Source organism: Oncorhynchus nerka, linkage group LG11 (genome assembly GCF_034236695.1).
Source record: "Oncorhynchus nerka isolate Pitt River linkage group LG11, Oner_Uvic_2.0, whole genome shotgun sequence".
Taxonomy (NCBI): domain Eukaryota; kingdom Metazoa; phylum Chordata; class Actinopteri; order Salmoniformes; family Salmonidae; genus Oncorhynchus; species Oncorhynchus nerka.
In genome coordinates, this window is record NC_088406.1 from 72,154,907 (window position 1) to 72,226,995 (window position 72,089).

The 72,089-nt window shown below is 44.5% G+C and overlaps 3 protein-coding genes across 5 annotated transcripts in view; all 3 read right to left on the reverse strand.

Moving 5' to 3' along the window:
• Window positions 1–9,129: 9,129 nt before the first annotated feature.
• On the reverse strand, window positions 9,130–21,169 carry LOC115120857 (methylmalonic aciduria type A homolog, mitochondrial-like). Of its 2 annotated transcripts, XM_029649843.2 has the most exons (7): window positions 20,821–21,169; window positions 20,091–20,540; window positions 19,696–19,818; window positions 19,024–19,194; window positions 18,662–18,747; window positions 14,526–14,675; window positions 9,130–9,750 (listed from the first exon to the last, which is right to left on the reverse strand). In XM_029649843.2, exons 2-7 carry the CDS (start codon window positions 20,500–20,502, stop codon window positions 9,445–9,447), a joined length of 1,248 nt encoding a protein of 415 aa, XP_029505703.1. In that variant the 5' UTR covers window positions 20,503–20,540; window positions 20,821–21,169; the 3' UTR covers window positions 9,130–9,444. The 2 variants fall into 2 exon arrangements, with proteins under 2 accessions (XP_029505703.1, XP_064880980.1); XM_065024908.1 differs by lacking the exon at window positions 20,821–21,169 and having other exon boundaries at window positions 20,091–20,814.
• Window positions 21,170–24,238: 3,069 nt separating this feature from the next.
• On the reverse strand, window positions 24,239–51,204 carry LOC115120856 (mothers against decapentaplegic homolog 1-like). The gene is given in 7 exon segments (XM_065024909.1): window positions 24,239–26,745; window positions 26,930–27,186; window positions 27,529–27,750; window positions 30,163–30,275; window positions 31,323–31,656; window positions 35,953–36,568; window positions 51,062–51,204. Coding segments are annotated over 6 exon segments (1,470 nt in total). The 5' UTR covers window positions 36,353–36,568; window positions 51,062–51,204; the 3' UTR covers window positions 24,239–26,601.
• An 11,210-nt stretch (window positions 51,205–62,414) lies between these two features.
• LOC115145582 (ATP-binding cassette sub-family E member 1) overlaps window positions 62,415–72,089 on the reverse strand; it is a 10,413-nt gene continuing 738 nt past the window's right edge. Inside the window, exons 2-19 of one of the 2 annotated variants that reach the window (XM_029687072.2) lie at window positions 71,740–71,893; window positions 71,436–71,521; window positions 71,224–71,321; window positions 70,984–71,101; window positions 70,574–70,711; window positions 70,369–70,438; window positions 68,917–69,013; window positions 68,740–68,829; window positions 68,316–68,437; window positions 67,682–67,755; window positions 67,277–67,424; window positions 67,136–67,195; window positions 66,668–66,726; window positions 66,031–66,141; window positions 65,496–65,638; window positions 65,168–65,290; window positions 64,323–64,434; window positions 62,415–62,895 (exon numbers count right to left, since the gene is read on the reverse strand). In XM_029687072.2, coding sequence (XP_029542932.2) covers window positions 62,848–62,895; window positions 64,323–64,434; window positions 65,168–65,290; window positions 65,496–65,638; window positions 66,031–66,141; window positions 66,668–66,726; window positions 67,136–67,195; window positions 67,277–67,424; window positions 67,682–67,755; window positions 68,316–68,437; window positions 68,740–68,829; window positions 68,917–69,013; window positions 70,369–70,438; window positions 70,574–70,711; window positions 70,984–71,101; window positions 71,224–71,321; window positions 71,436–71,521; window positions 71,740–71,842 — 1,800 coding nt within the window. In that variant the 5' untranslated portion in view covers window positions 71,843–71,893 and the 3' untranslated portion in view covers window positions 62,415–62,847. Of the gene's footprint in view, window positions 62,896–64,322; window positions 64,435–65,167; window positions 65,291–65,495; window positions 65,639–66,030; window positions 66,142–66,667; window positions 66,727–67,135; window positions 67,196–67,276; window positions 67,425–67,681; window positions 67,756–68,315; window positions 68,438–68,739; window positions 68,830–68,916; window positions 69,014–70,368; window positions 70,439–70,573; window positions 70,712–70,983; window positions 71,102–71,223; window positions 71,322–71,435; window positions 71,522–71,739; window positions 71,899–72,089 lie in introns of both variants that reach the window. The other variant, XM_065024910.1, reaches the window with a different exon arrangement.

Below are 72,089 nucleotides of genomic sequence, written 5' to 3' on the forward strand. Positions count from 1 at the left end.
GCATGTTATTACTCCAACCTTGTGACAGTGACAAACTGACGTGTTCATTTTCATCAAAAACAACTTCATATCTGGGACTTCTATTGGAGAAGCAGTTTCTGCCCATCTTCATACTGTACTGTCTTTGCCTCAAAGGCTTACATATCTTGGTTAATAAGATTCTCAATTACACACACGTCACACATCACCATGACTACAGTAACAGAACATGATTATACCAGCATTTGTTCTGAAAATACAATGTACCAATGTCAGATAACACATCAGTTTCTTTACCAAAACAGACAGATCGGCAGAGGCGGCACTGGCACAGTACAACTAACAAATAAACAAAAGCTTACTCTACAGTCTTGAGTTCAGCCCGTCCAGATGTAGGTAGTGACTCAGGAGCAGCACAGCGATGGTTGCCAAGGTGCCCAGATAGTAATTTAACCCTCATTGGTGGAGAGGCACACAAGCTGAAGGGCAAATTCATTTTTTTCAAACTGGGCTCTTTCCATTCTCAATATCTCCCCTGTCATATAACAGATAAATACTGATTTTTAGAGGGATTTCTGTCATCTGCAAATGCCAGCCATGCTCTTTCATTTCAGTAAGAAGACTGCATTCTGCTGTTGGGTGTGATTTGGGCTAATTGAGAGAAACAACGATAATGACTTCTATTGGAAACATAAAAGAGCAAGGTACACCACTAAGGTCAATAGCAGGAATGGCTGGACTTCAAAACTAATCTCATTCGTTTCTCACTGCAGTCCACCATGAAATCGAGGCAGAATAATACAAGTAGGCAATATACGATCTGAAAAGGCCATCCTATAGGGAGACCTTCCTCCACCACACAAGAGCGCTCTCAGTCAGTTCTCAGGGCCATAGCATGTTTGGATGTTGATGAGCATTCCATGGTACTGACTTCCAACAGACGCCCAGAGAACCACAGGAATGGTTATCACAACAATTAGACTGACAGCTCTTTTCTAAACCAATCTTCATTTATTGTGTTTCCCTAAGATTAATGTCCTGTACAGTAAAGTTGGCTTTGGTTTGCAGTATAAAATGGGGCAATTTCTCTCCCTCTCTCATAAACACACACACTGCTAGCATGGATTCATTTAGGTGGTCATGTTAAATGATGCATACTAGCACATTCCTCTCCTTCTCTCTGACACACACACAGCTTGCTGCTGGAGCGAGACACCTGGCGCATATCCTCGTGCCAGAAAAACGCCACGTCCGGCTGTCCAGTCAGTCTGTGTCCAGTTGCCAGACCAGTGGTCCAGTGTGGCTGGCACCGGTTACCCTGCCCATCTGCCACCAGGCGCTAACTCGCCCCGTCGCCCGCTCTACCTGCTCCCACGCAACTTGTCCGGGGAGAGCGGGAAGTGGCGGGAACAATGAGTCACGGTGCCCACTGCCCTGGCACGGCTCCCTGACATGTCAACGTGATGTGATGAAGCCAGCTTCGCCAGCCACGGCCACAGCTTCCTGCCCACCTCACAGGCCTTTTACTGTGGGCCGTGTCCGCTTTGCCCCCGGAGCAGAGAGAGGAGCCAGGAACATGCCAGGGCAGTAAAACGGCCAGTGATCAACTACCAGGGAGCAGAGCTCAGCTGCCATCTTGTTACCTCAGTGGGCAGAACAGGGTCGTGTTCATTAGGCATCAAACGGAACAAAAATGGACTGAAACAGGGATGGACCAGTTGAACCATGTCCAATAGGAAGCACTATTTTATATTTTCTGTTGTAAAACGTTTTGATACGGTATACCCTGATGAATACGACCCTGGTAGGCTTAGGGCCATTAGTGAACCAAATCAAAACACACCCCTTTATATTGCATATTAAAAAGGTGCATTTTTAGGAATACAAATATTTTTTTATCATTCCATATAGCCCAATTTTCAGATTATGTTAATCAAAAATCCAGGCAAACAAGCGTGTGCAGTTATTTTAACCAGGTTTGAGTGGTAGCCTAGTCGTTTGGAGGGTCTGGTGCTTGGCTGACCCAGTCCAGCAGTGGGCAGGGTTACCCCAGGGCAGAGGCACTGAGTGGTCATTAACATATGGCCAAGGAGAGGGCACGGCAGAGTGCAGTCTATCGGTAGTTAATAGCAACTATCCAATATAAACCTCCTCCGCTCCAGAAAGTAAAAGCTAGATTGCATCCCAAATGGCATCATATTCCCTATATAGTGCACTACTTTTGATCCAGAGCCCCTGGTCAAAGGTAGTACACTATGTAGGAAATAGGGTGCCATTTGGGACGCGGCCTAGAACACTTTTTACTGGTTGCCAAGGCTTTAAGTGCTGTAGCATTAATTCCTCCATCATAAAAGACACTGGGCTCCGCACAGTGGAATAAAATACAAGATTGTACCGTTCTTCTTCTGCCTCTCCACATGAATAAATTTAGCGGAGTCTGGGATTGTGGCGTGCAGGGAGCTGTCTGGTAGTTTTCCCTACACAGCAGAGAGAGAGAGAGTGTGTGTAGCTGTGGACAGGTGTGACAGGTTGACCTCCGTATGCAGCCAAGGAGGAGTGAAGGAGTGTAGTCCAGCACTGCCTCTCAAAACATGCTCTGTCTGGAGCACAGACTGGTTGAGAGAGACCACTGGTTGCCCAGCCTGGAGAGACCACTGGTTGCCCAGCCTGGAGAGACCACTGGTTGCCCAGCCTGGAGAGACCACTGGTTGCCCAGCCTGGAGAGACCACTGGTTGCCCAGCCTGGAGAGACCACTGGTTGCCCAGCCTGGAGAGACCACTGGTTTCCCAGCCTGGAGAGACCACTGGTTTCCCAGCCTGGAGAGACCACTGGTTTCCCAGCCTGGAGAGACCACTGGTTTCCCAGCCTGGAGAGACCACTGGTTGCCCAGCCTGGAGAGACCACTGGTTTCCCAGCCTGGAGAGACCACTGGTTGCCCAGCCTGGAGAGACCACTGGTTGCCCAGCCTGGAGAGACCACTGGTTGCCCAGCCTGGAGAGACCACTGGTTGCCCAGCCTGGAGAGACCACTGGTTGCCCAGCCTGGAGAGACCACTGGTTGCCCAGCCTGGAGAGACCACTGGTTTCCCAGCCTGGAGAGACCACTGGTTGCCCAGCCTGGAGAGACCACTGGTTTCCCAGCCTGGAGAGACCACTGGTTTCCCAGCCTGGAGAGACCACTGGTTGCCCAGCCTGGAGAGACCACTGGTTGCCCAGCCTGGAGAGACCACTGGTAGCCCAGCCTGGAGAGACCACTGGTTGCCCAGCCTGGAGAGACCACTGGTTGCCCAGCCTGGAGAGACCACTGGTTGCCCAGCATGGAGAGACCACTGGAAAGACACTGATAATAGAGACTGGCAAGAGGGCAGCAGGACCAGGAGAGAGGGACGGGTAGAGAGAGAGAGTACAGGGGATATTCACTTTTGTATATTATCTACTTCACTTGCTTTGGCAATGTTAACATATGTTTCCCATGCCAATAAAGCCCCTTGAATTGAACTGAGAGGAGAGAGAAGGGCCAGAAGTGAGAGATAGGAAGAGAGAGGGGGAGTGAGGAATGGGTAGAGATAGAGAGAGGGGTATAGAGAGGAGAGGGGGATGAGGGCTAGTGAGAGAGTACAGCCAGAGATAATAAGGGGGAGCTAGCAGCTTAATTTTCACCCTACATATCACTGATCTAGGACACAGCCTCTCAAGGCAGAGAGCTGAGGCAGAGAGAGAAGAGAGGGGAGAGGCAGAGGGGAGGGGGAGAGAGGGGAGGCAGAGAGAGAAGAGAGGGGAGGCAGAGAGTTGCCAAGCCAGGACCTCTCTGCCTGGGTTGATGTCTCTGTCTCTGCCAGAGAACACTGAGTACTAACAGACACACACACCAGAGGGAGGAGACGTCCATCCACCTTTTGAAAGATGCACTGTGTCCGCCGGGTCTCGTCGGACATCCTTTTGTTTAAACAAGACGTCTCAGTCGGTCAGATGTTATTCCAGACATTCTCAGGGTAGTAGAAGCCGATTATTGGCCAGCAGTAATCGAACAGCTGAATTCACTTAGGCCCAGAGGAGGCACAGCCAGGCCAATTAGACTGTGGATTAAGAGTGATTGCCTTCTGTGTCCTGAGGTGGCACGGACTGGCGCTGGCTGCCATCTTGAGAATCGCTTTCATTAGGTTCTATTATCATGGCGGCTGCTGGCTGTGCTAAGATAAGCTAACACGCACGCGCAAACGCTAAGCACCACCACCGCTGGCTTAAAAAAAATTATGGACCCTCCCTATAATGTATTTTACCTGGAGTCTGGAGTGGGGGCTGTTTTTAAGATTTGAACAATGCAATCGAGGTGGGTGATAGGTCGGTAGTTTGTAGTTTGGGCTGGGAAGGGGCAGTGTGGGAGAACCCTTTTTCCTGACCAGACCAGCCAGGGCGTTTTTGTTTTTATCAGGCAGTGCGCGCGGGGAGCCTAAGCAGCTGGATTTCATTAATTGAGTGCTGGCAGCAACATCTCTCTCTTTTACAGCAGTGGTGACTCACACACTGGGATTCATCCTTCTCTCCCGCCGATATCATCTTCCAACCATAACTACAAATAATTATTCACTCAAATCCATTACCAGAGGTCAACCAAGTTCCCCCAATCGGCTTCTAAAGTCCAATTACTGGGCGCCAAGGAAGGCTCCTTCTCTCTCTCCCTCTCCATATGTAGATCATCGTCCACAGGCCCATAGGCAGGCAGGCAGCAGGCAGCAGGCAGCAGGCGGGTGAGCAAATTACACACAGCAAACACAGATCTGTGTGTGAAAGAGGAAGAGAACATTAGTGTGTAGATGAGAATGAGTTTTCCTCAGGTGCTTTAACAAAGGGGCAGACTCACACTAGCTGACCACCTGAGAGGCCCTGTCATACTATGTACCACCATGATCTGCCTACTAGGTTTAATAGAATGACCAGACCCCCCTACCACCATGATCTGCCTACTAGGTTTAATAGAATGACCAGACCCCACTACCACCATGATCTGCCTACTAGGTTTAATAGAATGACTAGACCCCACTCTACCACCATGATCTGCCTACTAGGTTTAATAGAATGACCAGACCCCCCGACCACCATGATCTGCCTACAAGGTTTAATAGAATGACCAGACCCCCCGACCACCATGATCTGCCTACAAGGTTTAATAGAATGACCAGACCCCCCGACCACCATGATCTGCCTACTAGGTTTAATAGAATGACCAGACCCCCCTACCACCATGATCTGCCTACTAGGTTCTGTAGAATGACTAGACCCCATTCTACCACCATGATCTGCCTACTAGGTTCAGTAGAATGACTAAACCCCACTCTACCACCATGATCTGCCTACTAGGTTCTGTAGAATGTCTAGACCACACTCTACCACCATGATCTGCCTACTAGGTTCTGTAGAATGACTAGACCCCACTACCACCATGATCTGCCTACTAGGTTCTGTAGAATGACTAGCCCCCACTCTACCACTATGATCTGCCTACTAGGTTCTGTAGAATGACTAGGCCCCACTCTACCACCATGATCTGCCTACTAGGTTCTGTAGAATGGCTAGACCCCACTACCACCATGATCTGCCTACTAGGTTCTGTAGAATGACTAGGCCCCACTCTACCACCATGATCTGCCTACTAGGTTCTGTAGAATGGCTAGACCCCACTACCACCATGATCTGCCTATTAGGTTCTGTAGAATGACTAGACCCCACTACCACCATGATCTGACTACTAGGTTCTGTAGAATGACTAGAGCCCACTACCACCATGATCTGCCTACTAGGTTCTGTAGAATGACTAGACCCCACTACCACCATGATCTGCCTACTAGGTTCTGTAGAATGACTAGGCCCCACTACCACCATGATCTGCCTACTAGGTTCTGTAGAATGACTAGACCCCACTACCACCATGATCTGCCTACTAGGTTCTGTAGAATGACTAGACCCCACTACCACCATGATCTGCCTACTAGGTTCTGTAGAATGACTAGACCCCACTACCACCATGATCTGCCTACTAGGTTCTGTAGAATGACTAGATCCCACTGAAACTGGTAGTGAGACGTCCGTATGAAGACACCCTATAGATAGATTATCCCTACGTTCCATCCTACACTCCTTATAATATCACATGTCCCCCAGCCACTAGGGCTCTACTGCTAGAGCAGAGAGAGAGATTCTATGGTGTTATGAGGTGGGCTGCTTAGAGGGTGAGCACACAAACAACAAAAAGCACAAATCTCAGACACACACACACTCTATATCCTCTCTGCTCACTCCACACACACACACACACACACACACACACACACACACACACACACCATCCTCTCTGCTCACTCCAGTCCACTCCATCCCTACTAGTGACTGTGGGTCCTTGGATCGTTTTGCAGCAGTCTTGAAACTGAGCTGTGAGCCTGAATGAAATGCTTCACACACACTCATCTGTCACGTGAGAGAGACGGCAGAGCAGCCAGCCGAGTCGGTGCGACCCGGGCGGGAGGAGTGTGTGTGTGTCATGGAAGGAGGAGGGCAGTGTGTGTGAGGGAGGTATGTGTGTGTGGAGGGTTTGTGTGTATGAAAGAGGGAGATGGGGATGGTGTGTGTGTGCGTGTGCGTGTGTGAGCAGGGGGGACTGTGGGGAGACGAAGAGAGCCAACACAGCAGGGAGGGAGAGGCTTTGTGGATCGGCAGACCATGACCAGCGGCTACACTACACACACACACACACACACACACACACACACACACACACACACACACACACACACAGAGAAAGAGCCCAGCGTTAGCGTGGTGGGAGGGCCCAGGTGACATTTCATTCAGTGTCACGCATCCCACTCTCTCTGATCAGAGCAGACAACATGCCCAAATACAACACCAGCAGAACCCACAACAAAACCACCACCACCTAGGGGTTATTCTCAATCCTTACCACTGAAGCACTACAGATTTCCAGAGAGAAATGAAAAGGTAATTTAGGATTGAGCCGACATATGTAGCGTTTACAGTCTCCGCCAACTTGGGAACATTACCTTTCAATTTCAAATTGGGCTTTAGTGATGAATTTCCCCCGATACGGATTGAATAGAGCCCTAGGTCTCTGTCTGGTGCTACACACGTCGAGTTACCACGACAACCCTGTATACTAACCAGTCATCATTGTAAGACATGGTTCTGTACACCAGCAACAGACTGCATAGGTCACCACAACAATTCCTACACTACCATTTCTAACAATAAGACTTGGTTGTCTTTATTTATAGAAACAACACACATAGGAATGTGACTGTCATGTCGCTACGACAACGCTCTATACTACTAACCATTCATAAGGAGTACGTTGTTATGTAATTAGTCATCATTTGCAGATGTTGTCAAGTGGAGCTGGGTTTGGACTGCAATTAAACACAATTTCAAATAAAGAGACGCTTGTGTGTTGGATGAAAATGTGGGGATGGACCACCGCTCTGACGGACACACAAAGCATCAATCGAAGTCTTGAGAAATGGAAAATCCCCCTCCGACCCCATCAAAGACCGTGTCCATGTCCTGTGCTTACATTAAAGAAATGTCTCTAAATGGTAAACACATGTGGACTGGTCTGTGTTTGGGCTAAAATGGCTGAATGTTGAACATGATACGACAGCATTTGAGTTAATCTTTCCACTGAGAAACCGCATCAGGGTGTTTACACTGAAGCCTAGTGTACGCTGTGTGTGTGTCCAGAGATGAAGCTAGGACTGACTGTTCCCTAGAGCGGTACAGTGTGTGTGTGTGTGTGTGAGAGAGAGACAGCGTGATGAAGGGGAAGGGTGTTACTCAAGCCTAATGAATCCATCTGCATTCAGGGGGCAGTCTTCCTCCAGGCGCAGACAGGAGCAAACGACCGCCAACCTGCGAGCAGAGAGACTCTGGAGGCTGGGGCTCACTTCTCCGGAACAGACAGATGTAAACGATCAAGGAAAGATGGAAGTGGATGGAATAATGGGGGGGACTGGGACGGATTTGACTAAGAATTTAGGGATTCTTTCCTAACAACAAACATAGGTTTGTGGCTTTGGACTGCAGCATCGAAGCAGTTTTCTCCCCACTATGTACAGACTGTCCTTTACAAACTTTACACTGGCGTTGTACAATGAGGGCAATTCCCACTGTTTTTTATTTATTTTTTATTTACAGAGGTTGATGCCTACTGTGCCCTGGGATGGTGTAACGGACGCTTTATGATAATACTACTGTCTCTTTGATCATTCCTCTGCCCAGCGGTAGGTAGGTAGCCTAGTATCTGCTAGAAGCCAGGCTCTGACTGGCATGGAGGATGGATGTGAAGGATTACCATGGTGTCCTCAGAGCTCCAGGGAAGAAGGATCTGGTGTCCTAGCAGCCTCTCTGTGACCTGTCACCCAGCACATCCTGAGGGGAGGAGCGGTGGTGGAGGCTGGCTCTCAGGCCAGTCATTATAATAATGGTTTAGATGAGGTTGTGAAGTTATGGGGACATCTGGTGGTCAAGAGGCATCATTGCAAAAATGTGGTAATTTTGGTCTGAATTAAATGTAAAACTTTACCAGGACAACGGGAATGATATGACGCTTGTATTAAAAGTTGTCATGTTCAGAAGCTTCCTTGGTTCAGCAGCTACACCCCCACACAACGCTTCCTAGCCCTGGTTCAGCAGCTACGTCCCCAAACAAAGCTTCCTAGCCCTGGTTCAGCAGCTACGTCACCAAACAAAGCTTCCTCGCCCTGGTTCAGCAGCTACGTCCCCACACAAAGCTTCCTAGCCCTGGTTCAGCAGCTACGTCCCCAAACAAAGCTTCCTAGCCCTGGTTTAGCAGCTACGCCCCCCACACAAAGCTTCCTAGCCCTGGTTCAGCAGCTACGTCCCCACACAAAGCTTCCTAGCCTTGGTTCAGCAGCTACGTCCCCACACAGCGGTTCCTAGCCCTGGTTCAGCAGCTACGCCCCCATACAAAGCTTCCTGGCCCTGGTTCAGCAGCTACGTCCCCACACAAAGCTTCCTAGCCCTGGTTCAGCATCTACATCCCCACACAAAGCTTCCTAGCCCTGGTTCAGCATCTACGTCCCCACACAAACATTTCAGCAACAGAAAACGCCCACCACTATATAATTCATTTAATAATTTATTCAACTCATTGATTATGATAAAATCTATAAAACTGCATCCATTGATACTCTTCAAGTATAAACCGATAAACTGCCATGTCAAGTCTCTTGTATGAGGAAGTAGGTCAGTGTTTCAATTTGAAGGCAGTGTGTTGTGTGTGGGATTGGGAGGGGGACCAAGACCTAGAATTCCTTCCCTTCTCTCATCAACAATCAATCGTCCTTACAGAGCAGTGACCTGAGAGACAAGGCGAGAAGAGTATTCAATATTACAGTATATGGATAATGCTGTTGATATTAGATCTCCACTTCAGCTAGGTCACTGTGAGGAGGAGGATGATGAAGAAGAGGTGAAGGCCTTCAGTAACAGATCAGCCGCCAGGCCCGGTGATATAGCTCCCCTGGTGACCCTGTCCTCTAGCTGGGGTAGCTCCCCCCTGACGGCAGGGTGTTCCTGGAAGTGCCTCAGGACATTCTCCTGGATCAGGCTCCACATCCACACCTTGTGCTGGGCCCTACGTCTGTCCTGGAAGTCCCCGCTGGACAGGGTGGCTGAGCGGAAGGCCTCCATCTTACCCCACAGCTCTGCTACACCCTCGCCTGTCTGGGATGACACACGCACTACCTGGAGGGGGGGGGGGGAACCACACACACACACACAATATATGGACTTTGGGGATTTTCAGTACCCACAAGGATAGTAATACAAGCCCCCCCACCCCCTACACACATACACAGTGCATACAGACATACATATACTCTCACATATGGTACTAGTCAAACGTCTGGACACACCTACTCATTCAAGGGTTTTTCATTCTTTTTACTATTTTCTACATTGTAGAATAATAGTGAAGACATCAAAACTATGAAATAACACATATGGAATCATGTAGTGACCAAAAAAATGTTAAACAAATCTAAATATATTTTAGATTCTTCTAAGTAACCACCCTTTGTGTTGATGACAGCTTTGTACACTTGGCATTCTCTCAACGAGCTTCACCTGGAACGCTTTTCCAACAGTCTTCAAGTGGTTCCCACATATGCTGAGCACTTGTTGGCTGCTTTTCCTTCACTCTGCAGTCCAACTCATCCCAAACCATCTCAATTGGGTTGATGTCAGGTGATTGTGGAGGCCAGGTCATCTGATGCAGCACTCCATCACTCTCCTTCTTGGTCAAAAAGCTCTTACACAGCCTGGACGTGTGTTGGGTCATTGTCCTGTTGAAAAACAAATGATAGTCCCACTAAGCGCAAACCAGATGGGATGGCGTATCGCTGCAGAATGCTGTGGTAGCCATGCTGGTTAAGTGTTCCTTGAATTCTAAATAAATGACAGTGTCACCAGCAAAGCAACCCCACATGAGAAGATCATCCATTCAACTACTCTACGTCTCACAAAGAAACAACGGTTGGAACCAAACATCTCAAATTTGGACTCATCAGACCAAAGGACAGATTTCCACTGGTCTAATGTCCATTGCTCGTGTTTCTTGGAACAAAGCAAGTCTCTTCTTATTATTGGTGTCCTTTAGTAGTGGTTTCTTGCAGCAATTCGACCTGATTCACACAGTCTCCTCTGAACAGTTGATGCTGTTACCTGAACTCTGTGAAGCATTTATTTGGGCTGCCATTTCTGAGGCTGGTAATTCTAATGAACTCATCCTCTGCAGCAGAGGTAACTCTGGGTCTTCCTTTCCTGTGGCGGTCCTCATGAGAGCCAGTTTCATCATAGCGCTTGATGTTTTTTGCGCCTGCACTTGAAGAAACTTTCTAGACATTTTCCGGATTGACTGACCTTCATGTCCTGAAGTAATGATGGATTGTCATTTCTCTTTCTTTATCTGAGCTGTTCATGCCATAATATGGACTTGGTCTTTACCAAATAGGGCCATCTTCTGTTTACCACCCCTACCTGGTCACAACACAACTGATGGGCTCAAACACATTAAGAAGGAAAGAAATTCCACAAATTAACTTTTAACAAGGCACACCTGTTAATTGAAACAGGTGACTACCTCATGAAGCTGGTTGAGAGAATGTCAAGCGTTTGCAAAGCTGTCATCAAGGCAAAGGGTGGCTACTTTGAAGAATCTCAAATCTCAAATATATTTTGATTTGTTTAACACTTTTTTGGTTACTACATAATTCAATGTGTGTTATTTCATAGTTTTGATGTCTTCACTATTATTCTACAATGTAGAAAATAGTACAAATAAGGAAAAACACTGGAATGAGTAGGTGTGTCCAGACTTTGGACTGGTACTGTATGTGAACACACGTGTGGACCCCCATGCAGTTGGTAATCAATCCCCCCATGTGCCCATGCAGGCACAGTGACACACCACAGATATCACACACCCAATGGGGTCTCTGTATTCCCATATTCACCTCAGGCCTGTCCAGACAACACCAGTGATTTAAGAACTAAACAACTCAGTGTTGACCAGTGCTTGAATGAGAGTGAGGGCACTACAAAAAGGGAACTGTGTGAAGTCATATCTCAATGGTGCAATACTCTATCAAGCTGTATTCTATCTAGTCATTCCTAAATTGCTCTATTCACAATTTAAGTGTGCCAATAGAAATGTGTTTCTGACATGGGGAAATACTGTAGAATTGTCTTACAAAGCTACAGTCCAAATGATTAATCTGCTAGAAGGGAGCCTTCCAAAGTCCCCTCCCCTGAACCTAATATTGAGATATGGCAGAGGAATCATGTGGAGACCCATTAAAATCACTGTGGTGGATATCTCCTGTCCTGAAGTCAGTGTTGCTGCCTCTGGTACTAGTGGAAAGAGGCAGAGAGCGAGAGAGAGAGACAAATGGAGACAGCAAAACAGAGAGAGATGAGATAGATGGAGATGAAGAGAGAGAGAGGTAAGAGAGAAATAGAGACAGAAAAACAGAGAGAGAAAGGGAGAGAGAGAGACAGAAAATTGGAAAAAGAAGCGAGAGAGACAGAGAACCAGAGAGCGAGACAGGTCTGGGAGTCTTTCATCTGAGTGGGTGGGCTGCTAATCAGGAAAATACATGACACAGCAGCTCTCTATTCAGAGTGGGGAGGAAGAGGAAGAGGGGGATGGAGGGAGAAGGGTGGGTGGGTGGCGGTAAGGGACTTTGGCAGGTTGCCAGGTGGGCAGATGCTGCATTGGGCCACACACGGTCGGTCTGAGACAAAGAGACAATGCCACAACGCTCGGCCCAGGGCGGGAGACATGCAGAGAGCACCCCCTCCCCACCCTGGGAACACTGCGACAGACTAGAGTGCCCTGATGATGACATCACATTAATCCCTCTCCCCCGGGTCAGCTGACCTCGCTGTACAGTGGGACGGCCTGTCGGTTCTGGTGATGTGTGCGTGTGGAGAGTTGAGGGCGGCAAAAAAGGATTTTCAGAGGAAATGTAACACAGCTCTCCAATAGAGGATACGAAGAAGAACTTCAGGTTCCAACCCCCAGTTACCTGGAGTTTGAGGCAATATGCCTATTTTTTGTAGGTATGCATTTATTTCTCATTATCTGTTTGTATTTCTTAATTCTGTGCATATGAAAGTGTGAGCACAAACCCACACAACCCAACACTAACCATGTTCCAGGTCATGGACTTCTTCCTGAGCAACAATTTGAAGCACTTTTCTAAATACAGTGGGGCAAAAAAGTATTTAGTCAGCCACCAATTGTGCAAGTTCTCCCACTTAAAAAGATGAGAGAGGCCTAATTTTCATCATAGGTACACTTCAACTATGACAGACAAAATGAGGAAAACAAATCCAGAAAATCACATTGTAGGATTTTTAATGAATTTATTTGCAAATTATGGTGGAAAATAAGTATTTGGTCAATAAGTATTTGATCAATAACAAAAGTTTCTCAATACTTTGTTATACACCCTTTGGATGTCATAAGGTGAAAGCACCAATTTGTAAGTCGCTCTGGATAAGAGCGTCTGCTAAATGACTTAAATGTAAATGTAAATGTTGGCAATGACAGAGGTCAAACGTTTTCTGTAAGTCTTCACAAAGTTTTCACACACTGTTGCTGGTATTTTGGCTCATTCCTCCATGCAGATCTCCTCTAGAGCAGTGATGTTTTGGGGCTGTTGCTGGGCAACACAGACTTTCAACTCCCTCCAAAGATTTTCTATGGGGTTGAGATCTGGAGACTGGCTAGGCCACTCCAGGACCTTAAAATGCTTCTTACGAAGCCACTCCTTCGTTGCCCGGGCGGTGTGTTTGGGATCATTGTCATGCTGAAAGACCCAGCCACGTTTCATCTTCAATGCCCTTGCTGATGGAAGGAGGTTTTCACTCAAAATCTCACGATACATGGCCCCATTCATTCTTTCCTTTACACGGATCAGTCGTCCTGGTCCCTTTGCAGAAAAACAGCCCCAAAGCATGATGTTTCCACCCCCATGCTTCACAGTTGGTATGGTGTTCTTTGGATGCAACTCTGCATTCTTTGTCCTCCAAACACAACGAGTTGAGTTTTTACCAAAAAGTTATATTTTGGTTTCATCTGACCATATGACATTCCCCCAATCTTCTTCTGGATCATCCAAATGCTCTCTAGCAAACTTCAGACGGGTCTGGACATGTACTGGCTTAAGCAGGGGGACACGTCTGGCACTGCAGGATTTGAGTCCCCGCCGGCGTAGTGTATTACTGATGGTAGGCTTTGTTACTTTGGTCCCAGCTCTCAGCAGGTCATTCACTAGGTCCCCCCGTGTGGTTCTGGGATTTTTGCCCTCCGTTCTTGTGATCATTTTGACCCCACGGTGTGAGATCTTGCGTGGAGCCCCAGATCGAGGGAGATTATCAGTGGACTTGTATGTCTTCCATTTCCTAATAATTGCTCCCACAATTAATTTCTTCAAACCAAGCTGCTTACCTATTGCAGATTCAGTCTTCCCAGCCTGGTGCAGGTCTACAATTTTGTTTCTGGTGTCCTTTGACAGCTCTTTGGTCTTGGCCATAGTGGAGTTTGGAGTGTGACTGTTTGAGGTTGTGGACAGGTGTCTTTTATACTGATAACAAGTTCAAACAGGTGCCATTAATACAGGTAATGAGTGGAGGACAGGAGCCTCTTAAAGAAGTTACAGGTCTGTGAGAGCCAGAAATCTTGCTTGTTTGTAGGTGACCAAATACTTATTTTTCACCATAATTTGCAAATAAATTTATAAAAATCCTACAATGTGATTTTCTGGATTTTTTTTTCTCATTTTGTCTGTCATAGTTGAAGTGTAACTATGATGAAAATTACAGGCCTCTCTCATCTTTTTAAGTGGGAGAACTTGCACAATTGGTGGCCGACTAAATACTTTTTTGCCCCACTGTAAGTTTAACCCCTTCGCACTACCACTCAGACAAAAAACATTAAACCCAATACAACCCACCTTAGGGTTCCAGGACTTTGATTTCTTCCTGAGCAGTTTCAGAGCGCTGGTATACTCTGCCTGGATTCTCCTGGCTGGAACTAACAGGTCTCCGTCTGCTTTAGTGACCACCACCAGGTCTGCCTTCTCGATGATGCCTCGCTTAATGCCCTGGCAATGGAGAACACACACAGATTCAGTACTGTCCCCTGAACTTTACAAAATGTCCCTAGACGGCTACCACCCGGTTACTCAACCCTGCACCTTAGAGGCTGCTTGCACTATGCACATAGTCATTGAACACTGGTCACTTTAATAATGTTTACATACTGTTTTACCCATTTCATACGCCTCACAAGTCCTCAACTAGCAGCTTCATTAAATAGTACCTGCAAAACACCAGTATCAACATCAACAGTGAAGAGGCGACTCCAGGATGCTGGCCTTCTAGGCAGAGTTGCAAAGAAAAAGCCATATCTCAGACTGGCCAATAAAAGTTAAAGATTAAGATGGGCAAAAGAACACAGACACTTGACAGAGGAGCTCTGCCTAGAAGGCCAGCAGCCCAGAGTCGCCACTTCACTGTTGACGTTGAGACCGGTGTTTTGCGGGTACTATACAGGTACTATTTAATTAAGCTGCCAGTTGAGGACTTGTGAGGCGTCTGTTTCTCAGCCAGTTTGCTCTGTTCTGTGAAGGGAGTAGTACACAGTGTTGTACGAGATCTTCAGTTTCTTGGCAATTTCTCGCATGGAATAGCCTTCAATGCTCAGAACAAGAATAGACTGTCGAGTTTCAGATTAAAGTTGTTTCTGGCCATTTTGAGCCTGTAATCGAACCCACAAATGCTGATGCTTTTGAACAGTAGTGTATATGAGATTATTCAAAATAGGCACCCTTTGCATTGATGACAGCTTGTACACTCTTGGAATTCTCTCGACCAGCTTCATGAGGTAGTCACCTAGAATGCATTTCAATTAACAGGTGTGCCTTGTTAAAAGTTAATTTGTGGAATTTCTTTCCTTCTTAATGCGTTTGAGCCAATCAGTTGTGTTGTGTTGTGACAAGGCAGGGGTGGTATACAGAAGATGGTCTTAAGCAAATAGGGCTAAGTCCATATTATGGCAAGAACATCTCAAATAAGCAAAGAGAAACAACAAGAACAGCTCAGATAAAGAAATAGAAATGACAATCCACCATTACTTGAAGAGATGAAGGTCAGTCAATCTGGAAGATTTCAAGAACTTTGAAAGTTTTCTTCAAGTTCAGTCGCAAAAACCATCAAGCGTTATGATGAAACTGGCTCTCATGAGGACCGCCACTGGAAAGGAAGACCCAGAGTTACCTCTGCTGCAGATAAGTTCATAAATTGCAGCCCAAATAAATGCTTCACAGAGTTCAAGTAACAGACACATCTCAACATCAACTTCATGGTCGAATTGCTGCAAAGAAACCACTACTAAAGGACACCAATAAGAAGAAGAGACTTGCTTAAAAGACAGTAACACGAGCAATGGACAATAGACCGGAAATCGGTCTTTGGTCTGATGAATTCAAATTTGAGATTTATGGTTCCAACCACCATGTCTTTGTGAGACGCAGAGCAGGTGAAGGGATGATTTCCCCATGTATGGTTCCCACCGTGAAGCATGGAGGAGGTGGTGTGATGATGCTTTGCTGGTGACACTGAGTCATTTATTTAGAATTCAAGGTACACTTAACCAGCATGGGCTACCACAGCATTCTGCAGCGATACGCCATCCTACCTGGTTTGTGCAACAGGACAATGACCCAAACACACCTATCTGTGTAAGGGCTATTTGACCAAGAAGTAGAGTGATGGAGTGCTGCATCAGATGACCTGGCCTCCACAATCACCTGACTTCAACCCAATTGAGATGGTTTGGGATGAGTTGGACCGCAGAGTGAAGGAAAAGCAGCCAACAAGTGCTCAGCATATGTGGGAACTCCTTCAAGACGGTTAGAAAAGCATTCCAGGTGAAGCTCGTTGAGAGAATGCCAAATGTGCAAAGCTGTCATCAAGGCAAAGGGTGGCTACTTTGAAGAATCTAAAATATATTTAGATTTGTTTGACACTTTGTTGGTTACTACATGATTCCATGTGTTAATTCATTTGTTTTGATGTCTTCACTATTATTCTACAATGTAGAAAATAATAAGAAAGAAAGAAAAAACATTTAAAAATGTAATGAGTAGGTGTGTCCACACTTTGATAGAAATAACGTCTGCTAAATACGTGTATGTGACCAACACGATGTGCTTTGAATCAACTTTATTGATCTCCAGAGGGGAAATTGGATGTAAATCTTATGTCTATACGTCTAAGCTGATTGATGGACAGTGCGACAGTCTGTGATCCTGTTTGAATACTTAAGTGCATCCTGAGACAGAATAAGTGAAGACAACAGGGTGGAAAGAAACCATTTTGTTTCTTTTGCAAATATGAAAGGCATGAGGAATCAGATATGTACACTGCTCAAAAAAATAAAGGGAACACTTAAACAACACAATGTAACTCCAAGTCAATCACACTTCTCTGAAATCAAACTGTCCACTTAGGAAGCAACACTGATTGACAATAAATTTCACATGCTGTTGTGCAAATGGAATAGACAACAGGTGGAAATTATAGGCAATTAGCTAGACACCCCCAATAAAGGAGTGGTTCTGCAGGTGGTAACCACAGACCACTTCTCAGTTCCTGGCTGATGTTTTCGTCACTTTTGAATGCTGGCGGTGCTTTCACTCTAGTGGTAACATGAGACGGAGTCTACAACCCACACAAGTGGCTCAGGTAGTGCAGCTCATCCAGGATGGGACATCAATGCGAGCTGTTGCAAGAAGGTTTGCTGTGTCTGTCAGCGTAGTGTCCAGAGCATGGAGGCGCTACCAGGAGACAGGCCAGTACATCAGGAGACGTAGAGGAGGCCGTAGGAGGGCAACAACCCAGCAGCAGGACCGCTACCTCCGCCTTTGTGCAAGGAGGAGCAGGAGGAGCACTGCCAGAGCCCTGCAAAATGAACTCCAGCAGGCCACAAATGTGCATGTGTCTGCTCAAACGGTCAGAAACAGACTCCATGAGGGTGGTATGAGGGCCCGACGTCCACAGGTGGGGGTTGTGCTTACAGCACAACACCGTGCAGGACATTTGGCATTTGCCAGAGAACACCAAGATTGGCAAATTCGCCACTGGCGCCCTGTGCTCTTCACAGACGAAAGCAGGTTCACACTGAGCACATGACAGACGTGACAGAGTCTGGAGACGCTGTGGAGAACATTCTGCTGCCTGCAACATCCTCCAGCATGACCGGTTTGGCGGTGGGTCAGTCATGGTGTGGCATTTATTTGGGGGGCCGCACAGCCCTCCATGTGCTGCCATTAGGTACTGAGATGAGATCCTCAGACCCCTTGTGAGACCATATGCTGGTGCGGTTGGCCCTGGGTTCTTCCTAATGCAAGACAATGCTAGACCTCATGTGGCTCGAGTTTGTCAGCAGTTCCTGCAAGAGGAAGACATTGATGCTATGGACTGGCCCGCCCGTTCCCCAGACTTGAATCCAATTGAGCACATCTGGGACATCATGTCTCGCTCCATCCACCAACAGACTGTCCAGGAGTTGGCGGATGCTTTAGTCCAAGTCTGGGAGGAGATCCCTCAGGAGACCATCCGCCACCTCATCAGGAGCATGCCCAGGCGTTGTAGGGAGGTCATACAGGCACGTGGAGGACACACACACTACTGAGCCTCGTTTTGACTTGGATCAGCCTGTAGTGTGGTTTTCCACTTTAATTTTGAGTGTGACTCCAAATCCAGACCTCCATGGGTTGATAAATTTGATTTCCATTGATAATTTGTGTGATTTTGTTGTCAGCACATTCAACTATGTAAAAAAAAGTATTTAATAAGAATATTTCATTCATTCAGATCTAGGATGTGTTATTTTAGTGTTCCCTTTATTTTTTTGAGCAGTGTACTTTAAAGACAGTTGAACTAAACTCATGAGACATTTATTTTCATCAAGAATCAATCATTTAAATGATCAAAAATGTCTGTAAATATCACAAGATTTTCACTGGTTCTTCAATGGCATTGTAACAGGGGAGTGTGATGGTGATGGAGGTGCAGCCTGTCTGACCTGTAGTTCATCGCCCCCTGCTGGTGGGATCAGCAACACAAACATGTCCACCATGTCAGCCACAGCAAACTCTGACTGGCCTACACCTGAGGACACAACACACAATGAAACTAAGTATTTATGAAACGCTATCTACCTTAGGATTTTTATTAATAAACTATGAGCTATGTTATGTCATTTCATAATTGTATCCTTTATGCCATTTAGACTTTAGAAACCACGTAATGTGGAAGATGCAAAGCATGAATCACATTGAGATTAAATCTGGTTCAATAAATACTGTGCAGGTGGCCTATCCCAGGTGAAGATTTGTCCCTTCTGAGGCTTTTAAAAACAGTCGACTCAACCATCGAGTTCCTCACCTACAGTTTCTACCAGAACGATGTCGTAGCCACCCCCCTCACACAGTACTATGGCCTCATTGGTGGTCCGGGTGACTCCTCCCAGTGTTCCAGAGGTGGGGGAGGGTCTGATGAAAGCACTCATGTCTCTGGAGAGCTCAGTCATACGAGTCTTGTCACCCATCAGAGACCCTGGGGAGAGGGGGAGGATTTATGCGTAACACCAACATAAAGTATAAAAGTGGTAGTATATCAGTATAGGTATCAATATTTAATAATAATCCTTTGCCTAGCTTGAAGAAGATATATGTCAGGAACACAGGAGGCTGCTGAGGGGAGGACGGCTCGTAATAAATGTCCAGAACAGAGCAAATAGAACGGCATCAAACACCTGGAAACCATGTGTTTGATACCATTCCACTGATTCCGCTCCAGTCATTAACATGAGCCCCTCCTCCCCAATTAAGGTGCCACCAACCTCCTGTGGTGAGGAAATTATGTTTAACAACATTGAACAAGGCAGAATAGTTATGTCAATGTTCACAAAATCCCACATATTGCGGTGCAAGAGTCTGTCTGGCATGACGAGGCATTCTAACAGACCCATTTAAACCAATACATATACCCCACAACACTGATGAAATACCACGCACAAACACAGCGATGAATATGTAGAATGATGTGGAAACATACCTCCTGTGGTGCATGATGAGGGGTCGACAGCCAGAACAGAGACTTTATGTCCTTGTCCTGTGAGCATCTTCCCCACCACCTCGATGAAGGTGGACTTCCCAGCTCCGGGTGGGCCAGACAGACCTACAGACAGACGTCACCTCACAGAGAACAAACATGCACGTACACCAAGCCCACACTCTTCCCCATATGGTATTTTAGACTTAGCTAAATCAAGAGTATGAGTACAAACATCTTCAATAAAAAGCCCACATTGCAGCCACCAACTCAAGCGGTCCAACTCTAAGGAATCTGCAATCCACTAGTTCAAATGTTCACATATTATTGGGTCTGCGTGCATTCTATGTACTGGGCATAGACACAACAATGTTGAACATAACAATCCATATACTAACCCACTCTGAAGGCCAGGGGTTTCCCTCCGTTCTGTTTCTCCTGCTCCTTCCTGTGGGCCAGTACTCTCTGCAGCAGGACCTGGGCCAGCTCTTTCTTTCTGGGATGCTGGGTCTCCACCAGGGTAATGGACTCAGCCAGGCTGGCCCGCTGACCTGAGATCAGTCCTTCATACAGCTTATTCAACAGCCTCTGCTCTGGTGGACTCAGCTCCTTGATGTAGCTGAGGGTGGATTCCACACACATACCGCGGATGTGTTGGGAGTTAAGCCCAGGGAATGAGGTGGTACAAGGGGTGTGAGTGCAGGATGGTGGGGGTAGCTGGCGGAGGAGCCATCGGCCCCATGTTGGGGTGACAGTTCGTAAGGGGGAGGACAAGCGGTGGAGAAGCGGAAAGAGTACCGAGGGTCCCATGATTGCCTGGCACTAGTCCCTTCTCTAGGGGAGAGAGTCTGATAATGATGTAACGTTAGACAACAGGCATTCAATAGAGGTTTGTGACACATTTCAGTTCATTCAACAAGACAGAACCAAACCAAAACTGATGCTGATTACTCTATGACACTCACTTTGGGCTATTTAGACTGTTTGAGGTTGTGGCATTCAGGAGCAAATTCTGCCAGTAGAAACGAATGGATATATGCATGCCTACAGTACATACACCGGTAACTGACTGACAAGTAGCCTATAGCTGAACAGTTACAAAACGTGTACATACAATGGAGAACTCACCTTGATAGCTAGCTATTTGTACATACATCTGCTTCGTTCGTCTTTGCTGTTGTCCTCTACTATTGCTCCAAACACTTTCATAAGTGAGTATTCATTTTTGAAGTAAAGAAAATAAGAATAATTCTGTCATTTGATTCTCAAAAGCAACCACACGTTGACCAATGTTTTGGTCGTCACTAGCTACCACAGTCACAAAGTCAGAAACTCCGCCCATTTCTACAATTGATCTTCTTAAAATGTGATGTTAAACCTAACATTAACCCTAACCTTAACCATACTGCTAACCTTATGCCAAGACATAACCTTAAAGTAAGACCAAAAAGCACATAATTATTTTAATATATCTGTTTACTTCGTGGCTGTGCTATCTAGTGAAACCCTGTGGGTATTGTTTTTTTTGCTTCGTTCACTTCCTACTCCCTGTGACGTTGAACACCGCCCCTTTCTAGATAAGTAGTACTACTCAAGGCCACGCGGTGGTAGCAGTTAGTCGTGGTTGAGCTCTTGTCTTCACAATTCACTCAAATTGAAATTCAAGGGAATCATTTTAGAAGGCATTTATCAATGGATGGATAACTATTGCACAATGTTGCTTGTATTTTGCAAGATTTTCCATTTTCAGCTATTGTGGCCATACAATTTCATGTTAGTGTCTTGAGTTGTAATATTTTTGTGGGTGCTTATACAGTTCATGTCCTACACATGTATTAAAATCAAAACAAATCTAAGTTTATTTGTCACCTGCGCCGAATACAACAGGTGTAGTAGACTTTACAGTGAAATGCTTACTTACAGGCTCTAACCAATAGTGCAAAAAAGGTATTAGGTGAACAATCGGTAGGTAAAGAAATAAAACAGTAAAAAGACAGGCTGTATACAGTAGCGAGGCTAAATACAGACACCGGCTAGTCAGGCTGATTGAGGTAGTATGTACATGTAGATATGGTTAAAGTGACTATGCACATATGATGAACAGAGAGTAACAGTAGCGTAAAAGAGGGGTTGGCAGGTGGTGGGTGGCGGGACATAATGCAGATAGCCCGGTTAGCCAATGTGCGGGATTGGTCGGTCCAATTCTTATTATTTAAAAAATATATATATATTTAACCTTTATTTAACCAGGTAGGCTAGTTGAGAACAAGTTCTCATTTGCAACTGTGACCTGGCCAAGATAAAGCATAGCAGTTCGACACATACAACAACACAGAGTTACTCATGGAATAAACAAAACATACAGTCAATAATACAGTAGAAAAAACAAAACGTCTATATACAGTGAGTGCATATGAGGTAAGATAAGGGAGTTAAGGCAATAAATAGGCCATGGTGGCAAAGTAATTACAATATAGCAATTAAACACTGGAAGGGTAGATGTGCAGAAGATGACTGTGCAAGTAGAGATACTGGGGTGCAAAGGAGCAAGATAAATAAATAAATAAAGTATAGGGATGTGGTAGTTGGATGGGCTATATTACAGATGGGCTATGTACAGGTGCAGTGATCTGTGAGCTGCTCTGACAGCTGGTGCTTAAAGATATGAGTCTCCAGCTTCAGTGATTTTTGCAGTTCATTCCAGTCATTGGCAGCAGCCACCCGTGCTATGGGTGGGTGCTGCTCTGGTGACCAGTGAGCTGAGATAAGGCGGGGCTTTACCAAGCAAAGACTTGTAGATGACCTGGAGCCAGTGAGTTTGACGACGAGTATGAAGCGAGGGCCAGCCAACGAGAGCGTACAGGTCGCAGTGGTGGGTAGTTTATGGGGCTTTGGTGACAAAACGGACTGTGATAGACTGCATCCAATTTGTTGAGTAGAGTGTTGGAGGCTATTTTGTAAATGACATTGCCGAAGTCGAGGATCGGTAGGGTGGTCTTTTTTTTTTAGGGTATGTTTGGCAACATGAGTGAAGGATGCTTTGTTGCGAAATAGGAAGCCGATTCTACATTTAATTTTGGATTGGAGATGCTTAATGTGAGTCTGGAAGGAGAGTTTACAGTCTAACCAGACAACTAGGTATTTGTAGTTGTCCACATATTCTAAGTCAGAACCGTCCAGAGTAGTGATGCTGGATGGGCAGGCAGGTGCAGGCAGTGATCGGGTGAAGAGCATGCATTTAGTTTTACTTGCATTTAAGAGCAGTTGGAGGCCATGGAAGGAGAGTTGTATGGCATTGAAGCTCGTCTGGAGGTTAGTTAACACAGTGTCCAAAGAAGGACCAGAAGTATACAGAATGGTGTCAGAATGGTGTCGTTGAGTTTTTTTTTAGGTACTATGTACATGAATGTATAGTTAAAGTGACTATGCATATAAACAGAGAGTAGCAGCAGCGTAAAAAGAGGGGTTGGGAGGAGGCACACAATGCAAATAGTCCGGGTAGCCATTTGATTACCTGTTCAGGAGTCTTATAGCTGTGTCCATTGAAAATGTGTTGTTTTCATGTCCCAACTCCCCAGGGAGTGATCCAAAGGCTTTTATACCTACGGGCCTTGCAACAGGTGTGCTTCCAATGCCTCAGTCTATATCAGAGGAGGCTGGTGGGAGGAGCTGTTTGATGTGTTTGATTCGGTTCCATTCCAGCCAGTAAAATTTGAGCCTGTCCTATAGCTCCTCCCATCAGACTCCACTATATCTGGTCACACCACTCCTCTATCCACACTCATTCTCCTCATATGGGTAGCCTAGTGGTTAGAGAGTTGGACTAGTAACCGGAAGGTTGCAAGTTCAAACCCCCGAGCTGACAAGGTAACAAATCTGTCGTTCTGCCCCTGAACAGGCAGTTAACGGTTAAGGCCGTCATTGAAAATAAGAATTTGTTCTTCACTGACTTGCGTAGTTAAATAAAGGTAAAAAATAAAATCTGAGAACTCACCCTTCAAAGAATCATACTTGCAAGATATGCAAAATATGACAAAATATGAATGATTTAGGTTATTTGAGGCTAAATATCATCTGTTTCCTTAAAGGCGCTACATGGCCATTAGGACGTCTGCATTGGTCATGCAGCATTTATGGTGATACAGCCTCTGCAGAAGTCAGGGCATTCCAAGCAGCGCAGAGCAGTTGTGAAGGAAGTTTTCAAGGAAGTGAGTTTGTGTTTATACAGAACCTCTCGCCCCCACCTACCATTAACAAATCATGTCAATACAGAGCCATCCGCATTTGTTACAAAATTTGAGAGGAGCACAGCGATGGGGTAGACTTCAATTTGGCCTCTAGAGGCTCCGCGATTGCGCCACACCACCCATACCGCGCCTCCGATCACATTTCAGATCAAGCTTAAATGGGCTCTTATGCAATATTTATACTGAACTTTCTTGAGCGTCAACTTGAAACTGTTATGTAGCTTATGATACCAACATTACACGTTTGGACATTGACATTAACGTTCTTTTATTCTTAAAAAATGAAAACAATACACAGGTAATGAAACAACTTTATTTATTGAATCTTCCAGTAGAGACTTGATATTCATGGAATAAAACTGCTTTCTGGGAGTACTACTCAGCAAAAACAGCGCAAAGAAAAAACGAAACAAAAAAACTAAGAGAAGAGGCAACAATCTGTGAAAGTGCAGATAACAAGAAACAACAAGAAAACATATTCAAAAAAATACAAAAATCATTACAACTTGTAATAGCGGATGGGGTTTTCTAAGCCTAAAATAATTGAAAGACAAAAAACAGTCATACAAATCATGTATTAGGTCCATCAGTAATTTACTCACCAGTGAAACTATTATTTTTTTCGGTCAACAAGTTCTGAAGGATGCCATTGTTTTATTAACTGTCTTTTTGTAAATGTTGCTGAGTTGATGCCTTTAGAGAATGTAACAGTAGAGATATATCCTCAATAGATTACCACACGTGTCATAATATCCATAAACCCTAGCGGTCAAACAGAGAAATGGTTCCAATCGTTTTTCCACCATTCATTTTCCCATAAGGGATTTTAGAAACATTTCAAATGAGGGCTGTATTTCTTTAGAAACATTTCAAATGAGGGCTGTATTTCATGAAGGCTTACCCTGGCGTGACATTTTGATAACCGTGGAAATCTCTATAGGACAAGGTGACTTTTAGTAATATATTCGCCCCCAAAAAATGAAGCGCTAATTAGCTGCTAATGTGGCTATCATAAAGAACTACAAATGCCGTGATGATCTGGACGAGCCTGCCGAATGGAATCTCTGGATTAACTATCTAATGTTAGCTAAATGCAGTAATGAATAAATTGGTTATATTTCTTTAAATGAACAATTCTGTAAACTTTCTTGTGCAAGTTCCAAATTGACAATACCTGTTAGCAAAGGTATCAGCTAGCGATGACGTGCAGGAGCTTGAAGGGATTTGTAAATCTAAGAGTAAATAGCATAATATACTGATAAAAGTCACCTTGTCCAAGAGACATTTACATGGTTATCAAAAACGTCAGGCCAGGGTTAGCTTCAAAACACAGCCCTTATTTTAAGTGTTTCTAAAATCCCCTATGGGAAAAATGATTGGAACCATTTCCCTGTTTGACCACTAGGTTTTATGGGTATTATGACACCTCCACTGTGGGGCTCTATGTGACTCTACAATTGATTATTTTCTTTTTTTTGCTGTACCATGCACAGCTAGGGTCAAACTGAACTATCATACGCTTGTGCCCATCTCTGTCTCTGTTTAGTGTCATTCTTCAGTCACTACCTAAACAAGCCAAACGGTGATTTGCTACACTAAACCAAACTACGCGTTTGCAAAACCGACTGCACAGCACTTTGATCTAATGTTGAGTATGCCTAAAACACGATTAAAATAGTTTAATTCAGTTGTAACACGGGTGTAACACAAGAGAAATATTTATTTATATACATTTTTTTTTTATCTTATGTCCTGTGAGCACAATCCCACAATGCCCACCTCACTCTCCCGCCCCGCTCCCACGGACGCCCTCTCCTGATTTCTCCTCATGACAGGGTTTGTAAATAATCTAAAGGGATTTTATGTAGGGGTCTTTTTCTTCAACTCTTTTTTAAATTTTATTTGCCAAAACCTTAAAAAACTAAAATTTTTAGGGTTCTGGGGGAGACATTTGTATTTACTGACCTCAGTATCTTCCTACGTTCTAAATATGTTCATAAGAAACATAATATTTCCATTTTTTCATCAATATTGGTTGTCTTCCAATTCTGTACACATTTATTATCGTTGTAGCAACACATGAAACTGGCTTTATGGGTTTCCAATGTTAACCCAAAAAACAGGGGAAGGGAAAACTGCCAGAACAAGATCAGGGACCCATATTCACGTATTAGAGTGCTGATCTATGTTCAGGTCCCCCCAGTCCATATACATTTATTCATTCTGATCTAAAAGGCCAAACTGATCCTCGTTCAGACTCTTTCTGAATATGGGCCCCATATGAGGAGGATACTTTGCGTAATGATGAATTGATGATTTGTTTATAATGATTAGAGTCTGATTGATAATTATTACAGTTGGTCACAAAGATCAAGTATCTTCCAGATGCTTCTATCTCACACCCCCACACATCCCAGTCTGCAATGTGCCCAATTTCAGACATAATCCCTCAAGTACAAACCCACCAGGGTTGGGGTCAATTCCATGTCAATACAGTAAATAAACTGAATTTCCTATTTTTATTTAGATTCTCTTAAAATTCCAGTTTACTTCCTGAATTGACTGATTTCAATTAGAATTGACCCCCAACCTGAAACCCACCCATCCCACTGGAACCTAAATGCTGGGTTTGGACAGCCCTGGGGCCTGGGGACAGTTTCGTCTAGGACACAGAGGAGATGGGGTTGTGGGGGGAGCCCATCTGGGTTAGCACCTTGTCCAGCCACTGCAGAGGACCGTGCAGGTGGATCTCAATCCAGCAGGGGGTGCTGGTCACGTCCTGGCGGTGGTACTCTGCACCCCAGCCCTGGGAGAGCAAGAGGAAGAGAGATATTCTCTTTAGGGACAGGTATTATCATCATGGCTCTTTCTCAATCGCATTTCCTTTATTCTTTGAATTTCCTCGTCTTCATCTCATGACCCCATTATTCATTCTGAACCATTTAACATTATATTCTCTATATTATGGGATGTATGTCTATGACGGTTACCTTGACGAAGCTCATGCGGATGGTGCACATCTTGGTCAGCTCGTAGACAGCCTCAAACCCGTGGTTGACGGACTGGGCCAGCAGCTCAGCAAACTCCTGGTTGTTAAAGATCTTGAGGCTGCAGCCGCTGGGGATCTTACAGACGGTGGTGGGGTGGAAGCCATGGTGGTAGTTACAGTTCCGACTCTGGACGAAGATGCTGCTGTCACTCAGACATTCAGCATACACTTCACCACCCACATAGTACAGGTGGACTCCTGGGGAGATGGGAAGAGAGGGTTACATGGGACTAGAATGGAGTAGAGTAGAGTACACTAGATTAGAACGGAATAGAATATTCTTGCCTTTGGCAACTTGCTTGGATTCTTAATTGATTGATTTTTTGTCGCACTGCTTTGCTTTATCTTGGCCAGGTTGCAGTTGTAAATGAGAACTTGTTCTCAACTAGCCTACCTGGTTAAATAAAGGTGAAATAAATCAAATAAAAAAATAAACACTGACACTAACAATTGAACCAGTCCTGTGGACAGTGTGTCCATGGCCTTATATTTGGGATAATATAAGGCAATATAAGTGTTCCCTTCCATGGCCATTTTTACCTTTGCCAATGTGTCGCCGGGTGTTCTCTATGGTTGAGTTGCGGTTGACGTTGGAGAGGAGGCCCAGGCAGAAACGGTTGCGGTTGTTGGACGGGTCGGTGAAGCCGTCGACCAGGACGCTGGTAGAGTTGGCCTGGAACGCCTCGCCCACCCGGTTGTTCAACTCGTAGTACACTATAGAGCACCAGTGTTTAGGTTCCTCGTAGGCCACCGGCTGAACATCTAGGAGAACGGGAGGAGAGGAGACAGGGATGAGAGGAGACAGGGATGAGAGGAGACAGGGATGAGAGGAGACAGGGATGAGAGGAGACAGGGATGAGAGGAGACAGGGAGGAGAGGAGACAGGGATGAGAGGAGACAGGGAGGAGAGGAGACAGGGAGGAGAGGAGACAGGGAGGAGAGGAGACAGGGAGGAGAGGGAGGTTGTTCAGCTTGTCGTACACTATGAAGCACCAGTGTTTATCCTCCTCATAGGCCACCGGCTGAACATCTGTACAGGATGTCAAACACACACAGAAAGGGTGAGATGTGTGTGTGATCAGACACACACACACACACACACACACACACACACACTGAGACATTTAAGCACGCACGTATAGATTGACTGGAGTGGCTCATGAGCATCAAGCCTTCTGTTCTGTTAAAGTCTGTCTGTCTAGTCTGACTTTGAGCTGCAGTCTGATATAGCAGATTTTCATCTTTCATCTCCTTCCTTTACTAGGATTAGAGAAAAAAATGGTGATTTGTATGTCGATGACAAAACGTGGGAAAGGTGTATGAAATGTGTGGTATGTGACTTTAAGTCTCACACAGAGAGCTATAGGTCATGTTTGCATACAATAGAAACAGAAAATCAATGCTGACAAATCCATCCAACCCCAGTAGACTGACTGAGGTCAGTCTGGACAGGGCCAGTCTTGATCAAATACTGTCCACTGACTGCGGGCAGTCTAGTCTGGTCTGGGATCAGTATTTATTGAGTCAAGCAGTCAGTCAATAGACCAAGCCGGTGCCCGCCTGGTGCCGTCTCTCTCTGCCCGATATCTTGGGTGAGCTTTATGCCAGCTGGCCCCCTCTCTCTAAGGGAGGGAGGGAGAGTTTATCCAAGCGGCATACTCCTCCCTAACATCCTCTGCTGAGAGTAGCGGCTATCAGGTGTATTTGGTCTATGCTTTTCCTAGATCCATCGGCCCGGCCCACAATGGAAACGGCCCGGACCTCTAGAACACTACATAGGATGCAGCTTGGCGAAGGACAGACAATTCCCCAATCGCCACTTCCAGGGAGTATTTCTCCACACCCATTGCAATATCCATCTGTGTGGGTGGGGATCCTACTGTGACTGGATGCGTAACAATTATATAGGGAGATTGGTAAGGAGATTGCAATACTGGTTTTAGCGAGCGTAAAACAGTTTGTACAATTCTGCCCAATACCTTGGCTGCTGAAAGTATCCACAGACTGTGTACTGTAGACACTTCAAAATTGCTTCAACTTCAAAAATCAAACCCCTTTGACACATTATCTTTTGCCATGTAAACAGCCTGCATGACTGGTGGCATACATGACTTTTGCGTATGGACTGGCTGTTCAGATGTGTGATGTGTAGGAATGCCAGATCTCCACAGCAACTAACGATTGGGGCGGCAGGGTAGCCTAGTGGTTAGAGCATTGGACTAGTAACCGAAAGGTTGCAAGTTCAAACCCCCGAGCTGACAAGATACAAATCTGTCGTTCTGCCCCTGAACAGGCAGTTAACCCACTGTTCCCAGGCCGTCATTGAAAATAAGAATTTGTTCTTAACTGACTTGCCTAGTAAAATAAAGGTAAAATAAAAATAAAATTGACTGAACCACAGTTGAGGTAGGTGGTAGCAAACAAGGGTTCTCAACAAGGTTTTTAAAATTTGAAACAAGTGTTTCAGATATAAAAGTTGGATGTAATTAGTGAGGCCAATTCTTAACAAGTTCTTAAAGAGCTTTCAGTTAATTACCACCGGCAGAGATGATGTCAGCCAGAAGCTTTTAAAGGCCTCGTAAAATCTGCTCTGAGACCAGATTTAATTGGCAGACTCTCTGATCTTTCCTCTGGGTTGCATGTATAGACTGACGCTTTTGTGTTCATCATACTAAAATCTAAAACCTAATGCCTCAAAATGGTGTGAGATACTCTGCTTTTCTGAACATGGATACGCATTCATGTTATTTTCCATTTACCCTGCATTAATGATCATATAAAATTCCCTTTTAATTAATATATTAATATTATATTAATATATGAAGGAAATTGTTTTCTAGCTAATCTTTTCCAACTCATGATGTGCAATTCTGAAGGTGATCACATGAATCACCCTGTATTTTAACAGAGGGATAAAGCACTTAGATCCGTTTTTCTTACTAGCTTTACAGCATGCATGAGAACTTTAATGAACACTGCCACAAACCCCAACAACCACGAATACTTTTCAAGTGTTACTTTCAACTACATAGCCTATTAAAACTGAGTTTGATTCACCACGACAAATAAAAAGCAGAGTGTGTCATGGTTGTGTACTTGTACCCAGAAAACCCCTTGTAGTACGAGCTGGTGGGGCGCTGACCGCTCTAAGAGGGTGATGTCACAACTGATTACCTGGCCTGTTGCTGATCTCCAGGGGCAACGCGGGGACCATCAGGTTGGTGTCCATGGGCTGAGGGCAGTCCTGAGTCATCCGCTCCTCTGGGGGCAAATAGGCTGGAGGGGGTCTCTGGAGGAGAGCAGGGAGAGGGGTCGGAGGGGGTTTAAACCAGAGAGAAAGAAGTCTTCCAACTGTCACTGTATACTGAACATTGACTTACCAGCTTTATCTGTTTTAGAGCCTTTGGTTTAGTCCAACATGCTACCCTACACCCGGGTTTCCCAAAGTCCTCGGGACCCCAAGGGGTGCACGTTTAGGGTTCTGCCCTAACACTACTACTAACACTAGCCAACAGGCTTTGATCATTTGAATCAGCTGTGTAGTGTTAGGGCAAAAACCAAAATGTGCACTCATTGGAGTCCCGAGGACCGAGTTTGGGAAACGCTGACCTACACAGTACAGCTACCTGAATATTCCTGTCATACATCCTTTACTTACTGTCATCGCCTACAGTAAGTCTATTGCTGCTTAGCCTATTCCATTGTTTATATTGGATCAGCCATTTGCCAAACACACACATATACACTGAGTGTCCAAAACATTATGAACACCTGCTCTTTCCCTGACAGACTGACCAGGTGAATCCAGGTGAATGTATGATCCCTTATTGATGTCACTTGTTAAATCCACTTCAATCAGTGTAGATGAAGGGGAGGAGACATGTTAAATAAGGGATGTTTAAGCCTTGAGACAATTGAGACATGGATTGTGTATGTGTGCCATTCAGAGGGTGAATGGGCAAGACAAAATATTGAAGTGCCTTTGAACGGGGTATGGTAGTAGGTGCCAGGTCGAACTGGTTTGAGTGTGTCAAGAACTGCAACGCTGCTTGGTTTTTCAAGCTCAACAGTTTCCTGTGTGTATCAAGAATGACCCACCACCCAAAGGACATCCAGCCAACTTGACACAACTGTGGGAAGCATTGGAGACAACATGGGCCAGCATCCCTGTGGAAAGCTTGACACCTTGTAGAGACCATGCCCCAGCCAGTTGAGGCTGTTCTGATGAAAAGGGTCTGCATCTCAATATTAGGAAGGTGTTCATAATGTTTTGTACACAGTGTAGATACCCAACAGGGTGATGCCATAATTTAATACATTGTTACCACACTAACCGTTATAAAAGTTATTAGTGAATTGTACCTGGCATCTGACCTGGCGGCTCACCTGGCATCTGAAATGGGCTGCCTGGGTCAGAGCTGGTGGGGGAGTGGGGGAAGGTTGCACTGCTGCCACTACCAGGGGAGCCGGGGTAGCTGTTCCCCCCAGGGGAGTGTGTCTGTGTCTGGGGGAAGTTCATCTGGATGTTCGCCTGGGAGAAGGACTCTGGGAAGGTGGCGTTCTGGGGCATGTGGGGCTCGTTCTGGTGCAGAGGGTTGCGGAAGCGTGGTAGCATGCTGTGTTTGGCATTGAACTCGCTATTCCGCGGGACCAACACCGGGGGCAGCACTGAGACAGAGGGGAGGAGAGAGGACATCAGGGTCATGTTCAGTTGGCATGGAACCGAAGAAAACAGACAGAAACATGGAGGGACAACCTGGACTTGCCCAATAAGAAATACATTTTGTTTTCTGCTGTTAAATGTTTTCTGTTGTGTACTCTAATGAACACGACCCAAGGTTAGTTACAGGAGCAGTTTCTGTATCTCTATACTGCTTTGAATGATAAGTTATGGCCCGATTCTGCACAAAATGGCTACAGGGTCTCTTGCACCATAGATAGACACTATATAACACATTCATAATAGGTGAGGCCAGTTCACGTTTCAAATGAAAAGGCACATCCAAATACACTCTGCTCTATAATCAATATTCCAATCATTAAATATTCTAGCCTTTACAACTCTCAGCAGACCTATTATTATTCCCCATTTAGTTTCATTGAGATGTTCAGAGCCTTTTTAGTTGAATACCTGCTATGATGCAAAGGCTGACCCTGCTAGCAAGGGTATTGTGGGTAGCGAGGGTAGGGGGTTAGCCCTCTCTTTGTGTCCCTAAGCCCCATGAGTCCAGTTAGCGCGCGCACACACACAGAGAGCCAGGATGGACTTCTTAATTACAGCATCATAAAATGCCTCTCTCTTTCTCTCTGTCTCTCTCTCTTTCCCTCCTCCCTCTCTCTCTATTCGCTATGCACATTTGCAGATGCCCCTGAATTTTTGGAATTGCAGCTTGCAGCGTGTTGGTTTAGCCAGCAGTATTTGGCCTCTGTACCAGACATCCTGTTCAGAGAAAACATCTCTGAGGTGAGTGAGTCCATTTATGAAGAAACTATCACATGGAGAAAAATATGATTGTGGCTGGATGGTGATGTGAGGTCCATTCAGAGGTATGAGATCAGATATAAACCACTAGAGATCTGTTCCACCAATATCCACAAATAGGTAATTAATATATCATTAAATAATACTGAAACTAAGAGTTTTGTCAATGGAGGCAGGTAGCCCAGCAGTTAAGAGCGTTGGGCTAGTAATCTGAAAAGTCGCTGGTTCAAAGCTCCAAGCTGGCAATGTGAAAAATCTGCCGTTCTGCCCTTGAGTAAGGCAGTTAGTTAAACCCCAGCAACAACTGCTCCCCAGGTGCCAATTATGTCAATTAAGGCAGCCCCCCACACCTCTCTGATTGGGTTAAATGCAAAAGACACATTTCGGTTGAATGCATTCAGTTGTGCAACTGACTAGGTATCCCCTATCCCAATAAAATGCTACAATGAGAAAGATTACTGGTCAAAAGTTGTGTTTTAAATTCTAATTATTATTTATCTCCTATTGAATACTATAGCATAACCAAATCCCAAGGTCGAGTCTGAACCCTGGCTATTGTTCTATATAAAACTAGTGTCAGGGCGTTTCATGTTATCTGTTCTATCCTGGTGTTACTGCTCTGGGACTAGCTCTGTCTGTGTCTGTGTCTCTGTGTGTGTGTGTGTGTGTGTGTGTGTGTGTGTGTGTGTGTGTGTGTGTGTGTGTGTGTGTGTGTGTGTGTGATGGGGGAGGTGTGGACGGACAGGTGCTACAGCTCAGTTGTTAAAACAAGTGTGTGAGGCGGGCATCCGCTCCTCCCTCCCATTGTGTGTTGCTTCCTGTCTCCTTCTTCCTCAGAGAAACACCACGTGTGTGTGGTGTGTGTGTGTGTTCCCCGGCCCGACCGGTCGCACAGAGCATGCCAAAAACAAAGCCCTCATTCTCCCCGGCTGGAATTTCCTGCTACACACACACACACACTCGCCCCCCTTCCTGTAGCACCCTGTGGACAGCTGTTTCTGTCTAGTCAGCTGGGCCTCATCTTCTGCTTAGCAGACAGACAAACGAGGACATTTGATGCCCCCTGTCCATTAGGGAAACAAATATCTTTCGGTTTCACATACACCCACACATACACACACACACGTGCATGCGTATAGGCACACGCACACACATGCATAAATACAGTACACGCACACAAGCACACACAGCTGATATTTCTGAGGCATATCTATAGTGTGTGGTGGTGTTTTGTTTCTCCTGACTCTCAGTTCAGACAGATTAGAACACCTGGCTGACACGGGGAGGATATGAAAGAGGGGGGAAGGAGAGAACATCTGCAGAAACCATGGGAAGGGGAAAACCACGAGCAGAGATGAGATAACATACGGCTGATGATAAGGGAGGAACAGGCTGCTGGGGTGGGTATGTTATGGGGTTGTGTGTATGGTTCACCATTAATGTTTCATGTTCAAGAGTGATGTGAAGGATCATAGGAAATGTAGAAACTATCAAAACACATTTCGAAAGGGGTCATAAATCAAACATGAAGTAAATGGGGAATTGGGCTGGAAAGATCTTAGTGGAGAAACTTTTGATATATTTACACAAAACTTAATTAAAAAGCACATCATCCTTGATGATAATTTTACGTTAACTTTTCAGCACAACATAAACCCTCTAATGTAGAGGTCGACCGATTAATCGGAATGGCCTATTAATTTGGGCCGATTTCAAGTTTTCATGACAATCAGAAATCGGTATTTTTGGGCACCGATTTTGCAGATTGTTTTTGTTTATTTATTGAATTATTTATTTTTTATTTTGTATACCTTTTTTTAACTAGGCAAGTCAGTTAAGAACACATTCTTATTTTCAATGACGGCCTAGGAACGGTGGGTTAACTGCCTTGTTCAGGGGCAGAATGACAGATTTTCACCTTGTCAGCTCGGGGGATCCAATCTTGCAAACATACAGTTAACAAGTCCAACGCTATAACCACCTGCCTCTTGTTGCACTCCATGAGGAGACTGCCTGTTACGCGAATGCAGTAAGCCAAGGTAAGTTGCTAGCTAGCATTAAACTTATCTTGTAAAAAAACAATCAATCAATCATAATCACTAGTTATGGTTGATGATATTACTAGTTTATCAAGCGTGTCCTGAGTTGCATATAATCAATGCAACGCTGTGGGATGATTTAACAAAAGCGCATTTGCGAAAAAAGCACAATAGTTGGACGACTGTACCTAACCATAAACACCAATGCCTTTCTTAAAATCAATACACAGAAGTATATATTTTTAAACCTGCATATTTAGCTAAAAGAAATCCAGGTTAGCAGGCAATATTAACCAGGTGAAATTGTGTCACTTCTCTTGCGTTCATTGCACGCAGAGTCAGTGTATATGCAACAGTTTGGGCAGCCTGGCTCAGTGCGAACTAATTTGCCAGAATTTTACGTAGTTATGACATAACATTGAAGGTTGTGCCATATAACAAGAATATTTAGACTTAGGGATGTCACCCGTTAAGATAAAATACCAAACGGTTCCGTATTTCACTGAAATAATAAACGTTTTGTTTTAGAAATTATAGTTTTCGGATTCTACCATATTAATGACCAAAGGCTCATATTTCTGTGTGTTATGTTATAATTAAGTCTATGATTTGATAGAGTAGTCTGACTGAGCGATGGTAGGCAGCAGCAGGCTCGTAAGCATTCATTCAAACATCACTTTTGTGCGTTTTGCCAGCAGCTCTTCGCAAGCACAACGCTGTTTATGACTTCAAGCCTATCAGCCTAATGGCTGGTGTAACCGATGTGAAATGGCTAGCTAGTTAGCGGGGTGCGTGCTAATAGCGTTTCAAACGTCACTCGCTCTGCGACTTGGAGTAGTTGTTCCCCTTGCTCTGCATGGGTAATGCTGCTGTTGTCGATGTGTTCCTGGTTCGAGCCCAGGTAGGGGCGAGGAGAGGGACGGAAGCTATACTGTTACACTGGCAATACTATAGTGCCTAAAAGAACATCCAATAGTCAAAGGTATATGAAATACAAATGGTATAGAGAAATAGTCCTATAAACACTATATTAACTACAACCTAAAACCTCTTACCTTGGAATATTGAAGTCTCATGTTAAAAGGAACCACCAACTTTCATATGTTCTCATGTTCTGAGCAAGGAACTCAAACGTTAGATTTTTTACATGGCACATATTGCACTTTTACTTCTCCAACACTTTGTTTTTGCATTATTTAAACCAAATTGAACATGTTTCATTATTTATTTGAGGCTAAATTGATTTTTATTGATGTATTATATTAAGTTAAAATAAGTGTTCATTCAGTATTGTTGTAATTGTCATTATTATAAATAAAAATTGGCCGATTAATCGGTAGTGGCTTTTTTTGGTCCTCCAATAATTGGTATCGGCGTTGAAAAATCATAATCGGTCGACCTCTACTCTAATGCTATAATATACCCCCCCCCCTCCCCACTCACCTGGACTATCCACTCTCTTGTAGTGGTACGGGTTGATGCAGACATCCTTCTGCTTGGAGCCAAACGGGTACTCACAGCACTCCAGAGCCTTGAGCTCATGATGAGACTGCAGGTCAGGCCACCTCCACACCCTACAGTAGATAACATGGGGTAAGCCCTTCCTGTGGGACACCTGGAGTCTTCCATCCAGAGAGCGAGGGATGGTGACACAGTTACTGGGCTGACCTGGGCAGCTCAGAGCCCTCTCCAACTCCTCCATTGCTCCCTTCTTCTTCTTCAGTTTCTTCACCAGCGCATCCACGGCTTTCTCCGCCCATTTTTCCTCTTCGTCTCCTTGTTTCCAGCCGAGGAGGCGCTTGACGGCCGGGCTGGTGAAGGAGAACAGGGAAGTGACGTTCATGGTGACGTTCGTGTCTGTCGCCTCTTGCGACCGTTGCGTTGTCGGGACGCTACACGTGAGTGTGCGGGGTTGGGTTTTACAATGGAGAGATAGTCCACTTGGTGAGGGAAAAAGTTGGATGTTAGAAGCTGCTGTTGTATTTTTTTAGGTGCCACTGAGATGGCTGGGTAGTCCTTGGTCTTCAAAGCTTCAGGACAGAACTTCTGAACAGGACACCTAGGAGGAAGATGGAGATTAAACCAATGCTAATGACATCCATAACACTTCTAACATAGACAAACAGAGTTCAACAGATTCCCTTCAAGTGGACAGTTGAAGGAAGAGATATCAGTGTTTCCACTAATCTTGCCTGAAAAGCAACTAGCGACCCTCCAAAGGAAACAGAGTGATTCTCTCTATTGGCAGGACAACATTGGCCGGGCGAGGAGAGAGGGCCAATGATGTCACTGTGTTATGACTTCTGGGAATTGACAGCAGTGGGGTCACAATGAACACCGTCCCATTACAGTCAGCAGCCATTCTCCAGATAACTTCCTGTACACACGGCCCTGTTACCATCACATAACCACTCTCAAATGTCACTCAGAGAGACCTCTGTTTCAATATCAACACTAGCAAACTAAGTAGAATGAAGTCATGTATTGGGCATGCATTCTGGGAAGTATGCTAGAAAGGACATTAGATCATAGAACTCTGCCATATCAATGGGGCAGTTACATACAATTATCTGCATTATCTAATAACATTCAGTATCCAAATGATTTAGTTGAATAAGAAAATACACATAAAACATAAATGTAATTAAACCAACAAAGCAGAATTGTTGAGGTAGGATTTGGCCGCACTTGAAAGGAAACAGAACTTTATTGACTACACTGGGTTTTTATATTATCAAAAGAATGTTCTATAAAACACTCAGCAACAAACAGCTTTAAGTGCAGGAATCAGCTAGCGACATCCAGGCCAATAAAAGAGGAAATGCATGGTGAAATTCAGGACAAATGTGCCCCATTCACTGAGGTCCCCTGACACCAATTCACCAGGAGAAACAAGCCCACTCTCTCCTTCTGGAGGGGAAATAAGAGACCAGGGACTCAATAGTTCATATTCCTTTTGAAGATATCAGCAGAGATGGAAACAAGTAGAATTTTGGTTGAGGATAGTATAGCCTACCCACTTTTCAGGTACCCACATAAATCTCTGCTTCATTGTACATCCATTTAATTGTAAACGTTATATACTGTATCTATCCACCACGACAAAAATACACACACGCGCGTATCACGACAAAAATACACACACGCGCGTATCACATTTGTACACCCACTGAGTCAGGTACTGCTACTATTCCTACTACTACTACTATTACCACTGCTACTGCTACTACTAATACTTCTAATGCTACTACTATTACTACGGCTACTATTACTACTGCTGCTGCTGCTACTACTACCACTACTATTACCACTGCTACTACTAATACTTCTAATGCTACTACTATTACTACTGCTACTATTACTACTGCTGCTGCTACTACTACTACTATTACCACTACTATTACTACTACTACTACTACTATTACCACTACTATTACTACTACTACTATTACTACCGCTACTACTATTACTATTCCTACTACTGCTACTATTACTACTACTATTATTACTGCTGCTACTACTGCTACTACTATTACTACTGCTATTACTACTATTACTACTGCTGCTGCTACTGTTACTACTACAATTATTACTACTGCTGCTGCTATTATTACTGCTACTACTGCTATTAATACTGCTGCTACTACCACTACTGCTGCTACTTCTACTACTACAACTACTATACTAATACTATTACCATTGCTACTGCTATTACTACTACTCTTACTATTACTACTGCTACGAATACTACTGCTGCTGCTGCTACTATTACTACTACTATTACCACTACTGCTGCTACTACTACTACTATTACCACTACTATTACTATTACCACTACTATTACTACTACTACTATTACTACCGCTACTACTATTACTATTCCTACTACTGCTACTATTATTATTACTATTCCTACTACTGCTACTATTATTGCTACTACTACTACTACTATTACTACTATTACAATTACTATTCCTACTACTGCTACTATTATTGCTACTACTAATACTACTGCTGCTACTATTACTACTACTATTACCACTACTGCTGCTGCTACTATTACTACTACTACTATTACCACTACTGCTGCTACTACTACTACTATTACCACTACTATTACTACTACTACTACTATTACCACTACTATTACTACTACTACTATTACTACCGCTACTACTATTACTATTCCTACTACTGCTACTATTATTGCTACTACTAATACTACTGCTGCTACTATTACAACTACTATTACCACTACTGCTGCTACTACTACTACTATTACCACTACTACTACTATTACTACTGCTGCTGCTACTATTACTACTACTACTATTACTACCGCTACTACTATTTCTATTCGTACTAATACTACTACTACTACTGCTACTATTACTACTACTATTATTACTACTGCTGCTACTATTACTACTATTACCACTACTGCTGCTACTATTACCACTACTACTGCTATTACTACTGCTGCTGCTACTACTACTGCTACTATTACTACTACTTCTAGTACTGCTACTATTACTACTGCCACTACTACTACTACTATTACTACTACTACTACCACCATTACTACTGCTGCTACTACTACTACTATTATTACTGCTACTACTACTACTACTAGTAGTACTACTGCTAGTACTATTACTACAGACTAACAGGCAGTGATGGTTCTGTGAGAACAGGTGCTGTTTATAACAGCTGGGTGTGTGTGTGTGTGTGTGTGGCGGGGTGCCATTGGAGGCCTGCTATTGCTAACCACGCTGACAGGGAAGCTGAAAGCTCCTCCTATATTTAGCCTAGCCGCGCAAACACATTTACTAATTTAAAAAGCGGTGTAAGGGGAAGGGAGAGGTATGTATGCGAGGGTATGTGTTTTATTGTATGTGTGTGTGTGTGTGTGTGTGTGTGTGTGTGTGTGTGAGAGAGAGAGAGATGGAGAAAGAGAGAGATAAGCTACAGCAAGGTAAACCTGGGCTTGAGGGCAGATATCCTCTGTCTGGCCTGCTGCTGACCAGGGCCAGGCCCACTCCCATGACACCACATTGGAGCAGCATTGTGTTTCAGCCATATGGGAGGAAGTACAGTTGAAGTAGGAAGTTTACATACACCTTAGCCTAACACATTTAAACTCAGATTTTCACAATTCCTGACATTTAATCAGAGTAAAAAATTCCCTGTCTTAGGTCAGTTAGGATCACCAATTTATTTTAAGAATGTGACATGTTAGAATAATAGTAGAGATAATTATTTCTTTCAGCTTTTATTTCTTTCATCACATTCCTAGTGGGTCAGAAGTTTACATACACTCAATTAGTATTTGGTAGCATTGGCTTTAAATTGTTCAACTTAGGTCAAATGTTTCAGGTAGCCTTCCACAAGCTTCCCACAATAAGTTGGGTGAATTTTGGCCCATTCCTCCTGACAAAGCTGTTTGTAGGCCTCCTTGCTCGCACACGCCTTTTCAGTTCTGCCCACAAATGTTCTATAGGATTGAGGCCAGGGCTTTGTGATGGCCACTCCAATACCTTGACTTTGTTGTCCTTAAGCCATTTTGTCACAACTTTGGAAGTATGCTTTAGGGTCATTGTCCATTTGGAAGACCCATTTGCGACCAAGCTTTAACTTCCTGACTGATGTCTTGAGATGTTGCTTCAATACATCCACATAATTTTCCTGCCTCATGATGCCATCTATTTTGTGAAGTGCACCAGTCCCACCTGCAGCAAAGCACCCCCAAAACATGCTGCCACCCCCGTGCGTCACAGTTGGGATGGTGTTCTTCGGCTTGCAAGCCTCCCCCTTTTTCCTCCAAACATAACTATGGTCATTATGGCAAAACAGTTATATTTTTGTTTCATCAGACCAGAGAACATTTCTCCAAAAAGTACGATCTTTGTCCCCATGTTCTGTTGCAAACCGTAGACTGGATTTTTTATGGCGGTTTTGGAGTAGTGGCTTCTTCCTTGCTGAGCAGCCATTTAGGTTATGTCGATATAGGACTTGTTTTACTGTGGATATAGATACTTTTGTACCTGTTTCCTCCAGCATCTTCACAAGGTCCTTTGCTGTTGTTCTGGGATTGATTTGCACTTTTCGCACCAAAGTACGTTCATCTCTAGGAGACAGAACGCGTCTCCTTCCTGAGCGGTATGACGGCTGCGTGGTCCCATGGTGTTTAAACTTGTGTACTATTGTTTGTACAGATGAACATGGTACCTTCATCAGACATTTGGAAATTGCTCCCAAGGATGAACCAGACTTCTGGAGGTCTACAATTTTTTTTCTGAGGTCTTGGATTTCTTTTCATTTTCCCATGATGTCAAGCAAAGAGGCACTGAGTTTGAAGGTAGGCCTTGAAATACATCCACAGGTACACTTCCAATTGACTCAAATTATGTCAATTAGCCTATCAGAAGCTTCTAAAACCATGACATAATTTTCTGTAATTTTCCAAGCTGTTTAAAGGCACAGTCAACTTAGTGTGTGTAAACTTCTGACCCACTGGAAATGTGATACAGTGAATTATAAGTGAGATAATCTGTCTGTAAAAAATGACTGGAAAAATGACTTGTGTCATTGCACAAAGTAGATGTCCTAACCAACTTGCCAAAACTATAGTTTGTTAAAACCTGTTGTGACTAGGGGGCAGTATTTTCATTTTTGGAAAAATAACGTACCCAAAGTAAACGGGATATTTTGTTTGGACAAGATGCTAGAATATGCATATAATTGACAGCTTAGGATAGGAAACACTCTAGAGTTTCCAAAACTGTACAAATATTGTCTGTGAGTATAACATAACTGATATTGCAGGGGAAAGCCTGAGAAAAATCCAATCCGGAAGTGCTGTGTGTTTTGAAAGCTCTGTGTTCCAATGCATCCCTATTGAGCAGTGAATGGGCTATCAACCAGATTACTTTTTCTACGTATTCCCCAAGGTGTCTACAGCATTGTGGCGTAGTTTTACGCATTTATGTTGAAGAATACCCATAAGCGGCTACATTGTGTAAGTGGTCACCTGATGGCTCTCAGAGTGACTCTCGCGTAAAATACAGAGGTAGCCATTTTTCCAATCGGTCCTACTGAAAAACCAATTGTCCCGGTGGATATATTATCGAATAGATATTTGAAAAACACCTTGAAGATTGATTATAAACAACATTTGCCATGTTTCTGTCGATATTATGGAGCTAATTTGGAATATTTTTTGGCGTTTTCGTGACCGTAATTTCCGGTCGATTTCTCAGGCAAATGTGAAGAACAAACTAAACTATTTCAAACTTTCTAGAAATTTTCCAGATTGACTGACCTTCATGTCTTAAAGTAATGATGGATTGTCATTTCTCTTTGCTTATTTGAGCTGTTCTTGCCATTATATGGACTTTGTCTTTTACCAAAAATATCTTCTGTATACCACCCCTACTTTGTCACAACACACCTGTTAATTGAAATGCATTCCAAGTGACTACCTCATGAAGCTGGTTGAGAGAATGCCAAGAGTGTGCGCAGCTGTCATTAAGGCCAAGTGTGGCTACTTTGAATAATCTGTTTTGTTTAACACTTTTTTGGTTACTACATGATTCCATATGTGTTATTTCATAGTGTTGATGTCTTCACACTTGTTCTACAATGTAGAAAATAGTAAAGAATAAAGAAAAACCCTTGAATGAGTAGGTGTGTCCAAACTTTTGACTGGTACTGTACATTACAGTACCAGACAATATGTATTTTTAAGTTGTAGATTTTATTGTGTATTTAATGACTTTGTAAATGGTAAATTATTGAATTTGAAATAAACCATTCTCTCTAACAGGTTTTCCCGCCATTCTGGGATGAGATTCCCTTTCCATGAACGGAAAAGGAGATCAAATTAAAAAGCAATGATACACAACTCCATACCAAAGACAGCTCTTGTCTGTCAATCTCAAACACAACCCTGCTTTGAGGGGCCAGTCAGACAGTCAGACAGTCAAACAGACAGTCAGTCAAACAGTTGGCCAGATAGTCAGTCAGACAGTCGGTCAGATAGACAGTCAGTCGGTCAGACAGAGAGTCAGTCAGTCAGATAGTCAGACAATCGGTCAGATTGTCAGAGTCAGTCAAACAGTCAGATAGTCGGTCAGATAGTCAGACAGTCAGTCAGTCAGAAAGTCAGTCAATAAGTCGGTGAGATAGTCAGTCAGTCAGTCAGTCACTCACTCACTCACTCACTCAGACAGTCACTCAGTTAGACAGTCAGTCAGTCAGTAAGTCAGGCAGATTGTCAGACAGTCAGTCACTCACTCAGACAGTCAGTCACTCAGACAGTCAGTCAGTTAGTCGACAGCCCATCTCACCACACGCTCCAGACCAGCTGCAAAAAAACAACTCGTAATCCAATTCAGATGGAGGATTCCAGGAAAGTAGAGAGTGATAGACTGTAACAGGAACATCTGGACAGACAGGGCTCTCTACACAATCACCTACTGTCAACAACATCATACACTTGGATTAGATCTTCTGGATTTCTCCAGTCCAGACCTTACTTGGGTATTTCCAAACATGAGGATCTGAAGGGAATAGGTGTGACTTTCGCTCACAGTTAAAAACGGTACGTTTTATTTAGCTATTTCAGTCCAAAAAAACAGGATGTTTCTTCTGTCAATTGCCATCATTAGAATCTACTAATCTACAACCTGAGGAGGATCTATAATGTATGACCAATATATGATCAGAGTTTGATCAGCATTACTGTCACGCTTGTCCTCTTCTTCTGACGAGGACTAGCAAGGATCGGACCAAAGCGTAGCGTTGTACGTGTTCATGACGATATTTATTCAACTCAGAACACTAAAACAAAAATAACAACGAGAATGATACGAAACAAAACATGTCTGGTGACATACACAAAGCCCAAAAATAATCACCCACGAAACACAATAGAAAACAGGTTCCTAAATATGGTTCTCAATCAGGGACAACGATTGACAGCTGCCTCTGATTGAGAACCATACCAGGCCAAACACAGAAATAGCAAATCATAGAAAAACTAACATAGACAACCCACCCAACTCACGCCCTGACCATACTAAAACAAAGACATAACAAAATAACTAAGGTCAGAACGTGACATTACCCCCCCCCCCAAAGGTGCGAACTCCGGCCGCAAAATCTGAACCTATAGGGGAGGGTCTGGGTGGGTGTCTGTCCGCGGTGGCAGCTCTGGCGCGGGACGTGGACCCCACCCCACCATAGTCTTTGTCCGCCTCCTCAACCGCCTCCGTGGCCTCTTTCGAGCGGCGACCCTCGCCGCCGACCTCGGACTGGGGACCCTAGCAGTGGGTCCCGAAAGGACAGGAGATTCCGGCAGCACCGGACAGGTGGAAGACTCCGGCAGCGCCGGAGTGACGGGCGGCTCCGGCCGCTCCGGACAGACGGAAGACTCCGGCGGCTCCGGACAGACGGGCGGCTCCGGCGGCTCCGGACAGACGGGCGGCTCCGGTGGCTCCGGACAGACGGGCGGCTCCGGCGGCTCCGGACAGCTCCGGTGGCTCCGGACAGACGGGCGGCTCCGGACAGACGGGCGGCTCCGGACAGACGGGCGGCCCCGGCGGCTCCGGGCAGACGGGCGGCTCCGGACAGACGGGCGGCTCCGGACAGACGGGCGGCTCCGGACAGACGGGTGGCCCCGGGCAGACGGGCGGCTCCGGGCAGACGGGAGACTCCGGCGGCTCCGGACAGACGGGAGACTCCGGCGGCTCCGGACAGACGGGAGACTCCGGCGGCTCCGGACAGACGGGAGACTCCGGCGGCTCCGGACAGACGGGAGACTCCGGCGGCTCCGGACAGACGGGCGGCTCCGGACAGACGGGCGGCTCCGGACAGACGGGCGGCTCCGGGCAGACGGGCGGCTCCGGGCAGACGGGCGGCTCCGGACAGACGGGCGGCTCCGGACAGACGGGCGGCCCCGGACAGACGGGCGGCCCCGGCGGCTCCGGCAGACGGGCGGGGCAGACGGGCGGCTCCGGGCAGACGGGAGACTCCGGCAGCTCCGGACAGACGGGAGACTCCGGCAGCTCCGGACAGACGGGAGACTCCGGCAGCTCCGGACAGACGGGAGACTCCGGCAGCTCCGGACAGACGGGAGACTCCGGCAGCTCCGGACAGACGGGAGACTCCGGCAGCTCCGGACAGACGGGAGACTCCGGCAGCTCCGGACAGACGGGAGACTCCGGCAGCTCCGGACAGACGGGAGACTCCGGCAGCTCCGGACAGACGGGAGACTCCGGCAGCTCCGGACAGACGGGAGACTCCGGCAGCTCCGGACAGAGTGGAGACTCCGGTAGCTCCGGACAGAGGGGAGACTCCGGCAGCTCCGGACAGAGGGGAGACTCCGGCAGCTCCGGACAGAGGGGAGACTCCGGCAGCTCCGGACAGACGGGAGCACCTGTAGGGAGGAGACGGAGAGACAGCCTGGTGCAGGGATCTGCCACCGGAGGGCTGGTGCGTGGAGGTGGCACCGGAAAGACCGGACCGTGAAGGCGCACTGGAGGTCTCGAGCACAGAGTCTGCCCAACCTTATGGCTGAATGCTCCCTGTAGCCAGGCCAGTGCGGTGAGGTGGAATAGCCCACACTGGGCTGTAGTGGCGAACCGGGGACACCATGCGTAGGGCTGGTGCCATGTACCCCGGCCCGAGGAGACGCACTGGAGACCAGATGCGCTGAGCCGGCTTCATGGCACCTGGCTCGATGCCCAACCTAGTCCGGCCGATACGAGGCGCTGCTATGTACCGCACCGGGGACACCGTGCGCCTCACAGCATAACACGGTGCCTGCCCGGTTCCTCTCTCTCCACGGTAAGCACGAGGAGTTGGCACAGGTCTCCTACCTGACTTCGCCACACTCCCCGTGTGCCCCCCACCAATACATTTTTGGGGCTGCCTCTCGGGCTTCCAGCCGCGCTGCCATGCTGCCTCCTCATACCGCCGCCTCTCAGCTTTTGCTGCCTCCAGCTCTGCCTTGGGGCGGCGATATTCCCCAGCCTGTGCCAAGGGTCCTTTGCAGTCTAGGATCTCATCCCATGTTCAGGAGTCCTGAGAGATCGCTGCTGTTGCTGCCCGTTACCACGCTGCTTGGTCCTTTGGTGCTGGGCGATTCTGTCATGCTCGTCTTCTTCTTCTGACGAGGAGTAGGAAGGATCGGACCAAAGCGCAGCGTGGTACGTGTTCATGACGATATTTATTCAACTCAGAACACTAAAACAAAAATAACAACGAGAATGATACGAAACAAAACAGTCCTGTCTGGTGACATACACAAAGACAGAAAATAATCACCCACGAAACACAATAGAAAACAGGCTCCCTAAATATGGTTCTCAATCAGGGACAACGATTGACAGCTGCCTCTGATTGAGAACCATACCAAACACAGAAATAGCAAATCATAGAAAAACTAACATAGACAACCCACCCAACTCACGCCCTGACCATACTAAAACAAAGACATAACAAAATAACTAAGGTCAGAACGTGACAATTACTGTATGAAAAAGGAAAAATGGGATTGTATTCACGCTTGAAACAGACAATGCTCATATGGGGTTGTCTGTGGACCAGTCAAAATAGAATGGGGGCCGGTGTTGTGCCCTACTCTGGACTGTATAGAATGGGGCCGGTGTTGTGCCCTACTCTGGACTGTATAGAATGGGTCCGGTGTTGTGCCCTACTCTGGACTGTATAGAATGGGTCCGGTGTTGTTGTGCCCTACTCTGGACTGTATAGAATGGGTCCGGTGTTGTGTCCTACTCTGGACTGTATAGAATGGGGCCGGTGTTGTGTCCTACTCTGGACTGTATAGAATGGGGCCGGTGTTGTGCCCTACTCTGGACTGTATAGAATGGGGCCGGTGTTGTGCCCTACTCTGGACTGTATAGAATGGGGCCGGTGTTGTGCCCTACTCTGGACTGTATAGAATGGGTCCGGTGTTGTTGTGCCCTACTCTGGACTGTATAGAATGGGTCCGGTGTTGTGTCCTACTCTGGACTGTATAGAATGGGGCCGGTGTTGTGCCCTACTCTGGACTGTATAGAATGGGTCCGGTGTTGTGCCCTACTCTGGACTGTATAGAATGGGTCCGGTGTTGTTGTGCCCTACTCTGGACTGTATAGAATGGGTCCGGTGTTGTGTCCTACTCTGGACTGTATAGAATGGGGCCGGTGTTGTGTCCTACTCTGGACTGTATAGAATGGGGCCGGTGTTGTGTCCTACTCTGGACTGTATAGAATGGGGCCGGTGTTGTGCCCTACTCTGGACTGTATAGAATGGGGCCGGTGTTGTGCCCTACTCTGGACTGTATAGAATGGGGCCGGTGTTGTGCCCTACTCTGGACTGTATAGAATGGGGCCGGTGTTGTGTCCTACTCTGGACTGTATAGAATGGGGCCGGTGTTGTGTCCTACTCTGGACTGTATAGAATGGGGCCGGTGTTGTGCCCTACTCTGGACTGTATAGAATGGGGCCGGTGTTGTGCCCTACTCTGGACTGTATAGAATGGGGCCGGTGTTGTGTCCTACTCTGGACTGTATAGAATGGGGCCGGTGTTGTGTCCTACTCTGGACTGTATAGAATGGGGGGGCCCTACTCTGGACTGTATAGAATGGTGTTGTGCCCTACTCTGGACTGTATAGAATGGGGCCGGTGTTGTTGTGCCCTGCTCTGGTCTGTATAGAATGGGGCTGGTGTTGTTGTGCCCTACTCTGGACTGTATAGAATGGGGCTGGTGTTGTTGTGCCCTACTCTGGTCTGTATAGAATGGGGCTGGTGGTGTTGTGCCCTACTCTGGACTCTATAGAATGGGGCTGGTGTTGTTGTGCCCTACTCTGGTCTGTATAGAATGGGGAGGGTTTGGGCTACTCTGATAGACTTACATTAGCTTTATACAGAATGTTCTGAGAACAGGAGTGGTAAAAATGTAAATGAGAAACCAAAGGTAATGTGATTGGTAAGGTTTCAGTATCACCTTGTTAGTCCTCAGACACAATAACTACAAAGCTAGATCACACACTATCTGATAAATGGTTACTACAAGTCATTATTTGATCACTGGTCGTTGGTTACTACAGGCGACCCCGTAGATCTGTGATAATCTGATATCCGATCCCCCTCCTAAAAGGTAAGCCTGACCTACACTTTTCTTTCTTTCCTAAATCACATTAACCTCCCAAACATCTTCCAGCCCAGCCGTCCCCTTCTCTAACCTCTCTTACCCAACACATACTTAGGGTGTGTCCCAAATGGCACCCTATTCCCTACACAGTGCACATACTGCTATGGGCCCTATAGGTTGTGTAATATATAGAGAATAGGATGCCATTTGGGATGCAGAGTTACGCCTCTCCCTTACACAAGTAGGGTCCAATTAAGCATCACACAAATATCTGTAGCGGACAGGTCCCACTCTTATCCGCCCTCTGCCCATTTAAGCTGAAACACACGCCGCCGTTTACACAAGAGCTCCATAAAAGTGCCCAGGCAGAGCTATATATCTATCTCCCTTCCTTGCCTGCCATTCATTCAGCCTGTATTGGGTTAGTGCGCTAACTGGCGCTAACGCTAACCCATTGGTGAGTAGTTAGCATAGCGAGGCAGAATTAATGGGAGTCAGAGGGATCGAATAGGTTAGCCCATGATCACATGTCATTTACAAGGCCTGTTAGCCTGACCTGTGCCATTCCAAGCCTGCGCTAGGTGCTAGCCACCAATCCCTACCAACCCCATTGATCATTTTGCGCTAGCTGCTTCAGTCAGTGCTGTTAATCAATTTAGGGGCCGGGGCTGTAGGATGAGGAGCCAGTAATGATGCTCTCTGCTCTCTCCCCAGAGACGGGGCATTATAAAGAAGTTACATTATTTATCAGCAGGGCCTGGACGGGGCTTCCATTAGCCCCCACTCAATTGAGTCGCTGGCTATGAAGGGAGGAGTGGATGGAGAGAGGAATAAAGAGAAGCAGAGAGATAAAGAATAGAGGAGAGAGGGATAAAGAGATGGAGAGAGATAACGAATAGAGGAGAGAGGGATAGGAGAGGAGGGTGTGTGTGCGTGCGTGCGTTCGTCCGTGTGTATGTGCAAGTGTGTCTGAGAGAGAGAAAAAGAGTGAACAGAGAGGCCAAGGGAGGAAAGAGGGAGAGAGAGGGAAAGTGAGAGGGGGAAAGAGTGAGGAGAGAGAGAGAGGAACGAGGGAGGAGAGAGAAGGGGGATGCAAATTCTCGTTAATACACACACTGTCTAGCCTCTCGGCGTAAACCTTCCACTTCACACAAGAGTGTTCCCTCTAACTGTCAGCTCAGCAGCCCAACACAAATAGTGACTGTATGGCCTCTTTGTGCTGTCTCCCTCTCACTCTGTGTGGCCTGACCCATCGCCATGGACGAGGTGTGTCTATTCCATGTATTATGTGTTCATTAATACACAGATAACAATCATCAAGTGCCAAAACTGGATATCAAAATTCAATGAATGAGTATCAATGAATGATCTCCAAAAAGCAGCCAAGAGAATGTGTTTCGGCAAGCAGGCCCTCACGAACTAGGCCTACCCACAACACCACAACACCCAAACAACCATACCTCCCCAGCCTCTACAGTAGACAGAAATAACCAGACAGACAGACAGACAGACAGACAGACAGACAGGAAGACAGAGAGGTGTTGCCCTTGGTGACTAGACACAGCATTGACCCAGGAGGTCTACACAAATCTAGGGTCAGTTATCACACACACACACACATCCACCACACCTCACGTTAGCCACAAACATAACTCACCCACTGTAACCAACACATGGGCTTTCAATCAGCTATCCCAACCATCCAAACCATCCCAGGCATTTGGGGTAAGTGTTGTGTTTGTGGTGGTTGGGATGGTCGGAAGGACACCTCAGGCCAACACATCATGAGGGGTCTGGGAGGGGTCGGACATATAGAGAAGGACTATTCTGAGGACACCTCAGGCCAACACATCATGAGGGGTCTGGGAGGGGTCGGACATATAGAGAAGGGCTATTCTGAGGATGCCTCTGTCTGAACTGAGAATGATGTTATGGCTGGAGACTGGAATGTGGTTAGCTTGTTTATTCCTATAAGGGGGAAATGTCTCTCCAAGTCCACCATGTGCTGTACCAGACTGAATACAGGAGATGTCCACCTATAGATGAATAGAAGAGGAACTGAGAAATGTGCCATTTCCTCTGTATAAGATCCAGGTTAAATGTCTAAGCTAAGACTGGACTCATTTTTACAGTGGTAACTACACAGAAGAATACCCCATTCTCTGAGATAATGTTGCATATGAATGATCAATATCACTATCAACACTGGGATTTAGAGATACAGTAGACATGTCCCTTTCACTCCTTCTATTATCCTGTCTTTAGCGAACCCAACAGCTATCTGTTATCATTCCAGAAATATCACATCTTTAGAACTATGTAACACAGGCATTGCATCACAATCGTTATATCTATTTAAAAGTTTGAATAAAGCCAAACTGTCACGTCTACAGTGTGCCCCACAACAACAAAAAACAGAAACAAATTGTTCATTTATAATAAAATGAAAACACAAACACAAATTTGACAAGAATGCTGCAGGATTCAACAATTGTACTAAATCATGGACAAGGACAAATTCCAGTCCTTTGAGTAATCTGATATGTCATCTTCAATGATGTCAGGAGATCTGGCCCTGCTGCTCAGGGTCTCACAGTCACACAGGCTTGCTCTGCATCCATGAGACATGGAACACACACACACATACATATGTGCACACAATGCACGCATGTGCACACAATGCACGCATGTGCACGCGCGCGCAAACACACACGATGGAAAAGATAGATAGCCTATGTTGATTATTTAAAGCAAGTAATTTAGCAATGAGACACAGCTTCCCTCCAAATGGACACTGACGTTGAGATGAAGATCATTGTTAATATCCAATTAAATATCGCAAATCTTGGTTTTGCATCTTGGTTTTGCTGCTACATGCATGAACATAGATCAAATAATCTGCATGACATTTACCAATGGAAAGTAAAAATGTGATGTTGATACTATTTCTGAGTACAAGAGGCCTACATCAGTAGCATATTAGATTTAATCACAACAAATACAGATGGACAGACTGATATTGAACATCATACCAACACAATGCATCACAAAGGTTAACCATCAATGCAGACTGACAGATTGAAATACACACATCGTGCACACACACTATGAATATTTTTTCACAAGTACGTGTTCCAACTGTAGAATACACGACAAGACAATGTTACAAATATGAAATTAATCCCACATTCTACGAACGTTAATTGCCAATCAATCTCTGTTGCCAAATATGATAGAAAAGTTTGAAGCCTCAAAATACATTTTCACTGTCTCTATCCCTTTTAAAAAGTTGCAAATACTATTTTCTTATAAGCAATAGATCTAGTCAACCGAACATACTCATTCCCCCAAGATTGTTGATGTTTCGACGGGTGAAAAATAAAGTTTACAGTACCTTATAAACAGCTATCAAGCTCGCTCTCAACCCTCCCATACTATACAGCTGCCTGTCTCTGGTCTCCTCGCGCTGGCGTCAGGGAGTCGCTGGGCCGTCGCACCCTCCGCGGAGCGCCAGTATCATGCCGCGGGATACAGTTTGGGGCGGTCTGTGAATAACAAGACCTACTTTTACACATCTAACATTTTCATGCACTGTGGAATGGATTATGTAACTGTAAAACAATGTATTCTTTCGTGGAGTTTTTTAAAAAGAGGGCTAGCTCTTTTGCTATTTTGGCAGTGGAGACTCTAGCCAAGTTGATTGCCTGTAGAGGACTATACACTCATCTGACTCCTGTTTCGTGTTAAAAGATACAGTTATGTGCTGCATCTTTTATGTGCAAATTGCATGAATGAGAAAAGAAGTACATTTAGCATATTTATTTTACGAAGCTGTGAACATTTTTGAGGGTTTGATTCATTGTGATTAGATAGCAGAACATTCTTGCAGATGGATTGGCACAGCTGTTTTTGATGAACAGTTGCATTTATTCAAAAGATACATTTATTGCCATTGATGTATTACTGATTCAACAAAATGGCCACACACATTCACACACTGTAAATAAAGATTGTGATAATTTCTTGTCGAAGGAATGCATTGAATAAATTATAAATGAATGCATATAACAGACATAAAAACGTAGGTTATTCTGGTGTAATACTATATAATATAGTAGTTTAGGCCATTTAGCAGATGCTTTTATTCAAAGTTACTTACAGTCAAGCATGTATACATATACATTCTTATATTATACTGAACAAAAATATGAACACAACATGCAACAATTTCAAAGATTTTACAGAGTTACAGTTCATATAAGGATATCAGTCAATTGAAATAAATAAATTAGGTCCTAATCAATGGATTTTACATGACGCAGCCATGGGTGGGCCTGGAAGGGCCACTTGGGAGCCATGCCCAGGAAATCAGAATTAGTTTTTCCCCACAAAGGGGCTTTATTATAGACAGAAATATATATGGTCTCAGACGATCCCTCGGGTGATGAAGCCGGATGTGGAGGTCCTGGGCTGGCGTGGTTACAATGTGGTCTGCGGTTGTGAGGCCGGTTGGACGTACTGCCAAATTCTCTAAAACGACGTTGGAGGTGACTTGTGGTAGAGAAATTAACATTTAATTTTCTGCCAACAGCTCTGGTGGACATTCCTGCAGTCAGAATGCCAATTTCACGCTACCTCAAAACTTGAGACATTTGTAGCATTGTGTTGTGTGACAAAACTGCACATTTTAGAGTGGCCTTTTATTCCCCCAGCACAAGGTGCACCTGTGTAATGATCATGCTGTTTAATCAACTTATTCATATGCCACACCTGTCAGGTGGACGAATTATCTTGGCAAATGAGAAACGCTCACGAACAGGGATGTAATCAAATTTGTGCACAACATTTAAGAGAAATAAGTTTGTTCTGCATATGGAACATTTCTGGGATCTTTTAGTTTAGCTCATGAAACATCGGATCAGCACTTTACATGGTGCGTTTATATTTTTGTTCAGTATATATTCAGTAACCAGAATATGCCAATTTACTATAGACCTAATATAAGCAAGTTAAAAATACACCTTCTGTCTCAGAACTGGATCAGTAATCTCTTGCAAATATGAGAGAAAGAGCGATAACACTGGTGTGGTTATCTGATGGAACGGATCTGAACTTATGAACTGATCTGTGCTAAGCTTGTTCTAGGTTCCCCTTCTTTGATTGTGGCGCGATAAGCACTGTTTATGTACTCGGGAGAACTAAAGTGTCTAAGGCAAGTGTCAACACAAAGGGCATGTTCTGTCATGTCCTCATATAGGCTACCATCTCAAATGAACACCTTGCTCTCGGGCCTAGGCCTAAAGACAGTGTTTTAAAGTAAAGTGGAGAATGACAGCTGTGTTACAACTTAACAACAATGGGCCTGTGTTAAATGTGGGGAAAGACAGCTTAGTTTGTATCAACCCTCATTTTGATAGTTGCACTGTCAAGAGAGAACGAAGCTGCAACGATTCATCAAACCATCTCATTAATACTGCATGCTAATGCATGAAAATAGACGTTAGGGTATCAGGCAGGCAGCAGGCAGGCTGGACGACAGGAACATTAAGTTTAATTTCCTCTCAGATTTGTGTGCGAGAGATGATACTAGACTGCAGACATAAACCCATGTTATATGTATTGACTGAATTGATAAATAGGCTCAATACATAGGCTAATAATAATTACTGATAGTTTACAATTGTGGGATAGTGCACCATAGCTAAGCCTACACCTGGAAGCCTGTAAGAAAATGAAGCAAAGAATAGAATACACTAGAATATGACATGATAGACTACAATATAATATAACATACTGGAATAGAACAGAATAGAATAGGCCTATGCCATAATGACAGTGAACCTGTCATTATCATAACATTACCATTGACATAATTTATGAGAAATAGGCTAAATAGATCTTCCTTTTGAGATGAATAATGTTACATTTCGAAGATTTTTTACCGGTCAAGAATTTTCACCAGTCAAGTTTGACATGGCTATTTGGCAAATTGGAGGGAATCGCCGCCGACAGCAAACAGAGACAAGCGGGTGGAACTAGATTCTCCTCAGGACTACTAGCGGCGGAGGAAAACCGCCGAAAGTGGAAGTTACTAGCGCAGGTTACGTCACGGGGCTGGCGACAGAATGTCTGAGTGAGGCGAGAGCAAACTGCACGTGAACGTGAAGTGAAATCTGGGAAAACAGTGCGATGCGCGAGCGTGTTGGGAGCAGTTGAGGAGAAAAGACATGGACTCTCGGAGGAGCCCTGAATTAGAATCAAATTGTCAGCAAATTTGATTACTTTGCTGTTTTAGAGCAGCAACAGTGTCTGTTTGCTCTCTCTTGTTCTGTACTTTTACAGACTGCAACTCACTGTCCAAATACTGTAAATGAATTTGTTTGCAAAGCTGGCAGCCACCCTTAGGCAAATATTTGCATTATGTCACCATCATATCTGATAAACACAGAGATAAAACAATGCACATGTTCTGTTCCAGACAGACTATCAGTGTCAGCATAATTGTAATCAATGTATCAAACCTATTTGAATCAGAACCTTTACAAATTATTTTGATTACTAGATTGCAAAAGAATGTGTGCATTTGCTGATATACACTATATATACAAAAGTATGTGGACACCCCTTCAAATTAGTGGATTTGTCTATTTCAGCCAAATCCATTGCTGATAGGTGTATAAAATCAAGCACACAGCCATGCACTCTCCACAGACAAACATTGGCAGTAGCATGGCCTTTCTGAAGAGCTCCGTGACTTTCAACGTGGCACCGTCAAAGGATGCCACCTTTCCAGCAAGTCAGTTTGTCAAATTTCTGCACTGCTAGAGCTGCCCCGGTCAACCTTTAAGTGCTGTTATTGTGACTTGGAAACATCTAGGAGCAACACAGACTCAGCACGAAGTGGTAGGCCATACAAGCTCACAGAATGAGACGTAAAAATCATCTGTCCTCGGTTGCAACACTCCCTACTGAGTTCCAAACAGCCTCTGGAAGCAACTTCAGCACAATAACTTTTCATCTGGAGCTTCATGAAATGGGTTTCCCAGGCCGAGCAGCCGCACACAAGCCTAATATCACCACACGCAATGAGTCGGCTGGAGTGGTAAGCTCGCCGCCATTGGACAGTGGAAACGTGTTCTCTGGAGTGATGAATCACGCTTCACCATCTGGCAGTCTGACGGACAAATCTGTGTTTGGCAGATGCCAGGAGAATGCTGCCTGCCCAAAGCATAGTGCCAACTGTAAAGTTTGGTGAAGGAGGAATAATGGTAATGGGGCTGTTTTTCATGGTTTAAGCTAGGCCCCTTAGTTCCAGTGAAGGGAAATCTTAACGCTACAGCATACAATGACATTCTAGACCATTCTGTGCTTCCAACGTTGTGGCAACAGTTTGAAGAAGGCCCTTTACTGTTTCAGCATGACAATGCCCCTGTGCACAAAGCAAGGTCCAAACAGAAATGGTTTGTTGAGATCGGTGTGGAATAGAATGACAGACTCCTAGATTATGGCGGATGGCGGTCGGTATGACACTGGCCTTTCATGGAATGTTTGACTCATCCTAATTTTGATTAAACTCATTTGTCTACTCATATAGTCAATGGGTACCTTATATTGTTCTTCAGAAACTGTTAACACAAGAAAAGGAAAATGCATCTGAACTGTAATATCATAGTAAAAGTCATTAGAGATTTCATGAAAGCAGGACTACGGAAAGAACTGGGAAATAGAGTCAACCCCCTTATCTTCCATACGCTGTCTCACCACCACTCTTTCTAGTGATGTGTGTGTGTGTGTGTCTTTTTCTTTCCTGAGATGTTCTATGACAGGTCCTATTGTTAGGTCATCACACAGCTGGATACCTCGGAGTGACGGAGAAGAGAAAAGATCTATTGGAGAGGTCGTCACCTTCCCATCTCTCTTTACCACACAAACACAGGCATGCACACACACACACACAAACACACACTGCCTGTGTACTAAATAATGGAAGGCGTTGCTTTCTAAGCACAGATCCAGGATCAGCTCTTCCCGAGACCAAACCTAACCAACAAAAAAAAGGTTCAATGTATATCTGACCCAGACCTAAGATAACCTACTACACCCGACTCAGTCTTAAACCTATCTGACCACTCCTTAGTGACCAGTGACCACTGATCTAAAATAAGACGATAGGTGGGTAACCAAAGGTGGGAACCAATGGTTAGTAGTGTGAGTCATTGACATCACTGGTATACTGAGACTTATGATCCTGGTACACCTGTTTTCATCTTAAACCTGTCCGTCCACTCCTTAGTGACCACTGATATAAAATGACTAAAATTAGACGCGATAGGTGGGAACCAATAAGAGGTGGAACCAATGGTTAGTGACTGTGGGCATTTAATATCATACACTTAATGTTGTGGGCGCATGGCCAGCCACTTTGATTTCACTTAGTTGTTTGAGATCAGAGGTCATGAGGACAGCCGTGCCATTGGCCCATTTAAAAGCATTGGAACTCAGCCTGTCTCTAGGCTAGACGGCATGAGGAAGAGCATAACTGGAAGGTTGGATTGCAGCACAGCGTTCCATAGACGTCCATGAATTGGCACGGGCATCGGAATGCTCTACGACGAACGATGACAGACATGTTTAGATGAGAATGAGAGAGACCGGGCGGGTGGTGCGAGTGGGGACGTTGCCCCCCCACCGGAGGACTTTGGCAGGCCTGGTAGGTTTTTCAGTAACGACAGGCATTCTGGCAGGCAGTGTATCGGCCAGCTCGCATTTCAAACGGGCGCCTCTCTTGACGCAGCTTTCCACTAGTCCTTCTAGAAATAATGTTGGGTGTGGTAATATTAAAACTGTCTCTCTACGGGCTGAGGGATTACTATCTCCATCCAGTCACTGCACAGCACAATGCCCTAAGCCTTCCTCAGTAGCATACTGTAACATTCAGGTGTCACTCACTCATGTCAGTGACCACAACAAGCATATTGCTGTGTATATATCATTGGCTATTGTCATCATGACTCTCTAAATTGCAAAATAACAAGGCAGACTCATGCACACACTGCTATGCACTGACACGTGCACACACAGCTATGCACTGACACGTGCACACACATGGTATGCAACAACAGAATGCATCAGTAGTACCCTACTATGTCACTTCTCCAGTATGACTCACACCCCAGCCTGTAAGGACATAGACACACACACACACGCCACTCCTCACCCCTCTGATCTGATCACAGGTCCGCTGGTGATTGCCGTTTGTCTCTGAGGACAATGTGCTATTTGTGAACCCGCCGTATGTAAACTGAGATGGCAGACTGTCGGCTGTGTCTAAAAATCACGGTTGGGGCTGGTCGCCTGCCCCCCACCCCCACCCAACTACCCCCCAGAAGAGGCCCCCAAGGCAGGGCACCATGGAGGGTGGTCTGGGCTGCCCCTGTCCCCAGGGTTTGGCGGGTTGGGGGGTAACTTTTGGGGAGAAGCGTCAGCTGCCACGGTCACTTGGTGGATGAATGGAATAGTCAGCATCAGACAGCAGCTCACGGCTGTCAGTCAAGGATCCACCCTGAAGCGATGGGTTTGTGGGCTACAACAGAGAAGGGAAGGTGACACACTGGGCCTCTCCTAACTGTGAGATGTGTTGTATTTTATTAGACACATGCTGGTGAATTCTCAGATAGACCTTCACTTTCAGGCATCCATCTCATGACCCATCCACGTTTGGTGTTACGTATGTGATTAGAAGACCACAGAACATTCTTCAAGGCCTTTGGAGAGGACAACGCGGTAGCACACAACGCTCATTCAGAAGCTGCATTAAGGGGAATGGGGTAATGGATATCATTTACGGAGGGTTATACACAATATTCTTGTGAGCTGATGTCAGGGGTGACAAGATGTACCGTGCAAAGTTCTCCTCAACCACTTAATGGATCTTTAATAGAGGAAGTGGAGAAAATGGATGACGTAACTATAGCCTTGTGATGACAGAACACCCTAAAGCTAATCATGTCATACTGTACATCCAGCACTATTCTATCTCTGATATAAACACAGAACACAACACTGATATAGTACAGTACTGTATGCCATACTAAATATGGATCTGCTTTCGTAGTAGGGGTCGCAATGGGGCAAAATTTGCGCTAAATCTGCTAGATTACATGGATGTTGTTTTAATGGAGTGCAGTGATGAGGTCATCTCTCACGAGACACACACACACACACACACACGTGTACATCTGGGAGTTGAGAGAGAGCATTGTAAGCGATAGCATCATGACGTCACCTCTTTTCCTGGATTGGCCTCCAAACACCAGAACGTACTGTAACAGCAGCGGGCAAAAATAGATCACAGTTCCCAAACAAAGCGGTGATGACTGAATTAAAAAAAAACTGATGGTGATAACTGCACCATCTCAAAGCAGGTCTGGTAAGACAAACAAATGAAAAGGGCTGCTGATTTCCAGAACTTTGAGGCGCAGCACGCAATTAAGAGGCATACAACCGAACGGTTCAATGAACATTATTACGTTTCACCTATCACCTACCTTTAGGGGAGAGAGAGGCAAGCAGCACCCACCTACCCAGACTGAATGATGTCATGCCACCCACCTCCAGACCAGTGGTGGATTGATCTCTGTAGCACCACACCTTAGTCCCCCTGGGCTGCATATAGCTGTCCTCACTGCCCTGCACCCGAGGGAGGCAGGTGGAGGGACTTTAGGAGGGAGGTGGTCGTGGGGTTAGGGTCAGGGGTAATGTGGTTACAAGCTCAGTTAACTGCTCCAATCCAATCGTTCTTGATTAGGGGTTGTTGCATCATTTTACCCACTCCAGGGCAGACAGACCACCACTCTTTCCTCCCACGCTACCCCCTCCTATAGTCTAGTTATTCACCCCCTCTCCCTCCTGTAGTATCTTTCCCCCCTTTCTCTAATATCTTCCCCTCCCCTCCTCTAGTATCTTCCCTTTCTTTAATATCACCCCCCTTTCTCCTCTAGTCTTTCACTCATTTCACTCTCTATCTTCCCTCCTCTCTCTCTCCCTCTAATATCTTCCCTCTCTCTCCCTCTAATATCTTCCCTCCTCTATCCCCCCCCTCTCCTCTAGTATCTCCCCCTCATATCTTCTCCCCATCTCTCTTCTCTAGTATCTCCACCCTCCTCCTTCAGTGTGCAGCCTAGGCCTAAGGGGGAGACCCGTCCCATCGATCATGGCCAATTACCACACAGCAACCCTCTCAGGACAGTCAGACCTGGGTTCAAATACTATTTGAAATCACTTCAAATTCTTTATTTGAGCGTTATTGAGCTTGCCTGGCGCAATGGAACCAGTAGAATAGTCGCACAGCTGTAAACCCAGTCCATCTAGAACCACAGGCAGGCCAAATCAACAGTTAAGTATTTGAAAGATTTCAAAGAATATTTGAACCCAGGTCTGCTGTCTACAGATCTCCGATAACCTCTCGCCTACTATATACTACACTTTATGAGTCCTCTGAGTAGAATGGAGAGGATGGCTGAGAGATCAGTTGGTTAGTCCCCATAGGACAGTGATATGGAGGGGTCACCTTCTGGAAAATGACAGTGGCTGCATCTGAAATCCCACCCTATTCCCTGTATAGCGTACTACTTTATACCAGGGGCCAGAGGGCCAACCAACCGATCTCTCCACAATCTCATCAAGATTTCCATTTCAAATCAAATCCAATTTGATTTGTCACATGCTTTGTAAACAACAGGTGTAGGCTAACAGTGAAATGCTGACTGATGGGCCCTTCCCAACCACGCTGAGAGAACAAAAGAAATAGAAAAACATTGAGAAAAAAAGCCAAACAACTCAGACGTAGCCAACCTTGTCGTGTACCAAGCTCAGAGTTTCCAAATGTTTTTCTCCTATTCAAAGGGAGGAATCCTCTAGCCCTCACTCTGCTGTGACAGCCATCACTATTAACGTTGAACATAATGAACATCAACACAAAACTCTATTTCTTACGAGTTAATGGCTCTTTACCCCCATCTAGTGGTTGGTTGCATGGTTGACTTTGAAACAGTACAATATAGAATTCTAGTTTGGATATTCTGTCATTTGCACCTTTAAAGGGAAAGATTCACCCATTTTGATTGTTATATTGTTTTTGTGCATCTCTGAGAAATGTTCTATCTATGCTGGAAGTTAATAGGAATACAGCTTTTTGATCATGAAAACCTATATCATACATGTCCAGGGTTGGGTAGGTTACTTTCTAAATGTAATCCGTTAGTTACTAGTTATCTGTCAAAAATTGTAATCAGTAACAATTTTGGATTACCCAAACTCAGTAACGTAATCTGATTACATTCTGTTACTTTTAGTTTACTTTCCCCTTAAGAGGCATTAGAAGAAGACAAAAATGTATGTTACCAATTGATTTATCCTGAAATAGCTGTCGTTCAATGTTAAAGTTTACATAGTTGGCCATATATGGATGTAAAGTGTTACTTAATGGGTTGGTTATGTAGGCTTCTTCTAACCCATCACTTTCTACTACATATATGATTAAATTATATCTTTACATTGAAAACCAAAGTCTATCAGAATTCCAGTCATTCCATTTAAATGTTATACTCCTTGATCTTCAAGAATAGGACTTGGAAATATGGAAGTATAGATTAGGCAAATTGTTTTAACTGAGCTACGGACTTATTAGCCAACCCTACTCTGTTTATGATTTTGTTGTCAAGGAGGACTGATTTGGCTCATTGATTCGAGTTGTTGAGCTCATGGAATTGCATGTTTTGAGCACTACTGAAGAATGCTATTTTCATGTGAAAAATGAATGCCATATGCTGCATTTGCTATAGGCCTATTGTTTACCTTTTTGTTGGTGACACTTTGATATCTTGATAATATGCAGCTGTTTAAAGGGCAAATCCACAGATTAAACAATCAAATGGACACCCCACCCCACCTGTTTTGGTTGAGGGATGGGCCTGGAGAAGTGTAACCACTGTCAGATTAATAGACAGAGCTATGGATGCAAGGACTGACCATCCATGATATAACAATAGTTTTAACCATTGTGAGGTCATATACAGTGTTTGTTTACATTTACAATGTTCATAAACATTGGAATAAAACAAGCTAATATTTTGGGTTCTAAACTCATGAGGCATTTATAAATTATACTTTTTTTTTTTAAATCAATGGATAGATAATTCTAATTCATAAATCCAAAAATGGATGTAGCCACTACAGATTGACCCTTTAAGTCTATCAAAGGTGTACAAGTTCAAGTATGTGTCCATTAGGACAATGGATATTTTTTTAAATTATCAGCATGAATTACATTAAGCAATAAAAGCCACACTTTTATTCCATAGGCTTGGATCCGCACTATGCAGTTGTTGCAAGAGCACATTTTTCATTGGCTGTCCAATGGTTTCAAAAACAAAAACAAATAGGCAACTTAAATGTATTAAATTCAACCATTATTGGGTTAAAATATTTAGATTAGTTTACAGCCACCCACAAACCGTAAGGCACAAATCGCAAAATGAGAGTAAGCAGTGTGATTCGCATCAATGTGCTATGTAGCTATCAATAATAAGTGATATCCTTTTTTTAATCATTTTTTTATAATAAGTGATATCCGTGTCGCCGTAGACTATACCACTGATGTCATCCTTACCTCCAAGCGTTTATTCAAATTGGTTGCCGACAGCAGTCGCACAATTGGAAGACAGCTTGGACTGTAGCCTACAAAAGCCAATTCCTTTCTTTTCCCACGATCCATCAAACACATTTGGTGTGTCAAAAAACAAACTTAAAGTTAACCTTTTTCTCCGATGCTGATTTGAATGTCATTGACAAAAACAGAAGTGTCAAAGATTTTTTCGCAAATATCCTTTCGGAATTTAAAAGTAATCCTCGAAGTAAACATTTGTTTTTTTTGCTGGTAATGTGACGGATTACAGGTAGTTTTTGTAGTCCCTTACATGTAACTGATTACATATACGCCATTACTCCCCAAAACTGTACATGTCAGATTTCAATACTGGCCGATGTCATAACGTGGGAGGTTGCGATATTCCTACACCAAGAAACGTGTAATTTAACAAGAGGGTCTCTATTTGTCTGCCTCTTTAGTCCAGGGTGTCGTTGCGAATGTCACACTGCGAGCCCCTGGTGAGATTTTAAGAATCCTACATTGATAGTTGGTTTAGGCGATTTTACAGCTAGCTAGCTACTATGCTAATATTAACTTTGGTATTATTGTATGTAGCTACGTTTACTAGCTTGCTACCTAGCTCGCCAGTCGGCCCATAGAGCGTTGCATGTTTTGTAGTTGACTTGAGCTGCAACAGATTTCCACATGTTGCTACCAACCTTGTAAAGACAAAATAAATACTTGTTCACAAAAAAACATTCTAACAGTTATTTAACACTGTAAATAAAAGGAATTGTGGTTTTGGGTGGTTTTTTCCTTTAAAGCTGTATGGCAACGTAAGAATTGCTGTGTAAATGCTATAAGCTTGATACCTTGTCTGGAGGACAAATTGAATTGTGGAAAAACAATTGTCTTTAACTATAACACATTGACAACTGTATAGAGACACTTAATTGTTGAACTGCAGAATATGAAGGTATATTGCCTTTAATTCCAGTAAATAGATGTGCATTTTTGATGGAGAACCAACGAACCGCAGTAGTCTGCTGCCCTCTTGTGGACAAAACCCACAATTTCACTTTCAAAAAACACCACCATACTCAGGAAATGGTGTTTATTCATAAGATACCATTTTAAAATGACACGAATTGGATGACTCTTTGATAAAACACTCCTTTGGCTCCCAAAGGTAGGTGTGTGTGTGGGCGAGTTTGTTTTGCATAGCCCTGTGCACACGGGTGGTTGAAGATTTCACTTTAGGACCAATGGTCTAATATGTAAACCCCAGTGCACCAGGCAATGCAAAACAAACACACCCTGTGTGTGCACGCATACGTATGACTCTGGTGGTCCACCCAGGTTGGGTCTCTAAGCCATCAGCCAAAGGGGGGGCCAGTAGGGTAGGGCTACGTTCCAAATACCCACACTAACATCACTTGGAATGCTAGTGTGGGTACTGGAACAGCCATACAGGTGTCAGGGCCTGAGGAGGATGGATATGGAGGTCTCTGATGGCGGGAGGGTTTGGTCCTTTAGTCGTCCAGGAAAAAGTAGTTCCCACTCTTCTTCTGTTCACAATCCTAGATATACAACATATAGATTGGGTTAAAGAGGAGCCACAATCCTAGATATACAACAGGTGCGTGATAATGACTGAAAGTCAATATGTTTACTAAAAGCACAAAAGGGATGTAAATAAAAATGTAGGTTTTAAACACTCAATATTTCCCTATACTAGAGGTCGACCGATTATGATTTTTCAACACTGATACCAATTATTGGAGGACAAAAAAAGCCAATTGTAACCAAGCGATTAAATCGGACGGATTTGAAAATGTATTTGTAATGACAATTACAACAATACTGAATGAACACTTACTTTAACTTAATATAATACATCAATAAAATCAATTTATCCTCAAATAAATAATGAAACATGTTCAATTTGATTTAAATAATGCAAAAACAAAGTGTTGAAAGTAAAAGTGCAATATGTGCCATGTAAGAAAGCAAACATTTAAGTTCCTTGCTCAGAACATGAGAACATATGAAAGCTGGTGGTTCCTTTTAACACGAGTCTTCAATATTCCCAGGTAAGAAGTTTTATGTTGTAGGAATTATAGGACTCTCTCTATACCATTTGTATTTCATATACCTTTGGATGTTTTTATAGTCACTTTAGTATTGCCAGTGTAACAGTATAGCTTCCATACCTCTCCTCGCTCCTACCTGGGCTCAAACCAGGAACACAACAGCCACCCTCGAAGCAGTCTAAATATCCCTGTTACATTGCACTAACTTCAATGTTATGTCATAATTACGTAAAATTATGGCAAATTAATTCGCAACGAGCCAGGCGGTCCAAACTGTTGCATATACTCTGACTCTGCGTGCAATGAATGCTAGAGAAGTGACAATTTCACCTGGTTAATATAGCATGCTAACCTGGATTTCTTTTAGCTAAATATGCAGGTTTAAAAATATATACTTCTGTGTATTGATTTTAAGAAAGGCATTGGTGTTTATGGTTAGGTACACGGAGCAACGACAGTCCTTTTTCGCAAATGCGCACTGCATCGATTATATGCAACGCAGGACACACTAGATAAACTAGTAATATTGATTATGAATGATTAAGTTTAATGCTAGCTTGCAACTTACTTTGGCTTCTTACTGCATTCACGTAACAGGCAGGCTCCTCGCGAGGCAGGTGGTTAGAGCGTTGGACTAGTTAACCGTAAGGTTGCAAGAATGAATCCCTGAGCTGACAAGGTAAAAATCTGTCGTTCTGCCACTGAACAAGGCAGTTAACCCACCGGTCCTAGGCCGTCATTGAAAATAAGAATTTGTTCTTAACTGACTTGTCTAGTTAAATAAAGATTAAATAAAGGTGTAAAAAAAAAACTTTTTTTTAAATCGGCGTCCAAAATTACCGATTGTTATGTACTTGAAATCAGCCCTAATTAAATCGACCATTCCGATTAATCGGTCGACCTCTACCCTGTACCTTTATGGAATTCATCTTGTTGATCCTCGGTCGGAAGTTGTTGGGGTCTCTCCTGAACGTTATCTCCAGCTGTGATAGGAACTTGTTCATCCCTGCGAGTAAGGTCTGTGGCCTGAGAGGTCAAAAGATGACGGGCCCGTGTTACACAGTTGCTTAAGAGCTAAACATCTGTCATGAAAATACCACTTTGTCAGACTGGAACATCAATTTCAGTCTGGATTTGACAGTTTGCTTACAAATGAACCAATAAGCAGTTTGAAAGAGCTACGAGTTCCATCAAGTTAGAGGAAGAAAACAATAGCCACCACAGATAAGAACATCAGATATTAATAGCCACCACAGATAAGAACATCAGACATTAATAGCCACCACAGATAAGAACATCAGATATTAATAGCCACCACAGATAAGAACATCAGACATTAATAGCCACCACAGATAAGAACATCAGATATTAATAGCCACCACAGATAAGAACATCAGATATTAATAGCCACCACAGATAAGAACATCAGATATTAATAGCCACCACAGATAAGAACATCAGACATTAATAGCCACCAGAGATAAGAATCAGATATTAATAGCCACCACAGATAAGAACATCAGACATTAATAGCCACCATCAGATAAGCCACCACAGAACATCCAATATTAATAGCCACCACAGATAAGAACATCAGACATTAATAGCCACCACAGATAAGAACATCAGATATTAATAGCCACCACAGATAAGAACATCCAATATTAATAGCCACCACAGATAAGAACAGCAGACGTCATGCTGCTGGGTAAATCAGTGGATGAGACTCATGCCAAATGGATGGGGAGGGTTAACGTACGTGTTGGCAGCGGTGCTTCGCGAGGGAATACCGTCAAACACAATGACGCGGTCAGCCAAGTAGGTGGCCATGATGAAGTCGTGCTCCACCACAAACGCAGTCTTCTTGGCGTGGAGGATGAATCTACAAACAATGAATGTATCAAAATCAATGGCGTCCATTAAGGTTTGGGAGGTTGTAGGGTTTCTGTATTTCCTGTCAAACAACATATTCAAGGTTTGTGAATGGTACTGCTGTGAGCAATGTACAGCACGAGGTGGATCGCTTTGCTGGAGGTAGAAGTTCACCCCACCGTAACCACAGATCTAGGATCAGAGTGTGTGTTTACCTTTTGATGACCTTGGCACACACGAGACGCTGCTCAGAGTCCAGGTAGGCGGAGGGCTCGTCTATCAGGTAGACATCAGCTGGTTTCCCCAGACACAGGGCCATGGCCACCCTCTGCAACTCTCCTCCAGACAGGTTCTGGACCTACAGAGACAAGCAGGGGGGTGTTCATTAGACACCAAACGGAGGAAAATGGACTGAAACAGGGAGTACCTAGACATGTCCAATAAGAAATGCTTGCTTTCATTCTCTGGTCCAGTGTGTATGGTATGTATGGGGCGGCAGGGTAGCCTAGTGGTTAGAGCGCTGGACTAGTAAACGAAAGGTTGCAAGTTCAAATCCCCAAGCTGACAAGGTACAAATCTGTCGTTCTGCCCCTGTACAAGGCAGTTGTTCCTAGGCCGTCATTGAAGTAGGAAAGTGATTTGCATTAGACCTGTTTTATTCTGTTCTTAATGGACAAGTTAAGGAAGTAGTTGTGCATCGTTGCAAAACATTCAATGAGAACTGAACACAACCCAGAAAGCACAACTTACGTCCTGGTCGATGATGCTCTCAATCTGCATAGGCTTCATGACGTCAGTCACAAACTGGGGGTGAGTGTAGGCGTCTCGGATCTTCTCATGGAGCAGAGCCCGCACACTACCCTACAGACAGAGGACATGAGGAAGTTAGTCAGGGGCTGAGGGGCACACTACCCTACAGACAGAGGACATGAGGAAGTTAGTCAGGGGCTGAGGGGCACACTACCCTACAGACAGAGGACATGAGGAAGTTAGTCAGGGGCTGAGGGGCACACTACCCTACAGACAGAGGACATGAGGGGGAACCCTACAGACAGAGGACAGGGGCTGAGGGCACACTACCCTACAGACAGAGGACATGAGGAAGTTAGGCAGGGGCTGAGGGGCACACTACCCTACAGACAGAGGACATGAGGAAGTTAGGCAGGGGCTGAGGGGCACACTACCCTACAGACAGAGGACATGAGGAAGTTAGGCAGGGGCTGAGGGGCACACTACCCTACAGACAGAGGACATGAGGAAGTTAGTCAGGGGCTGAGGGACACACTACCCTACAGACAGAGGACATGAGGAAGTCCTCATGAGATGAGGGGCAGGTGTCTGTGTTAGAGGTGTGTAGTTGTCAAGGCAGTGACTGGTTGGTACCTACTTTGAATTTGGGGCTTATCTTTTGGGGTTTGTAGCTGACGTTCAGGATAGGCACTTCCCCTTTGGAAGTAATAGAAAATGTTTAGGAAAAATGGACAGAGAGTGTACAAAACAATAAGAACACCTACCTAATATTGTGTTGCACCACCCCCTTTAGCCATCAAAACAGTCCCACTTCAATATTTTGTCTTGCCCATTCACCCTCTGAAAGGCACACACACACAATTCATGTCTCAATTGTCTTTAAGGCTTAAAAATCCTTATTTAACCTGTCTCCTCCCCTTCATCTACACTGATTGAAGTGAATTTAACAAGTGACATCAATAAGGGATCATAGCTTTCACCTGGATTCTTTGTCATGGAAAGAGCAGGTTTCCTAATGTTTTGTACACTCAGTGTATATTAGAGTACATGGTTCCAGCAATTAGACAATGTGAAGAAGAACTCAAATTTGTCAAATGTTATTTACCCCCTTCATCTGGTTTCAGGCGGCCAGCCAGCATTCTGATGAACGTGGTTTTTCCCGTCCCTGAAAGAGAGGATTTAGAAATAAGTCATTATATGGAACTTGGTTGATAAAGACACACACACTCCTCCCCTGCCTCCTCACCGTTCTCTCCCAGCATGACCATGATCTCAGAGTCAGTGAACTCTCCTTCCAGGATCTCCAGGGCAAAGTCTCCCATGTTCTTCTTCATGTGGGGGTACTGGTAGTGGCACATCCTCTTGATCTCCTCCTCGTTGGCCGTCTCCGCCACCTAGTGTTGTATTACTACATTATTATTAACTGGACGGTTCGAGCCCTGAATGCTGATTGGCTGAAAGACCACATACCACAGGTAAGACAAAAAAACGTACTTTTTATTACTCTAACTACGTTGGTAACCAGTTTATAATAGCAACTAGGCACCTCTGGGGTTTGTGGCACTGCGTTGCGTCGTGCATAAGAACAGCCATTTGCCGTGGTATATTGGCCATATGCCACATATCCTCAGGCTTAATTGTATCACATTACCTTGAACACCAGCGATATCTCCCTGAAGCGCAGATTCTCCGTGGGCACATAGCCGTCCAGGAAGATGTTGATGCCTGGAGAAAGGAGTGGAGGTGGCCTGGGGTTAGATGTGAAGAGGTCAAGTGAACAGGACAGGTGTGCATTGGGAAGATATCCATTGGTTGTGGTGATATGCTCCACTGACAGATTGTGAAAAGCTGTGTTCCCATTTGGAGGGTAAGTGACAGAGGGGTGGTCTATGGGGTGCTGCGCTAGGCTACGGCCTTAAGGCTTTGAAATGTCTGTACCAGTTGGCTCTGCAGCAGACCCATTAGAGTTAGTCCCTAGTGGGGTCAGAGTGAGGGTTTACTGTAGCGGAGATCAAGTTGAGACAGATCTTCATTTGTCTTCACAGACTAGACTGTAGCCTGCCATGTACTGAGGATATACTTTATCCATTGATATCAATGCAAATAATAATAATAAAGTACACATACCAATAGCCAGGGCGTCATTGTGAATGAAGTAAGAGGGTGGTAGAGGTAGTTTCGCCTTCCCTAACTCCAAAGGGCATAGTGACTACTCCATAGGCGCTGGACACTCCTTACAGACCGCGTGGTGTTTATGGTGTAATATGAAGTATTTAGGGTCCTACCTTCTCTAACTCCAAAGGGCATAGTGACTACTCCATAGGCGCTGGGCACTCCGTACAGACAGCAGATGAAGTCAGACAGGTAGTCCAGCACACTCAGGTCGTGTTCCACCACTATGATGTATCTGGGAGAGCGGACAAAATAAGAGTCAAGAGTCTACAAGACAAGAAAAAGCTGATGGAAGAACAGTGGATAATGTTCAAGTAGGCATAAAACCAAAAGTAAACCAAGTGAAATAGGGAGGAACAACCAGGTTGGTGTTTACTAGGAATAAAAGCAGAAAAAACTGCCAGGGCAGTACTACCTGCATTTGTCCAATGAGAAACTATGGTTTTTCTTTTTCCGTTGCAAAACGCTTTGCTACTGTATGCCCTTTTGAACAGGACTCAGCTCTCTAGTGAGAGCATCATGTATAATGTAACAGACCTGTCTGGGGAGATGAGGGAGCGGATGGTGACGGCAGCTCTTAGACGTTGCTTAACATCCAGGTAACTGGACGGCTCGTCAAACATGAAGCTGGAAGGAACCACATAAAGAGAGCCGTGTTAAGAACCACAACATAGTCTTGGACGGCTTCCGCTGAAGCTGGTGCTGTTGACTTACATGTCTGCTCTCTGGATGCAGACCACAGCGATGGCAAAGCGCTGCAGCTCTCCTCCTGATAGGTCCTCCACATTCCTCTCCCTGAGATGAGTCAGATCTGAGACAGTAGAGAGATGAAATAATCTGCTGGCCAAATTGTATATTTTACCGGACAACTTGACTGTAGAAGTGGGTCAAAAGTAGAGGTCGACCGATTAATCGGAATGGCCGATTAATTAGGGCCGATTTCAAGTTTTCATAACAATCGGTAATCTGCATTTTTGGACACAGATTACGGCCGATTACATTGCACTCCATGAGGAGACTGCGTGGCAGGCCGACTACCTGTTATGTGAGTGCAGCAAGGAGCCACGGTAAGGTGCTAGCTAGCATTAAACTTAGCTTGTAAAAAAAACAATCAATCTTAACATAATCACTAGTTAACTACACAAGGTTGATGATATTACTGGTTTATCTAGCATGTCCTGCGTTGCATATAATCGATGCGGTGCCTGTTGATTCAATGATAAATTACAGCCTACTTCGCCAAATGGGTGACTTAACAAGCGCATTCGCGGAAAAAAGCACTGTCGTTGCACCAATGTGTACCTAACCATAATTATGACATAACTTTGAAGGTTGTGTAACGTAACAGCAATATTTAGACTTAGGGATGCCACCCGTTAGATAAAATACATAACGGTTCCGTATTTCACTAAAAGAATAAACGTTTTGTTTTTGAAATGATAGTTTCGGATTTGACTATATTTATAGCCTAAGGCTCGTATTTCTGTGTGTTATTATATAATAATTAAGTCTATGATTTGATAGAGCAGTCTGACTGAGCGGTGGTAGGCAGCAGCAGGCTTGTAAGCATTCATTCAAACAGCACTTTCCTGCATTTGCCAGCAGCTCTTCAAGCATTGTGCTGTTTATGACTTCAAGCCTATCAACTCCCAAGATTAGTCTGGCAATACTAAAGTACCTATTAGAACATCCAATAGTCAAAGGTATATGAAATACAAATGGTATAGAGAAATAGTCCTATAATAACTACAACCTCTTATCTTGGAATATTGAAGACTCATGTTAAAAGGAACTTGAACGTTAACTTTTTTTTACATGGCACATATTGCACTTTTACTTTCTTCGCCAACACTTTGTTTTTGCATTATTTAAACCAAATTGAACATGTTTCATTATTTATTTGAGGCTAAATTAATTTTATTGATCTATTATATTAAGTTAAAATAGTGTTTATTCAGTATTGTTGTAATTGTAATTATTACAAATATATATATATAAAAAAATAATTTGGATGGGCTTTTTTTGGTCCTCCAATAATTGGTATTGGCATTGAAAAGTCATAATCGGTTGACCTCTAGTCAAATGGAACATTTTTTAAAACATAAATGGAAAGAGTTAGGATTACACACAAATTATAGACAAGGTGAGAAACCAATCTAAACGTACCGAGCTGCTCACAGACGATGGTCTCAGTCTTGGAGTCGTCTTTCCTGCTCAGAATGGAGCCCACAGTCCCCTAGTGGCAGAACACAGCACTACTGTTAGCCCGTCAGACAACAATTCTGTACAGATCTGTGTATCTGGAACGTACCAATTCTATCCCCGCATTAATTTCTACAGGCCTGAACCCACACCCACAGGCTTGACTGACCTTGACAGTCTTGGGGATCTGGTCGACGTACTGGGGCTTGACGATGGCTTTCAGGTCATCCTCCAGGATCTTGGTAAAGTAGTTCTGGAGCTCAGAGCCACGGAAGTAGGTCAGGATCTCCTGCCAGTCTGGTGGAGCCTGGTAGAGGAACGGGAGAGAATTGAGCTTTTGAAACTAGGAATAGAGTGATGGTAACACAGCACAGTGTTTAAGTAACTAGTTGCATTTCTGTAATTTAGCTGACATTGTAAGGTCATTCAGCTGACACTAAAGACATTCTGCGGACATTATAATTATGCAGAGGGACTTAAGTGACCCTTTAAACATTGTAAAGCCAGATAATAATGTATTAGACATCTGGCTACATTCTCTACAAGGCTGTGTCATAAAACAAATAGTTACACACTTACATCGTACTTCCCCAAGTTAGGCTTCTGTTTTCCAGCCAGAATTTTCAGTGCCGTGGATTTCCCGATTCCGTTGGTGCCCACAAGTCCCAGAACCTCTCCAGGTCTGGGAATGGGTAATCTGGAATGGAATATTGCACAAGTACAGTCCATGGATTCAAGAGAGAAACAAACATTCATTGAGATTAGGCCTACAGGTCTATGAGACAAACACAGCTCTCTTTACCTTGAAAAGTAACCCACCTATGCAACTTGAAGGAGTTGGCACAGTATCTGTGAGTTGTCTCTTTCTCGAGGTTGCTTGGCAAGTTGACAATAGACAAGGCCCCAAATGGACATTTCTGGAATAAAAAAAGAAGTCAGTGCTAAGTGCCGTGTAATCAGGACTGAAGGACAATGCATAAAGAAAAAACTTTTCTATCAACAGAGGGTCAGTCATTTTGTTATGATTTTACCTTGATACAGATGCCACAACCTATACAGAGCGATTCGGAAATCCACACAATTTTGCTCTGAGCTGTGACTTCTATGCACAGTTTGCCTGCAAGACAAAAAGATTAAAGATGAATGACAATTGAGTCTTGAAAAAAGTCAACATGGACCATTTCAACTGTACATAACTTGAGGCATTATCATTTAGGCTACGGCCTCAAGACCTGGAGGAATTAGTTAGTGTATGTGTCAGAGAATTTTATAATAGGCCCAGATTATCAAGTACGAGGTTCAGCACAGTAGGAAAGGATGCAACACAAGTCGTACCCATCCGAACCACAGGGCAGCTCTTCTTGCACTCTTGCCGGCATTTCTTTGGCTTGCATTTGTCATGGTTCACAATGGCGATTCTGGTGTTTTTCTCCGACATTCTGCCTGCCTCTTGTCAATTCTTAGCGGAGCAGAATCCCTCCCCAGAGTACTGTGCTACAGAGATATGAGAGTTTAGATCAGACAAGGGTTAGGCCTGTAGCGTCTGCAGAGACAGTGAGTCAGATTGATAACAGTTTGGATGAATGAATACAAATGGCCTGTAAATTACTATTTATTATGAATTTCCATTAGCTGCTGCCAAGGCAGTAGCTACTCTTCCTGGGGTCCAGCAAAATTAAAGCAGT

Coding starts and splice junctions, on each gene's coding strand:
- LOC115120857 (XM_029649843.2), bottom strand. CDS start 20,502: ATGGGACCCTCGGTACTCTTTCCGCTTCTCCACCGCTTGTCCTCCCCC. Junction 19,195..19,695: donor CTCATCATGCACCACAGGAG/GTATGTTTCCAC, acceptor CCCTCTCCCCAG/GGTCTCTGATGGGTGACAAG. Junction 18,748..19,023: donor CGTTCTGGTAGAAACTGTAG/GTGAGGAACTCG, acceptor TTGTGTCCTCAG/GTGTAGGCCAGTCAGAGTTT.